Source organism: Drosophila sechellia, chromosome 2R (assembly GCF_004382195.2).
Source record: "Drosophila sechellia strain sech25 chromosome 2R, ASM438219v1, whole genome shotgun sequence".
Lineage (NCBI taxonomy): Eukaryota > Metazoa > Arthropoda > Insecta > Diptera > Drosophilidae > Drosophila > Drosophila sechellia.
Genome location: NC_045950.1, coordinates 15,963,837 through 16,034,136, shown reverse-complemented (window position 1 = coordinate 16,034,136; position 70,300 = coordinate 15,963,837). Strand labels below are relative to the sequence as shown.

Here is a 70,300-nt window from a genome sequence, read left to right as displayed (position 1 = left end):
ATTTACCATACCTTGAACTAATATAATTAAGTAACTTATTTAAATCTGAAACTAAAATTTCAAGGCCCAGCCGATATGCCGTGCAATTGCCAAACTAAATCCATTTAAATGGCCCCGTTTAATATTTACATTTGGTGGGCTGACAAGTGTTCTAAGCCGATTTCAGTGCCCCGAATGGGCCGGCAGCCGGACTGTTTGGGCCAGATATTTTCCAGGGCATATATATATGGCCCGGCAACGCTCCAATTAGCACACAAAAGGATTACAGGGGAAATGCCAAATTTCTGGCGCTGCACAGAGAAGCACTTGGCAAGGCCAACAAATGGTTTGGGCCGGCTTTGGAGCGCTTTGCGGTTTTTCTTCCATAATTGCCGGACAGGCTAGGCCAGGCCAGTACCGAGCTGAACTGAAGTGGACAGTGGTCGAGTGGACGAGGATTGCGAGAAATCCACTTGAGGGCCAGCGAGCAAATCAAGCAGCAGGCATTTAATTTCAAACTGCCCCCTCATCCAAACACACCATGGTGCAATCAAAATATTTTATAGGTTGGCCATAAAGAAATTCATAAAGCGAACGGCAGCAGCAGCAGCATCAGCAGCAACTGCAACTCTGCCAATTCATACGAAAATTGCTAACTCAGCGCTCACATATATCATTTTTATGCGCGGCCACGCCCCTTTCAGCTCGTAGTAAATTGACAAATGCAGCGCGCCAAGTCTGTGAGATGTCTTTGCCACTATTTAAGGTCTTTCACGAGGGGATCGAGGTGAAGGTGGAGTTGGAGCTGGAGCTGGATGCTGCATGGCAATGAAAAAGCGCACCGAAAACTATGAGCAACGCTTAGCGAAATAAAAGTGCTTGTAATATGTAGTTAAAATCCAAGTAAGGCGATTAATGCGATATCACGGCGACTGGAAAATGCTCTCTCATATGAACCCATTAATTATCTCAAAAATGTGAAAATATATAAATGTTAGGTAGAGAAATTTCACGCCGAAAACTTACCTGTTCTATGACTAGCTCCTTTCTGGATCAGCACTTCACACCTGCCAAGTGTTCGCTACCAACTGCGAAAAATCAATATACTCACCTTACTTTATAAATGGAAAAATTGCCAAACCACCCTTGAAGCAGAAACACACCTTAAACTGCATGTTTACTTATCGAGCATCTGCCTGTCTGTCTCACTGCAATTAGCTACCTGAGTGAAGGGAAATTCATTAAAGTGTTTGAAAGTAATAAAGTGCCTGTTTCATTCAATAGAATTATAAAAGTATAGTATGCCACACCATATGATTAATAACATGGATACTGGTACACTTTTTGGATCTTCCTCTATAACATCTACTTTAGCTTATTAGCTACGATTGCTAAAATGCCCAGCCTGAGATTGCAGGGTATGCGTTGTGAGAAGAAGCAGCTAGAAACAAAGAGCCGCGTCAACGGTTTTGGCTCTGGTTGCCTTGGCTTTTTACCCCGTCCTCTGTAATCGCCCCTTAGTTCTTCTCTAAATCCTCTTTGATTAAGTGCTCAGTCTTTTATGTGGAGATTTTTTAATCGTTACCTCGTCCTCCCAGCAACGAGGAGGACCACAGTCCGCAGTCCGGAGTCCGAAGGGCGTCCATGTGACCATGCCCCGTAGATTAATCGCTAATCTGTCCCTAGAGGGCGTACTGACATTTTTAAAAACTGCGCACTGCCCAGCAGAGCCAAGGAAGCTGCCTCATGGCTGTCCACTTCATCCCGGGCCATTTGAAGATGTCTTTGGTTTTTATTGTCGGACGGCACTTGGGCACTTCCATCATTCCCATACCCATACCCATTCCCATTCTCGTTCTCGTTTCTTTTGAGGATCCGTAGGACTCGCATTCGGACCACGATTCGCACCTCTTATTCAGTGCCTTTTCAGCCGCCCTTTTTGGCTTTATAAATAAATTAATAAATTTTAGCCAGCATTAATTATTGTGCTGCTTGGTCGGGTGCGCAGATTAATGTTTTAATTTCGCTAGCCTAGGCTTCGATTAATTTATGCGCGCCCTGTTTGCAATTTGTGCGCCTTTTTTGAGTAATTTCGCCTGGCCGGGGGCGATAAAGTGCATTAACATGGAATGCGGCTGCCGCTGCGGGCAGCTAAAATTGTTAATTTCGAAGCATAATAAAACGCGGCGATATGTTGCAGTTTCGTTGCCGAGCCCCTTTCAATTTACACTGGACGAACTAGCCGGTCGTCCTAATGTGTGTCACATAAATCAGCGGACGGCTCATCCACTGCGGCTGCCCATTTCGGGGGTTTCGGGGCTAGGGATTAATCCCAGAAGCTGGTGGGGATAATGATGAGCGGTCTGCCAACACTTCACAGATTGATGAGTGAGCTGATCATTAGTTGCAGGCCGACTAGGTCTTTGCTGCTTAATCGGTTGAATACTTCGTTAAGACCAACTTAAATTCAGTTTTTTTATCGCACTTTTATCGCACTCATTTATACACTAATCACTTTCAGGAAAAGTATTATGTTAACCATTAAACAATTTATATTTAATGAGCTTGATACCTATGAAGAACCATTTATCCAGCTTACTAGATATGGAAGTAGGACTACTATTTCAGTGTTCCTAGAAACTTTTAGTTTTTCAACGTACATATGTAGGTATCGGCTCTAATGAATTTGATGGCCAGTTGCCTCGTCGAGCCTTGTGTTACCTGATTTAAGCGAGACGGGCACGCAAATCGAGGCGTTTAATTTCCGCCGCCGACAGCCGTTCTCACCGCAGCCTGTCAGTCAGCTGGGCAGCTGTCATAATACCGCTCAGCGAACCACCACCCACGACCGCCGATGACCTCCGACCTGCGACCCAGGAGTACTGATTCTCGGGGCTGTGGCAACAGCAACCTCTTGGATGGCAGTAGACCAGAAGGTAAATAAACCCCTTGTCAGGGCCGCAGCTTTATGCATAATTAGCTTTTGCCGAGCGAAACTATGGCTCCGTGCGAATGTTGCGAAGTTTTAATTTATGCCTAAGATGGCGGGAGGAATCGGTTATAGTTTGCCGTTCAGTTTGCTCTACAAACTGCATATGCAAACATATTTTAATTTAAGGTTGTGTTTACATGCCGCTCTGTGGCACGCTTCAAGTCACACAACACGGCAGCAGGAAGCACTACTACAGCAACAGAAACAATAATAAGGACAGGACCTAGGACAACGGAAATAACAGGATCAGCAAGACCACCCAACACTCGGCTACAAAAAGAAATCCCACAGCAGTTTTGTACTAGTTCGATAGAGCTCAGATGTTAAAGCAATTATCAATATAATTTAAATTACCCAAACTGTGTAGTACTTTTCTAACTGTCAATGAAGAATCGTTTATATTTTCTAAACCTTTAGCTTGTTGATCAGTGTTCTTGGTTCGAGGCCGTAAACGCATTCAGTGCATTATCGCCAGTGCCATATCAGACACAAACATAAATGCAAACAATAATATTTGCTTAAAATTGGCTCCGCCCTGGACACGAGGGGCACCAACCGATATCGGGGGCGGGATTGCCGATGGCAAAAGAAATAAGGGGCAACATGTGCTTTACATGAGAGAGCGGACTGGAGTTGAGCCACAGGACGACATGTTTGCTGTTCAATCAGTCGTTCAGTTTATGGATCCCTCGAATCCCGATTCCCCCGATAGTCCACCCTATATGCTGCATACTGCATGCTGTATGCTGCACTCCGAGTGTGCAACTTCACAGCCTTGTTTACTCTCCAGTTTGTTTTCGCTGCTGCTGCTGCTCGGCACACTCTGCATTGCGTATACGCCGCGTTTGCTGTGGCTGCCCATTTTGCACCTGACATTTTTGCACTGCCTTTGCTTTGGAGCTGCAGCAGAACTTTATGCAAATGCAGCCAAATATTTTGAATGGCCCCAAAACGCTTGCCACTTCTTCCCATACGTGAGTGCGGGCCCCACCTCTCTTTGGTTTTGTGTAGCGAAAAGTGTACCTACATACATGTCCGCTTGCAACAAAGAAACCAGTTCAAGTGCCAAGGCCTATTGTTGGTCTCAGCAAAGGAGTTCATTTCGCCGTTTTTAAGCAGAAATTTAATTTTTATGTGAGAAATTAAAGAACACATAACTTAAAGTAATAACAGATGTATTTTGGGTAAACTTCAGTGACTAACTATATTATATTATATTTCTAACTATATTTATATTATGAATCCAGTTATTTAAGATAAGCCAGAGCTGTTAAAACGCATTAAATTATTTTTATTGAGTACATACATACGCTTTAATAGTATATAATAATGAATTCATGCATCTTATAAACTTATTTGCTGTTCCAAATGAAATCTCTCTACAGGGCGATAATTGTTTGCAGCTTTTCTGTTTTCCATAAATAGGTGCTCCTCTGACAAGAAATTGGCGGAGAGCGGTACAGAGCACGGATGGCAAAGTGCCCAACAATGATTTAATCCCTTGTTCGGGCAAAATGCATTTTAATTACGCGCACACAGCGAGCAGTGCACTTTAGCATACTTAACAGGGCCACTTGGTGAGATTTTACGGCTCCTGGATGCCGGCACTCTAACTAGTCTCCTTTTCGGTGGCTGCGGGATTTTAAAATGCACATCATAAATGCATTCATTTGTGACACTTGATGTAATTTGTTAGTGCGGTAATTACATAAAAGTGCAATGGCCAAACAATCACACACTTAAAAGCCTTTCCCCGGGGAAAGGCAGAGGAAATGGGGATGGAGCAGGGAGCAGATTGGGAGCACTTCCGGTGCATGCGTGTGTGCGAAATCGCATTAAAATTAATGTAATTTACAACAATGACCATTAACTTAAATTAGCGATGAAATGCAGTGGCTTCTCCCAAAGGGGCGTGGCTGGGCTGTAGCGCGTCGGTGGCGTAGGGATATTCCCGCACATGTCCTTGCGGCATGTGTGGCATGCAGTCACGTGCATTGCAGTCCGGCATTTTGGCCAGTGTCCCGTTGTCGTTGTCTGGTCAGTCAGCAGCCTTTGTTTTCAAACAGGCGCCAAGGAAACAAATCATTTGCACACACACACAATGGAGTCCTGTCCCTGCCCCCATTCGACCCCTCCCCCGCCGTTGCCATGGCCAACAAATTAACGACCATAAAGCGATTTTCAGCGGGCGGCAGTCGTCGTGGGAAGGGGGAAATTTACGAGCCAGTTCGCAGTGTCTACGGCCACCCCAAAAATTATAGCGTACATAAATTGTTAAATGCGAAATCCTTTGATTTTAATTACGCTGAGAATTTTTATTGCCAGACATGCGGATGCCGAACTCGGACTTTTTCAGCATTTTCCAGCTTCCGGTGCTCCCGCCTTTGGCCGAAGATACTTTCCTCTAGACGGGCAAATTAATTTTAATTGTGGTTTGGCTGACGTAATTAATTGCAAGTAAAAGAAAAAGGAAGAGAAAAGAAATTCATCTAAAATATTCGGCGTGCTTGACGGCCTATCAAAACAAATCAAATGAAACGCATATTTCTGCTTCAATTAATGGAATTAATTGAAATTTAATGAACTTAATTGTTATGCGGCGGCCGTAAGCCTACCTTACCTTTTCACTTGTGGGCCTGACTCGGTTTACACGGGAAATATGCAAAACGGTGAAGCGGAAATGGCAATGGCTTCCAAAAATGGCGGCGAATCGAAATCAAAGGCGGCGGCAAAGTACTCAAAGCATTTCCTGTGCTGAAAATTTAATAAAGTCCCCTTCGAGGCGCAAAGACAAAATGGCCACGCGCCTGTCAACGATTCCCACAGGAATCTCTTGGCAAGACTCCTCTTTTAGCCCCTCTGCTCTCAGCTCGCCCGGTTGCCGTGGCATCTTTTTGCCAGGACCCTTGCCAGGACCTCCATCGCCCCGCTAAAAATATATGTAGCTTTCCCTCGGGTCGCAGGCATTTTTCAATTTCTTGTGATTTTTAGTATGGCCCAGCAAATGACAAAGTCTCAACATTTTAACAACGTATTATGGCTAAGCAGGATAATAACACTTGGACTTCCTTTCCGTCCTGCGCGAGTGTATGTGTGACAGTATCTGTGTACCGAAAGTGTACTGCCAAGTGTGTGTGTGCAAGTGCAAACAAAGCTGAAATAAAGATACTTCCGGGCCGTGACCAGTGACAAGCACTTTAGTTGCGGCCAGCGGACAATGGAATCGGATCTGGGACCCCAAACGATTGGAGCTGGGAACTCGGAGGATTTTCAGCGTAAATTCCCAAGGAATTTGGCCAGCAATTTATTCGGAAATTTACAAGATTTTTGGGAGACCAGAATATCTAAGCAATTTGTATTATACACTAAATTTGCTGGTTAAAGTGTAATGTAATTTTTAGCTAAGCCTTAGAAGAAAAAAATTAGTCTCCAAAATGGGGCTAATTTTATTTTTTTAAAAATTAGAAAAAACATACAGTATAAACCTAAGCAGTAATAATGCATTTTTTAGAAAAAATAAATCAAAATTTTGATTAGGCGAACACAAGAAATTAAAAGAATTTCTTGTTCTTAGCGCCCCGACCATTTTCTAATTTGTTGATTTTTCGCAAAGTTCATTGCTTGGCTCCTTTGCGCTTAACTTTTGTTTGGGCTAGCGGAATTCCTAGACGCCAACTTGAGTTGGCCCGACCGTTTGTTTGAGTTGGCCGGAGTGTGTGAGTTTTTTCTTCTCGAGCGCTTTTTTTATGAGCTGCCACGAGGATGCAGGACTTTGCTGGTCAACACTACACAAATTGTTGATGTGACCGGGTCCCGTGTCCTTTGTGTGTGTTTGTTGTTGTGCGTCATCATCTTCTTCTGCTCCTAGTGGTTGTTTGTTGCTGGCTCGTTCATCGTGTTTGCACCATAAATCGCTTCCGTTTATGTTTTAGAGCCACACAATGGCATGGCCAAGTTAGTGGCTGCGGGAGCGGAAGAAGGCGGCCAAAAGAGGAGCCATCGTCCTGATCACTAGCGTAAACAATAAAGTTTAAAACAACTAAGCAAGATACAAAATGTTCTACGGAATTTCATTTTGGACGGATGCAGTGAAAAAGTCAGAACACTCTTTTGCGCACATATGTAATAAATTTGTTCTTTACAATATTTATCTTAATTTAACAAATTGTATATATCCACTGTTGTTTTATATATCAAAAATAAATTACACATTCTTAAAGACAGGAAATTTCCTGGAACTTGGCAGTTTGGGACCTAATAACTATTATTATCCACCATTTTTTGATAGTCGAAGGTTAAGTTTAATTTTGGACTCCCAAATTGCCCTCAGTTAGTTTCAGTGTGATTCATTTTGCCTTTTGTCCTGGATCTCTATGTGTGTGCTTTATAGCCATGGCTCGCTTCACGCTCTTGACCATGTGACCAGCTAGCCGTGTCAGTCATTTTGAGCGCCGTTCCGCTTTTGTGCCCCCGGAGAAGAACAAATCTCATCTTTGTGTTTGCCCCATCTCAGCTCCCCTCTCGCTCACACCTCCTGCACCGTCTCGCTTGCTCGCATTATCATTGTCCACGCCCTGGACCGGCATAAAATAAGTTAGTCCTGGGCAAACGTCCTGTCCCCGGACACGCAATGGCCCAGCTCATGTTGACTTTTCCTATTTTAAGTCCGTTTATTTCTTTTACACTTGCTCCATCTTTGCGCTCCCCCCGCCGCGTCCCCTTCGCCATTCTCTGACCTTTGCCCGTTGTTGTAGTTGGTGGAAAAGTTTTCCACTCGCCTGCCAAGTGCCAGGAAGCAGAGCAGCGGGAACAATGCCGTGAAAAACTGCGTAGTGCATTCGCTTAGCGAAAACTTTTAATGATCCAAGGCCTTGGAGATGGGTTTGATACTAAACCGGATCACAAATAGCATCTGCATTATAAAGGAAGCTAAGTGCAAGCGACCAATTAATCACATTTGACGGACCGCATATAGTTTTTTCAAATAATTTAGAAGCACAACTCTTTCTTGTTCAACGTACTCTGTTAAAAGATTCTTTTTATTTGCAATGTTATGGGAATAATGCCAACGAAGTATGACTAAATATGTCCTTAAAGCGCCATATCGAACATCTTTATATGCTCGACCCAGTTTTTACTTATATGAAGCTTATTCCTGGTTTTCCATTGCCTCGTTCTTATCGCCTCTTATGACGATGGCTTTTAATGTCTTTTTGGGGCTAGGATCGTAAGCCACTTCTATCTGCGCCGTGTTGTCGAACATAATCGAACTAATCAATTTGCGTAAATAAACTGCTCTGGGTTTATTATCGACAAGGTGCCACGTGCCGAGCTCGGTGGCGTCCCCGTGCAACATAAATCTTTATTTACAAAAGTGTAAACAAAAATTACTCACTCACGCGCATTCACGAGGGAAAGCGCAAAAAATGGGTAAGCGGAAAAGTGGGAAAATGCACGGAGAGGAAGTGTGTAAAAGGCTGAAATGCGAAAAATCAACGACTTCGACGCAGGGATAACAATGGGGGCTAACCTCTCGAACTCTAACTCCCCAACGGATACGAGTGGGTGTGCGAATTAGCATGTGAGCCCTTACAAAGGCCACCCACTCGAGCGACCGCCCACCCCCCTGGCGCCCGCTAATGGCCCTCCCGTGAGCCTGACGCTCCCGTTGAAAAGTCAACAATTGCCGCGCTGCGGAAATTAACGGAAAATCAGCAGCGGCGCACAAAGAGAACGAAATGTGGGCGGGCGAAAGACACAGGGAAGCTTCGCTAAGGAGACCGAAAAGGATATTCGCAATCTTAACGAATTCGTAATAATGTGTGACACGTTATTTCTATAAGAACTTTGTTAGGCTCTCTAGGGCTAATTAACAAGCTACAGAGAAGTATTTTTTCTTGGAAAATATTTGGAAAGTTATTTTCAATAGTTAGGCGATCATAAAACAACTGCCTTGATTTCAGCATATGCCAAAGACTCCTTCACAGATATTCCACTGTAGCTGACGTTAATAGCAACAAATGACGAAGGATGCTTGATTTAATGTACAAAAGTTTTTGATGTTTCTCCGTAGGTGGATGATGGCGGCGACGTGGAGAGCCTTCGCTCCTTTTGTCTTTTGGCCCCTATGTCTGTGGGTGTTGGTTAACAGTCTTCTTATTTCAAATTGTAATTATGGGCCGCTGTTCCGCTCGTCCTTTCGCCAAAGGTTGGGTGTCAGAATCAGTCGGCTGACACTGGGGGTCCTGCGCGCAGGACTCAGTGGAGCAGAATGCAGCAAATCACGGGGTCCCGAGCCTCTATGTTTCGCATAAAATGTATACAAATTATGCGTATTTATCGGGCAAATTCAATGAACTGTAAATGGTGTGGAAGTTGTTTGGCGCCCGAGTGTGTGTCGGCAAAGGTGTTTGGTGTGCCATTGTTGTTACGCGGTTGTCTGTCACAACATTAAGCCTCGTGGATTGGGTCTGAGAAAGCGCACAGGTGTGTGTGAAAGTTGGGTGCTGGAATGGGTTGGCTTGGGGTTGGGTTGGGGTTTTCAAAGTGCTGGGTAGGCGTACTGAATCGGGTGCACTGAACCATTCTCATTAAGACGGGCTGGGGGTACTCAGACAATTTGCTGCCGTTTAATTCCCTAACATAATGTACCCCTTTGGGCATTCGATTCCGCCCAAATCGGAAATGCTTTCCACAATTAATAATTACTAATCGCTTTGGCAAGCAAATAGCATAGAAACGTGAAATCGCGGTCTATATTTGGGCTGATTTATTTCGGTATACCATTTAGTCATTTACCGCAACCCCGTAGCAGTTAGCAGAAGCGAGTTCATTGACAACCTTGAGCCTTGACCCCTGACCCATTGACAGGTGGCCGGCGCATAAATATTTCATTGGCTTGCTCTATCAAGGGGAAAATGGGGAAAACTTTTATGGCCAACACATCGGCCCACCGCCGAGTTCCAGTTATTAGTTAATAACTATTAGCTCTTTGTTTATTTATAATGTCTTAATTGTCGGAACGTGGGCCCAATCCATCCGGGCATGGTAATTTAATGGTCGTCGCACAATTATTTTCCAATTCACAGCCCAATCGGGCAAAGGGATCCGGATCCGTTGGATACGTTCGTTCAATTTAAATCCCCAGTTTCCCAGTTTCGGTCGGGACGCCTCTCTTCCCAGCTGTCAGGTTAATTTGCTTGCCGCACAGCAGGTGTTGAGTTTGGCTAATTAATAGGCTGCCCGAGACTGCCTGGCTGGCCCACAGATTTTTAACGACAGGTTTCAGGGGGGATCGGGAGCAGGAACTGGGGCTGCGAGTACGGGAACGGGTAACGGGTCACGTCCTGGACCGTAAACGCATCCGTATCCGCATCGCAAACTATGCGGGCGACAGCTGCTGCTGCACGGGAAAAAAGTTCGGTAGAGGTAATTTCCATTTTAAATTAAAATCAAAACCTTGATTATGCATACCCTTCACATTATAACCGCAACTTTTTGAAGACGTTTTTAATATTCAGTTGGTTTTCATATACATTTTGCGAAAGAATGAATTAATTCCAATTTTCTCTCAGTGTGTTCCTCCTTTTTTATGACTTTGCGTGCTTGGCATCGTTTTGTTTGGGGTCCGCGCGTTCCCGAGTTATTACTAATTTTTAATTTATGTGCATTTAATTGAAATTCGGCAGAGGCCAGCACTCAGCGACTCTCCCTCTGAATTTGGCTCCTACTCTGACTTTGACTTTGACTTTGGCTCTGCCCCTGCTGTGGACTGTGACTCTGACCCACTTCCCAGACAAACACGCATCGCATCGCATTGCATCGGAGGCTTGGCCAAAATCGCGCATCGAACATGGCCAACAAGTTGCAAACAAGTCGTCGCCAAAATCGCAAGCAACATAAATTTTCGCACATTTTCGGGCTGCGTTCGACGGGCACATGCAACCAGAAATCAACCAGCAGGCCAGAAAAAAAAGCAGGCAGAGTTGAAACGGGGAAAGAGTTATATGTCCTCACATTTCTGCTGCCTGCTGGCCGCAAATTTATTACGTTAATTAAAATAATTCTTAATTAATCAGAAGCAAAGATGCGGGCAGTGCCGATGGCCACAGAAGATGACCGAGCCAAGTTCAGAGATGGGGAAGAACCCTTTTGATTTCACTCCTCTTCTGGCTCAGCTGCAGACAGTTTTGTCTAGTAATGCATGGCGCATCAATTATGGAAGAGATCCCCTATCCCCAATAATATCCCCCGATTTCAACGGCCCACTGGAGACGCGCCCACTTGGCGAGTTTCTCACGGGACTCGCTTAAAAATGAATTTAATATGCTCTTTAGTTGAAGTGAAGAAGCTACGGTTTCATCAGCAACAGTGGAGTAAATGATGAGAAATGTGGCTTCAATCTTATATAGAAGATCTGGGTACTCAGCTCGTGACCCGTTTATATTATCTTTTAATATATTTGAAATTGGAACATAAAACATTTATATAGTTATTTTTCTAAATTATTTCCCAATAGGTGCCCACTGTACCTCCATAGAGCGACCAAGCTGCACTTGTCCTCCATTCGCTGCAACTCATTACATTATTTTCGTGTGTTTATTGTTTCTTTGCAGTCTCTTGCCGCCAAAGCAGCAGCTTGACTGGCGCCCTATTGTTCCCTGTGGCCCCCAGTCCTCCGGTCCGCTGGTGCCCGATGCCCCGATGCAGGATTCCCGCCTCCTGGCCAGCAGTTTATTATGCAGCAACGCACCCCCAATGCGGTTTGGATCGCTTGGTCGGCTGGCAAACAGACAGCGCCTGACAATGAGTTTTTAGTTTGTGCAGCGTTCATTTCGCCGCTTATCTGCGCCCTGGCAATGTTTGCTGTCATTGCAAATTTCCGAGTTTGACAGCTTACAAGCAGCCAGAGTCGAGTCGCCCCTTTCCTTCCCGCCGTCTATGGCATCCTGCGTTCCCCGACCGCAGGCTCAATGTCCGTCGGCTTTGGGCTCTCCCGCCGGACTCTGCGGCGCTGCTTGACGCACAGCGTCTTCGTTTAAGTGGCGCTATGCGTCGGACGTCTCATCGACCTGGTACACGGAGAGAAAATTGAGTAGTTCTAAATAACAGTTTTTAAAAAAGCAAAATGTTTAGTCCGACTTGGGGGAACAATCAGAATCATTGATATTACAATTTTTATTGAGACCGTCGCTTTGTTCAAAGTCATTAAAGATTCCGATTGGAATTATTTTCAGTGCATCCACTCCTCGCTCTCATTCGCATTCTCATCGTCGGCGGTTATTAGTTGGCCACTGCGTCGAGTGGATGTGGATGTGGATCCGTCGTAGATACGTGGATATGTGGTCTTAATGATGTCAGACCGACCGAGCGAACGGTACAGTGAACAATGCCAAACAGCTACGGACCTGATTAGCCATGTTGGCCCCTTTGGGTCTTGGGGATTCGGATTGGGCACTGTGTCTTGGCACCGCATCTCGTATATTGTTTGAAGATACACGTAATTAATGTGGACTTAGCAGTTTGGCACTCGGATAACAAAAGATATTGGCCAGACGGTACGGGTGGTGTTGCGGGAGGATGCCATGTCGGCAACGGGTAATGAGTTCAATATCTTGCCATTGCGTCCTACTCTTGGCTCTTTCAAATTTAAGTTCTATAGTAGGTTTTTCGATCGTTAAACGTACTGTAAGATAAGCTACTGGATCGTCTATATAGCTATAGTTTGTATCAATAGCTTTCATAAATCCGACAAAATGAAAATGTTTACTTTACCATTGCTAGGTATGGGGCATTTTTCGTTATCCTAACAGCCTCTCGAGTTCTGTGCTAATAGTAATGACCGCGCAATTCTGCCAACCCTGCCGATACTCTTGAAATATTTCCGGTTAAGGAGTAATCATATTAGCAGCCAGCATGGCCCCGAAACCCAAATCTTCGCCCATTTCCCCCCTTTTAATATATACGTCGATGCCAATTTAGCTATTACATAAGTGAGTCAGCTGAAAAGGAAACCAGCTCCAACTCGACTACAAAATGATGATGGAACGCAAGTACAAGTTGGTTAGACGTCTCAAGCTGCGTTGTCAGAAAGTCGAGAAATTGAGAAGCGAATGGAAGGGGCACAGTCATCATTACGTTGATTTGCGGTTCAGAAATGCATGCACTTATTTGCTACTGTTCATGATTCTAGCTGATTTTCCTTGTACCGATTCTGTATTGGCTTGGTCAATTCCCTCAGGACTGGCACATTGACTGACTGACTTGCTGACTGGTCCTTGACTTGGTGACCCAGTTGGCCTTTGTTTTAGCCCCGCCAATATTGTTTGCCCGTAAGATATTTATTTGCTTTGCTTTTCCATTTGGAATTTCCAATTTTTCCGCTGCTTCGTCTGCCATTTATTGCTCTTGAGATATTTTCACTTGGGAGCTGGATGACGACGGGTTCTCCAAAGGTCATCCGCTGCAGCAACACAGCAAGACAGCAACAGTTCCGACTTCATCCATCCTTTGCCAGTCATCGAAATCCCCACCAACTTTCACATTAGTTTGTGTGGGTCGACGTGCTCTATCGTTCATCGTTTATATTATCGGCTTGGCATCAGCATCATCATCATCGTCGTCGTCATCTAGCCCGTCATCGCTTTTGGGCCATGGCGCTGTGTTGGCCTTATCCTCTTGGCCCAATCGCCTCGCCCTCTCGCCTGGCCAATTCCTTTGATTACCGCACCCTTTTCGCTCTTTGTTTGGTCTTAGGTCATCATAAATTGTTTGCTTTCAAGTCAATTATTGATATAGGATTTGCAACCGTGATTAAGCTCCCTCTTCCTTATTGGCCAAGTGGGTCAGTGGAGTGTGGCCATGCCCGTTCGGGCCATTGTTTTAGGCCTGGTCTTCGTTACGGCGAAGTTCAATGCCAACGCCAAAGGCAACTGCACGCCAAGTGCATTAGCTGCCCCCATAAACATTGATAAGCCAGCGATAAGGAGGCAGATACCCACTCCTAGACCCATTTCGATCCCATTACGATCCGCATTCCCCGGCAAATTGTAGCACTCATAATTTGTTTTTGATTGCCTGGCACTTTGGCCGCCTCCTCGGACCTAAGCAAACCGAAATATAAATCCAAACAAGTGCTCTCTGAGCCGTCTAGGGGACACTCGAAGCGCCGGGGCAAACAAAACAGGACCGGGCACAAGGGTCTCGGAATGGGGAATCAGGGGACAGGGAATCTGGGACCGAAGTCCAGACCCTTAGCCCATCTTTTCCTGTTTTGACGGCATCTTTTACTCCACACTGGCGCTTCCGTCGCTGCAACGAGAGATGCAAATGGTAATGTCTGGCAAATTACGCTTAGAGAAAATTCAAGTCCTCTGTTTATGTTTTAAAAAGTGGAAATAAGTTCGTTTATGAAATAATATTAAATATAAATTTTAATTATACCTCTTGCGTATAAAAAAAACTTAAAAAATATGCAATAACTTGTAGGAATACTGTACCTAGATTTTGTTGAGTGGAATGGTTTGAGTATGCTCGAAAGTCTTTTGACAATATTTGCGCGCCCTGACAATAAAACGCAAAGTGAAGTCTTGAGCTGCAGCTCCTCCATCTGCATCCCCTGGATTTTAGTATCTCAGAATTCCTGTATTTGTGTATCTGTGCGGCGGGTCATTTAAATTTCATGCTAAATCAAAAATGCTTGTGTTTATTATTTGTTTTGTATGCTGTGCCGCGGCCGAGGACTCCGCGGTTCGCTTTTCCTGTTTGTCTTTGGGTTCCAGTTCATTTCAGCCGAGCGGCGCTTGTGTGCGAGTCGATGTCTTTCCTTTTGTTAGCCATGAAGGCGCCCTTTCCCATCCTTCGGCCCTCAGTCGCTGCCCCTCCTACTCATCGATTGCCGGCGGCATCCTTTGTGGCCTACACAGGATGTCGATTACATTTGTTTACTGCACTCGGCGCACTATAATTTCCCCCTCGTTTAATGAACAGGTGCCGTGTTGTTGTCTCTGCTGGAACTGCATCCCTACTTAATTTGCCCAGTGCAGTGTGCACTGGAATCCAGAAACATCGGAGACAAACATGGCCATCCCATAGCCGCACAAATGGCATTTAATCTCAAAAGCGCATCACCAGATTTACGCTCTAGACAAGATCAAAGCGTCAACTTAGCATTCAGCAGCCCACCAATCAGATGAACTGCGAAATCCACTCGAGATGCAAGTGGATATCTGGACTTCAACTCTGGAATCCAGATTTCTTTGGTTGTGTCTGGGGTGGAGAAGTGGAGTGAAAACCACGTGATTTGCATTTAATTTAGAGATTGCTGAGATTTATCGGTGAACAGAGACGTTCAAGGATAATTGTATATTTATATTTAATTTAACAACAACGTGCAAGTACTAAAAATCTTTGCGGTTGCCTTAAGGAAGTTCTTAAATCTTCTTACTTTGTCTCAAACCTCATCCTTTCACGCAGATGTAAATTACCTCAACAATGTTGCAACAGATATTTAGCTGTGGTAAGACCCAAGGTATGCATCTCGGTGACCACTCTCAGTCCTAAGATAAAAAAGCGATAACATTTTAATGACGAGGACTCAGATCGCTGTGATCGTGGGTGTCGGTGGAGTGGGATTTCAGACATTACTCAATCAGCGGGCCATAAATGCAAGCTGATTAATGCAGCTGCCTGTCCGACGACAAGTGAAACATTTCCGGTGACAATAATGGGGACTTATTGTACGCTGGAAAAAATTGTATAGCTTTCTCTGCCAATCTTGGATGCATTCGTATGCAGCTAATTGTATACAGAGCGTTACTGCATGCTGCCTAAAACCATCTAAGTAAGTTGCTAGCTAACAACAATTATGAAATTATCCCTGTGGTTAAAAACTTTTTTTTTGTGTAGCTTGGGTATGGTCCTGAAGATGTCGGCGATGTTCACGACGTCATGCAGTCTGCGGATCACGGAGTGGCAATCAAACGGAGGCCACATTTGGGGTCCATGACAACGACAAGTGTCAAAACGCAGGTTGCTCTCATTTAAATTGGCATGATTTACGTTTGCCCCAACCAGCAACCGACTTGCATCGCAACGCATTGCCTGTCATCCATGTGGATGCAACTGTGGCAATATGGCAAATTCCACCAGCACTTAACAAGCCGCAGCCGAAGGAAATGACAAACAGCGGAGACAAGACGCTGACATAGCCAAAGGGACTTATCCGGGAACGGGTAAAGGGAGCTGTAAACTGGGAGCTGGGCGATCCCATACGATCCGATCCGGATTCCAGAGTGGGCATCAAGTCGCGTCGAGTCGAGTGGGGGGCAGAGGGTCGCCTCATGTTGTCCATGCTCATCGCCAAGTCACCTCCGTCCTCTCAGCCATTGGGTGTGCATGCAAAGTGTTGAATAATTTGTTGCGAAATATTTCTAGATCTACAATGCCGGCGATTCCCTTGCACCCAACAAAGGTGTCGATTTGGATTTAAAATTAAGATTATTTTCTTTTGTCAAATTAGTATATTTCAGCTTTTGCCTTTTACCCTTTTGTAAGCTTTGTTTAATACACAATTACCTAATAGTTTGCATGGTTGATATTATTTAGGCTTTCTCATTTTAAAATAATGGGCCCTTCTTATTTTATGTATGTTTTACCTTAGTATATTTTTTGTCGGGTGCCCCGCGGCTTTGGTGGATTCTGGCAAAAGACTTTTCTGCAAGACCGGCTTGTTAGTGTGCAACATGCTGTTGCAACGCCGACGACTGCAACAGCGACTGCAACTGCAACTGTTGCGTTGCTGCGTAATTAAGTGGGCGACAGTCTGGTAAATGCAAATTTCTTGGCCTTGTCGCACTGCTCGCCGCAGGACATTGCCAAATTCAGATGCTAGCGACCGATATGGTCGATAAGCCGTGGTGCGATGCCGCTGTTAGCGGGTTCCTGTTGCTGTTCTGCATCAGCTTGTAGACGGCGATAAGCGCTCGCCTATGATCTATGATCCTGACCTTGGCTGGCAGATCAGAATGCGCATACGCAATGTTGCGCATTCTTAATTAAAATGTCAAAACTGGTTTAATGGCGTTAATGAACGAACAGCACTCAGTTCGTTAGGCGGGCGAACAGGTCGCTTGAGGTTTGACAATATTGCTTGGATTCCTGGGATTCCTTCGGTTCGGTGTTCATGGCCTGCGGATCGCTTTCTGGCTTTTGATCTGCCTGGCGATCTGGACTTTAATTTATCGTTAGGTTTGCTGCGTTTACAAACAAAAGCTGCCGCCGCCAGCGCCGGAAAATGGAAAGATTTCCGTTGTCTTGACAGTTTGCGTAGTGACGGTTGATTTATAGAAATCAGAGCCTGGTTTTTCAGCCTTTGTTAAGTTCGTTATCGTGTCTGCAAAATTGTTAACTGAGCTATGCCGAACTATGGCACACGATATCTACAATATCTGATCAAGGATATTGCATAACCAAGCGCTAGCTGATTAAACATTGATATCGATCGATCTGAGATTCTTTTTTTCGATTTATCAATCTTATCATTAGGAAAAATTCGGGGACTTGTAATTATGTTAATTTTCAACCCATCTCCATTCTTTTTTATTGGTTTTAAATGTTAACTCGACCGTGAAGGACCAATGCAAAAGCCCGTCCAATTCATTGCATTCCCTTCTATTCAAAGCATGCGCCTCCGCAGCACAGACACACTTGCAAAAATTAATATATGTTTTCAAGTGCATTACATACATCAATACAAAATAATCAAATCAAAACGTTTTTCCCAGTGCACCGAGCCCAAAGCCCGACTCTTGGGGGTTCCCTTGTCTGCAAAGTTGTGTGATTTATTTGGGCGGCTCGGGTGTTTTTTGCTCTTTGTGCGCTGCGCTTTTTATTATGGCACAATTTTATTATTTTTATTGGTGCGCACTCGAGTGGATTTCGCCGGAGTGCTGGAGTGGAGCTGGAGGAGTTGCAGGCCCATGACGCACCACCCGCACCACTTTCCTGAGGCTGTAAACAGAACTGCATTGGGTATATGGATATGCATATCCAGGCGGGCACACACGAGTATGTGCATTTATTATTTTACTTGGCTTGCTCGCATTTTGCAGCAACGATCTGTAGACACAATAAATTACCAATTATATTTTCATTTCATATTTCTGTCATTGATTTCGCTTCCAGACTGAGGCTCCATGCCTCAATGAAAACCAAAGGGGGTCGTGTGGCCCGCCCTTCGAGTCAGGCGAAATTCATATCCAATGTAAAAGGCAGTTTGTTTTATCAATCAACAGACAAATTTGTATAGCTTTTAAAATGGTTTCGAAAACACACATACAGTTTTACGAATTCAATTAATATACATCGAAATATTAAAGTCAAAGGCACCTCACAAAATATACACCCGCACGGTCTTCAACTTCACTTCTTGTCCTTTTCAATTCCAATGCGTATACTACTGTGGTGACAACCTGATACGCACAGAAACCTAAAACAAATCGACATTAAATAGTTACACCTGTTAAAAGTCGAGTAGCTCACATGGACAAATTATTAAACAAATAATGGTGTATATCTTAGCCCGATCTGTGATGATCTCCCATTCTCTGCACAACTTGATTACATATACGGTAGTAATTGTAACAACTACCGGAATAATAATAGCCACCCAAATCCACACAATAAAACAGTTTTCCTAAAAATTAAAAAGGATCAAAACAAAATGTCTTAGATACGTAACACTCAAATACCAAGATGGCCCCAATCAGAAGGAATATTGCAGCTAAAATTGCAAAGCTGCCTCCCCCAACTACGATTTTGTGGTATATGTTAAAGGTTTCACCTGCAAAAAGTAAGAGCTTAGAGTTAATCTTTTTAAATATATTTATATTATAAAGTATATTTACGGGTAGTCACATATGAAATAATAACGGCACATATTATTATTATGGCGATGGCCCAAATACCGCATTCTTTACGACTGGTAAGGTCCCCAGAATTTGCACATTTTGCTTTTTTATCAGATTAGAATGTAATAATTTTTGTCAAATGTAACAGAAAACTCAAGAACTTGATGATTCGTAAAAAAATATATCAACCTATCAAGTTCTTTTTTCAGCCAAATGGTTTAATCTCGAACTTTAATGAAACCTAGCAGTCGGAAAAGTGCAGTCTTAACCGAAAAGCAAAACCACCCCCAGAGTTAAGTTATCAGAAAGAAAAGCGCGAAAATCCCTTTGTTGGACTGTTTTTATTTTCGTCTGCAGCCGGGACCGTCTATATTTATTTCCTCTGCCGTTCTATAAGGCCGACCAGATGGCTTTGTGCGAAGCCTGCCGCCACATTAAGCCCTCAGCCCAGCGATTTGGGAATGGAAATCAAAAGTCGCCGTTAAAGTGTCTAGGAAATTGTGCATGCATTAAATAAATGAAACTCCCTTTATCCCGAAGGACGGACAGAGTGACCAAGGGTCGGACCAGGAATAACCTCGGGTCCATGTGCAAATTAAAATGGGAATAAGAGGCGAAGGCGGGTACTTTGTAGGGGGAGACTTGCAGTTGAGGGTTGAGCATAAAAAATTAAAACAGACGGGCTTGGATAACTTTTAGGAAAGGGCAGGCGATGTTGAAGCAACAAATGCAATCAAACGTTAACATTTAAAACTAGTTGAATGAATATATTTTAAATGTTTTCTTTAAAGATTTTCTATAAGCAAAGCCAAGCTGATATATTATCAGTACTTGGTGCATTTATTACACATTATATAATTGGTCGCTCATGCTCGATATTCAATTCAGAAAATGATTTTTGGATATTAAAATGTGAGCAATTTATTGACCCCATCCTATAGTACCATGATTTGCCAAGGCCAATTATAAAGTTTGGCTGGAAATCCAAACTAGCGCAAAAACTATGGAAAAGCCAAAAGGAACGTCGATGAGCACCGCACGTAATTCAATCTGGGCAGCTCAGTTTTGCTGGCCTCTTTGAGTAGGCTTACCTGGAAGAGGCGGGCAGGTAGTATAATTATATTCTCCAATTTTCATGGGTCGAAAGGATTCATGTGCCTCTTTTTCTTTGCATATTTTACCATAATTTGCTGTTCTTGTTTGTTCTGCCAGTTGTCCTGGCGAACAAATTGCGAATTGAAAACTTCGAAAACTAGCGGCAATTACAGAATTTTACGAAAACCGAAACCAAACGAAACCGGGTACGAACCAGAACCCAAAACTTGGACTATTTGGCTGACTGTGCGTGTAATTATAATTTTCTTTAAGTCGGTTTGCGCAAACTTTCCTTTATGTCAAACTTTCGTCCTGCTGCTCTTTCCATCTTTGCGACCTCAAATAATTTTGTGGAAAAGTTGCTGCTCTCCGCACTCCCCTTTTCACTGAATTACTGAATTTTCCCGATTTTTCCATTTTGTTGGTAATTATGCTCTTTGTGCGACGCAACCAAACTTTTGGGTACATCGTCTGAGTGTATTAGTTGTAATGTGTTTCGGTTAGCCCAAGGAGGAGCGCAAGTTGCCAAACTTACGACAACAATAACAAGGAAAACAAGCGTCGAAGGAGGAAGAGGACCAGTCCCCTTGCCGTTTTTTTTTTTGGAACTTACCTTTCGTTTTGGCCATATCCTTCGGCTAGACAATGTGTCTTATTAGAAGGGCTTGCCAGCGGTAAACTTTCCGGTGATTTTCATTCATCAGAAGTTTGGCATTAAATTTTCAGCTAATCACGTTGTCGATGAATGGAATTGTAACTTTATAAACTGTTTTCCGGCATAATTGTTGGCCCAAGCGTTCTCCTAATATTTCCATTAGCACTAGCCCGAACCATTCGTTTCATTTAAATAGGTCAAAATAAACAGAAGCCAAAAGCATGAAAACACTAATAACATTAGATATATGATTACCACAACATAATTGCTTACCTAATAAAAACGTCAAATGCAAAATTTGTCCGATTTTGAAATATATTTCGAAAGACCTCCAATCCTTCAGTAGATTGTTTATCTTCAATAAAAATATGAATGCACAGTTTCTTGGTATGACAAAAATAGAGAGCAGAGCAAAATGTATATACTCCTAAAAAATATATTTTAGCGCTAATGAGTCACAAAAAATTCTAAGTATTTACCACAAACGACATCAGTTTTATTTTAGAGGCAAAGCCAATGACAATAACAACTGGAGTAAGGTAAATAATATCGTATGTGCTGCCTTAAACACTGTGAAATACCAAAAATTATATACTTATAATAAGTATGAATATTAATATACCGGGTCGCAAAAGTACAATCATCATGGTCACACAAGCAATACCTCCAAGAATCCATAAAATGGGCATCTTTCATCTACACATTTTTGAAAATTAAATTTAATTAAATTTTTTGTTGACATTAAATTCCATGGTATTTCTTTCATTCTAAGACATATTTAACATATCTTTCGCATATTTTCACCTAATGAAATCCATCCATAATTCAGGCAAACAAATGAAAACTAATTTTTGTTGCCTGGCACTTAACACCAACTCACGACTTGTCCATTCCGGCTAATGACCAGATATATTGCCATACTGAAACCGCTGCCGGGGGCTGTGATTTGGCTAACTGCCTCTGCATGATTCTCCCTTTGTGGCGTATGAAATGCCATTTATTGGGTTACTCAATCAAATATGTGATGCAGCAACTCAGGTTACCAAATAGGTAAATCGGGCGGGATTTAGACACCATGTAGGGTAATATGTTGTTGCAGTGAATCAATATTCTCATCCTTCTTGAACAAATCAGATTTTGTAATTATCACTTTGTTGACTCTTGAATTGATGATCAATGTACTTAACGACATTATATTGAAAAATAATTTCATACAGACTGTGTGGAAAATTATTTCTAATTTTTCCTCTTTATATATATGATATTCAGACCCCGTCACCCCAGCATTCCACTGTGCGATGCTAATTCGAATGCAAGCCCTCGAACATCCTTGAGAGTTATGCAAAGCAGGAGCTGCCGAATGCAAATTGTGTTTTCACTTTTGTTCGTTTATCAAACGGGTGTCGGACTGACTGGTTGGTTAGTTGGTTGGTTGCTTTGTTTGTCGTTTTGTCGGGCTTATGGGGTTTGTTGGCAAGGCGAAATGGTCGGGCTCCAACTCTGGCTGCAATATGACCAACGGCAACAAATAGCTGACAGTAACAACAGCAAAGGCGCTGGATACAGCTGAAACCTGAAAAGGACCCGGGGCAAATTCACGACTCGCATATTGAAAACAAAACTGCAGTCTGAGAGGAGTGAAGACAGGCACACGTGATGGGGCATATTGTGTGATTGTGTTTACGGTGTGGCTACATGGCTGTATGGATGCATGGAAGTGGAGCGGGTGCAGCTGCCTCAACTCAGAGTCCCTCCCCCCATCAAGTGAAGCCAAGTGAAAATGAAAACAAAGTTTAACAAACCGTGGCTAACGAGCTACATTATTAAAACTTCAAAAATGCATAAATTTGCCGGAGACGAATGGAGCGAACTGCAGACTGCGGCATTATAATAATATAATGCATATCCTGGGCAGGCATTTGAAAGTTATTGACACCTCCTCCGCTCTCCGCTCTACCTACTCCCATCACCCAAAAGCCGGTAAAACTCGTGACGTGATCGGTTTTGAGGCACCTCCGAAGGAGGGTGTTGCAACACAGGCCAGGTTCCACAAAAGCTTCACGATCTGGGCACTGGGCACCCACTCCCCAATCCCCAACCCCACTCGCCATTCCAATCCTAGCTTCAATTCCAGCCCAACTGGAACTGCGGATCGAGTTCGCGACTCGGCTGCCAAGTGATTCTGCGCATATTAGTTGGCCATTAGGCGCACACCATTGTCAGCTGTGAACGGCAGTCGAAAGCGCATTAAAATTCAGACGATGTTAAATATTACAAGCGCCCCCTTGTTGCAGAAAAGGGGAAAAGGTTTCGCGCTGATTTGCAGCTGCCACTCAAGAGGTTTTTTGGAGTGGGTGGTGCTGCAGATCGCGTGGAGCTTGTGAAATGTATTGGCGACGTGATATGTTAATCTGTCAGGCGAAAACGTGGAACGTTTTGGATGCGGATGTTTGGCAGACAGAAAAGCACTTGTCGGTTAGACATGGCTTGAAGTGAAGATTCCTCCTTTTATATTCACTTAAATGAATTCAATATAATATTTTTGGGTTTTACATTGCCGACTGGACTCACTAAATATGGTATGTATCTTACTTTATAGGACAACATTTTCCGCAATAGTTTATGCTCTTCAAAGACTTTCAGTTGGTAATAGCAATCGTCCAACTGAAAACTTTATTTAATACTTGTGTGGTAATTATAAACATCATAATATCAATGCTATCCCTTTATGTTAAGAAAAGTATCCTTGGCATTCTGAACCACCAAAACGGTGATTTTGGCATCTGGTGTAATGAGCACCTCGTGATATTTGGTACGAACTCTCAATAGAGTCAAATTTTGGGCTGGCTCCATTTTGGAGAGGAACGCCTGGCACTTCTCCCGCAAATTGTCATATAGACAGGCGTACTGCAAACCGTCCTGACGATCCATCGAGGTTTTCACCGGCACACCCGAGTGATTCATGATCAATATGTCCTCCACGCCGGGTTTGGCCTGCACTTTGCGAAATACTTCTTCCACGTAACTTTTAGTTCGCTTTGGCTGCGTAGGATTAAACTATTACTTAGGAAGTATACATTTAGCATACTTACATCATTCTCTACTTCTTGCATTTTGCCCACAGATTTTTTTTAACTTCCAGCAAATGTACTTTTAGTTATATATTTTCTAAATCAATAACTGCTTGGGTTGCTTAAATTTGAGTTTATGGGTATGACATTCAATTATTGGAGTACCTTGATTGTATTTTTTTTGCAAAAGGATTGTAAAATCGCAGTAATTGCGCACCGTTATTAGTATCCAGGCAGAAGCAAAGATTAATAAATTCCTTGGGTATCATCCTGTGACGTCATAATCACGGGCATTAGATGATTTAGTCGGATGCCAAGCAGGGCCAAATTAGGCGGGAGTTATTTGCCAAAGCGGGCTGTAAGTCTATGGCCAACTCTAATCGGCTCCTAACTCAGCTGCCAAGCATCATGGACGGCCCACTTTCGAGGCGCGCTCCCAGAGCATAAAGTGCAATTATAGCGGTGCAGCGAGGAGCAGGGCCATGAAATACCAACACCCGACAGCTGTAAACAACAATTTGCCGGGCGGCCATAAGCGCATCTCGCATCTGAGACCAAATGCCAATAACTCGCCGTGCGAGAGCGCTTATAAAAAAGTTATTTAAAAGCCCAGCCAACTCGGCTGGAGTCCAAGAGCCAAACTCAAGCCAATCTCAAGCCAGGCCAAACCAAACCAATCCAAGCCAACAATGGCAAATGATGATGAGACGTCCAGTCGTTTCACGTTAAACGCTAAGCGTTTCGGCAAAATCGCAAAAAGTTAGACGCTGCCAAGGAGTCGACTTCACTCAAGACTAGTTGAGGATGGAAACTTGAATGAAAATACCTCGAACAGGAGAAGCGAACGTAATTAGCAAATTTATGGTCAATTGATAATTTAGAGGCATTCGGTATCATCAATAATGGACCGAACCGCTGCGGCTCGGGATCGAAGATGAGGCATTGTTATTGGGACCAATGTGGCGCAAATTGTGCTAAATGTTTCGGCAGACCCTACGCACTCGCACATGAAATATATTTATGCGAGCATCTTAAGGGGGCCCTTGGCCATATTTTATACAATTCGACTGTCAACCGGAGAACTGGGTCAGAGGTTCGTTTCGAGTTGGAAATCTCGCAGCGCTTTTGTTGTCTAGGCCTTCTTGCCGCGCAATTTAAGTCGCTAATTGAACGCTTTGTCTGACACATCGAATAAATCACACGATTGCCAGCTTGCACCTTGCAAGCCAGTCGACGGAGGTCTGAACCTGAACCCGAACCCGAACCGCGTTCACCAACTGCACGTCGCCATGTTTATGCCAATAATATGCCATAAAGTATAGAAAGGAGCCGGCACAATGGAGCACAGTGCACATGGGGTCCCAAAACGACTGGCTGCCGAAGAGCGGCTTCCTCTGATAAACTTTATGACATCGAGAGGGAAGTGGAAGTGCAGCCACTTTGTCAGCGGGCATGCGCCAGTCCCTGGTCCCAGGTCCGTGGTCCTCCGAGTCCGATACCATGCCAATCCCTCTCCCCGTCCTTGAGCACGGCGCTAAAGTTTAAGCATTGCCCGAACTTTACGCACAACTTGCACACATAATTTACGTCCCATCCCATCCTCTGCTCCTCTGCGTAATTATTGGCCAGGAGCCGGGGTCTGAATGTCGAAGAAGTTCGGGCCGATCTGGGCATGGGTTATATGTGAGTGCATTAGAGGCGTCCACAAATTGTTTGGTTTGCTTTGGTTTAGCGAAAATTGTAGTCATAACTTCTTCTCTGGCTGCCGACAGTCGAACAATCGGGCTTATGATCGCTCAAATGCACATCGTTTGGAGGACGGAATGCTTTGGAAAGGTTAACTGGTCTCGAACTCCTCTCTATTACGACGTCATTCGATCGGCTTCGAGTGATGGGGGTCTCACAAAAAACATAAGCATCAGCAAGTAGCTAGCTGTCCGTTTAAGTGGTATTATCAATCCCCAGAAATATTACTTTCGTATACCTAAGCATAGTTTTAGGTTTTGAAGTGAAAATCTCACAAATCTAAAGTAATTACGAACTATTTACATTTGGTTACCACCTAAGCCAAGTGCTCGGCGTATCCATAAGCAGATTGGCCCATTAGGAAGACCGTCTTGGCGGACGAGTCTGTTTGAGAACGCAACTGCCACAAATCCCACATCAATCAAATTGTCCGTTGCCCTAACAACAGCAACATATTAACAACTAATGTATCAACAAAAGCTTTGTGTGTGTATTGCGGGTGCAGCAAAGGCAATTTAAACCCGGCTTAAGTAACCGCTAAGCACAATGGCGCACAGCACTTGGAAATTATATTGGCCATTAATCGCCCAAGTCGATCTGTCATACAGATATGGGTTTATTAAAAACTAATTTAAGTTTTTATTTTCCTCTAACGGAAGAGCATTTTGTTACGTGTTAGTTCTATGGTATTTTCAACCAGTGTTTCCCGTTTATGGGGCCTGCAAATGCCTTGCATGCAGCATATAATAATGTGACACGCCCTTCCAGCACTCATACATGCTCAAAAGGACACCTGAGTCCTTGCTCAGGAATATAAGTTGCTATAGAACAGGGAGCGGGACTTGGCTTGGACCTGGACAAACTTCCGAGCCACCAGGATGTGTCCTTTGCTTTCTGCATTGATTTTGAATTTCCAAGGAAGTAGCGCGGAAACTTGTTAGTCGGCCATCCGCCCATCCAGCCCCCATTTTACCCCTATCCACCACCTCCAACCCACATAATTCGCTTTGCATGCAGTTTGCAGAAAAGCAAGGGAGACACGAGCCTGGCCCGGGCTATTACGCTGGCAAATTGCAATGTAATTAGTTTTTACATTTCTATATAGTCGGCGAACGTATAATTGTGGAAAATGGCATTTCTAGTTAATTAATGGCCTCCTGCCCTCGCCCACTGCAAATGCCAATTGCCCCGCAGCCCCGTAGTCACGAAGTCCCGGAGCTGTGCGAAAACTTTCTGCACATTTGTTGCCGCTTCTCGGCGTGTGCAGTCAACAAAAAAAGTGCACCTGCCACGCCCCCACCCGCCCAGTGTCAACCATTGGCAACTTTGCTTGAATTGCTTAAAAAATTTAATTAAAATTCTGGCATTTTGGAACCCTCCAGTTGTACTCACTAAAATCATAGGAATATCCTGGCAGGGTAGAGAGAATTCAGGAAGTGCCACGAAGTGCAGTAACAGCCACAGGTTGTTGATTAAATTAACAATATGTTTGATTAATATTGGAAATTTAGTGAGTGAAAATGTGTTTATCCTTTGTGCTACCCTTTACTTGTTCGAAAGTCCATTTGAATGCAAAATCAGAACAAATTCATCAGTTACAAAAAATAGATTTTAATTTAATAAGAAAAATGGATATATTCGTTATATTTCTCTTTTAGTCAAGATCTATCCTACCATCTATATTTTCGTGTACTTTCCCAATGCATAATGGAGAGACCTTGAATAGGAGCTATACTAAAATATGTTATTTTCTTTGTATACCGTGGCTTTAACAGATTTACAGAAACACCTTCAATATTTATATAATTCAGAAATACATTTGTAAAATTCCTTGATAGCATCCAAACAAGTATCCTAATCCAGAGGAGTTGGTTCGGAAAATACGAAATCGCGCTTTGAATGATGTTGCATTAGCGGTATAGGCTCCGAGAAGTAGAATGTTCGCACAACTGGTTTCTTCCTATTTGTGGTTTCTGCCATTTGTGGTTCCTCCATCTCATGAATGATGCCCATCCGGGACTCATTCTGTATATTCCGGTATTTCCTGTACGTAATTTCATTCCTATTTAGAAAAGCGTACAGACGACGGCGTTTCATGATCCTCGACTCGGTGGACTCCGAATTAGTTGGCTGTTCCATCTTTTCGTTGATTTCAGAAGCAAGTATTCTGATACGCTTAAAATTGTCGTCAACGCGAGAAATAGTTGCACTACCGCCAAATGACGTGGGTCCCGGGTAAAACGGTGAACTTGACGTGAAGAGGTCCTTAGCCCCGGAGAATGTTGGCTGTGCTGACTCGTTGTTACGTGAGTCCCTCATACCCTTCTGAGAGAAATCAAAATCTTTCGACAAGTCTGCTTACTTTCAGAAGTAAATAATACAAAAATTATTGGTCTATATGCAAAAGATTCAAAGTTTTCCAAAAAAAAAACTTACCTTCCGGAGTTTGATATGTTTTAGCTTGCAATAATACAATCACTAAGACTTGTCATTAGATTTCAAAGCCTACTATGGAAATCACCAAAAAACAATAGAGAATGCTGAAGTCGATTTTTTTGCAAATCGATTGAAATTTACACGACTAATAGAATTTTGAAAAAATATCCAACAATTTTTAAAAATGTGGGCGAGGTAGATTTGGTCGGTTTTACGGCGTTAGAGATTTTTAAATCTATAGAAATTTACAAGACTAACCCTTTTACTCTATGAGTAACGGGTATAAATATCAGTGTTACCAATATTTATCGTGTGCTAAGAACTAAATTAAAATTATTCATAGAAACAAAGCGTCTTGGCTTTAAATGTCACTTTAACTAATAAAGAAACGCAAAATTATGAATATTTTGATTATGCACTATTTATATTTCGGTAAAAGGCGTATGGTAAATTGCATAATGTGTTCCACATAGAAACATTTTTTTTTGTGATTAAAATCCTCTCATCTTATCACTGATTCAAAAATTGAGATGTGCTGCAATGTGAGTCACCAATACTGTTGCGTCGTTATAGGAGTGCTGGCCATTATTGTAGGGTCCTCCGATATAGGATACCGAGCTCATCTGCTAGGTAAAATTGTGCCATACTATGCATCTCTATATCAGTTAATTTTGTAGCCACATATGGTTTGAATCGTTGGATACTGGCATCTGTGATAGCGTGGGTACTCATAATCATGGCCGCAGTTGTTCTGATTGTAGGCGCAATTAAGGTAAGTAATTGTTAAAGAAACGGAAACAAATGTACATTTTTTTAATTGTAGAAAATAACTACTCTTCTGCTGATTTGGATAATATTCGTACTGCTTGTCGGAATTGCTCAAATTTTTATAAAAATTGTGTTATTCACTCCAGCCAAAAACATTCATCCAAACGACGCATACTATATTCTTGCAGGCGGCTTTATAATACTTCTTATACGTAAGTTAACTTACAATTTTCTCTTCTGCATTATGTTTAGCCAATTTTTTTTTTCAGTGTTGGTATTTTGTTCCGCATACTACCCTTATGCATACAAGCGTGAAATTGAAGAAGAGGAATACGAATAAATTAAATTTTCAAAATCAATGTTTCTTTTATTAAATCACAGTTGAAATCTATTTTTTTCATTTTATGTAAACACTTAGAGCCACTTTTAATTACTACTATTTTAATTTTAGGCTTAAGGCTTATTTTCAGTAATAAAGGACATAACTTTCTGAATATTTAATAACTCTTTTTTTTGGCTAATTTACATGTTAGTTAACTTGTATAAACCAAAGTAATTTGGAGTTAAATGTCAAATAATTCTGTAGATATTCTGCATTAATGGTTTTTACATAAAATTTATATTTTTATTTCCCTTGCAAAATTCATAATGGTGAAAAATAATAATATTCCATCACTTCCTGTAATTTTAGGATTTTTAAATTTTGGATTTATTATCTACGGAACCCAATGAGATGTGCTGCAATGCCAACCGCCAGATATTATGCGTCTTTATCGGAGTATTGGCGATACTGATAGCAACATTATGTTTAGGATTCACGTTTTACCGGCTATGTAAATTACGTATGGTTTATTAAAAATATACTATTATATTTATGCTTTTAGGCACGACTGGTATAAGCCATTGGGAGGAGGCGTCTCTGGTAGCCTGGGTTTCCATTATTTTGGCAGCGATACCTCTTATTATAGGAGCAATAAAAGCAAGTAAGCGCGAAGGAATAAATATCCATTATTACCCATGTCCTGTTATAGGAAATTCCCTATCTTTTGGTGATTTGGATAGTAGTCGCAATAATTAGCGGTGTCTCTCTGCTAGTTATTCAAATAGAAATATTTAAAAGCTTTTTTAATACGGACCCTGATACAGCCTTTCATATTCTCGGTGGTATGGTCATTATAGTTTTCGTATGTATGTTTACTTAGTTTTATTATAATTTTCATTTTAATAATAAAAACTTTAATATTTCAGTATTGATCAGCTGTTTTATATACTTCCCATATACATATGCGCGTGAGCTGGAAGGAGATTAATACGCATAAATTAAATGAATCTAAACAAGGTTTTTGTTTTACTTATTTATTTTGAACACATATTTTTACTGCTTTAGGGATATTTATTGTATGATGCTAGTTGCTTCTATCAGTAGAGGCATAAACTGTAATACACAGTGACTAGGACTTAAATTTCAAACAAAATTATCAGATTGAAACAATTTTTTGTATATTTTAATTGTTTAAATCAAATGTGGTTTCTTGTAGATATATGTGTTATACTTTAAAATTGGAAAAATAAAATTACAATGTGTTTGAATGCGAACCAAAAGCCTTGTTGCGTGATAATTGCCCTGGTTGCGATTTTTGTAGGAGTTATAGAGACATCTTATGAGTGCTTTCATTTAGGTAAGAATTATACTACCATAAAACTAACAAAATAATATCTGCATTATATTTAGCCTTGCATGGAATGAATAATTGGTTAGTGGCAGCATTGATCGCATGGATTCCCATTTTTATTGCTGCTATATTTCTGATTATTGGGGCACTCAGGGTAAGTATTTGCTAGTAAAGACAATCAATGGTTAATTTAAAAAAAGAATGTTTTCTCAAGGAAATACCTATTCTTCTGCTTATCTGGGTAATAGTGTCACTAATATGCGGAGCTGCTTTGATAATTATAAAGATCGGATTGATGATATACCTGAATAGGCTTCGTATGTATCTAGATATTGTGGTCGCCATTTTGAATGTACTATTTTTAAGTTAGTCAGTTGGAACTATAATTTTCAGTAGTATTTGAATAATACGAGCAATTTCTATTTTCCAGTGCTGGTCTTCGTTTGGGCGGCCTATCCTTATGCATACATGCGTGATCTGAAGGAACAGCAAAAGATTTGATATTATCACATGCGCGTAGACGGTGAAAATATGAAATATATTGGCAGTGCTCAAAATTATTAATTAACATTTAAAAAAGAATAGCCACATCTCAAGCAATAAACGTAAAGCCACCACGTGTGTCTGTCCGCTTTTACTAAAAATCAAAATACAGACTGTGCGATATTCCGACTTTGTTGCATGACTTCAATTTTTTATTAAACAAATAGCAGCCAGTGACCAGGGGATGCGAATTTGCATAAAATAACAGAGGCAATAACAATGGGTGACAACAAACCAAATGCAAATGGTAAACCGACCGCAAATAGAAAGTGGAAATCAAATACAAAGCGCTACCGTTTATTTCTGTGCTTTCGTATCTCGGCACTTTCTGGCCGATTTTTGGGTCTATTGTGTTTATTTTCGGGCGTCTAATTTAAATAAACATTTGTTTGCACAAAGGCTTTAATATGTTTGGCAAATGACTTCCTGAATTGTGTGCTGCATATACCAGGGTACCAGCCCAACTGTTGGCTACTCGGATTGCATAATCAGTGAGACAAATGCCGTGGATTATGAAATCCTTCGCTCACAGCCTGCAAGCCCAGCAGAAAACACGAGCACCGCGGAGACGCCACCGAGCTGTGCAACAACCTGTCGCATATTTGAAGCGATTAACGGCACGATTTCAGCCGCTGACTGCCGGCAGCACCGCAGCAACAACAGCACCGCAGCAACAACAGCACAGCAGCAACATTGCAGCAGCAACATCGTTGCAGCAACGGCAAGAAAAGCGCAGCAGCAACACGGTGGCAAGGTTCGACCGAAAAATTGAAATTGAAATGCTTTTGGCAGTGCCAACACTCTGGCCTGATGTTGGGCCAACGATACTCACTCGAGGTGGGGTATTCCCAATCCGATAATCCTTATCAGTATCTGTAATGGTCGAAAAAGTACTAAGTCTCTTAGGCTTTAAATTAAAATAAAAATTGAAAAACAGAAGCCGTTACTTTTAGAAAGTTGTTATAGTATTAAAACAATATAGTATTACAGAAACAATTTACGTAAAAAATATATTTTAAATGTAAACAACAATTTTTTAGACGTTTTAATAGTTTAATCTTTACTTCACATATATCTTCCAAGCCTAATTAAAGTGTATATCGTAATCAATGCACTCCAGTTGAAAGCTTTCCTTTGGGCATTTCCTGCTTTTTTGAGGTGTAATTCGTGTCTATAGTGGATAAAAAAAAAAAAACTTTTGTAAATACCTACAAAGTATTTCCAGCAATGAAACAAATACAAAATAGGCACTGCGTTCGCTGCAATTGGAAAATTGTGAAAAATAAAATAATATATTGTGCACAATACTTGCATACTTGGCCACAAGCCATTGTTGTTGTGAATTCCCCCTCCTTTCCATATAGTTCCACAATGAATGACCTATAAATAAAGTTGGCACCCGAACAACTGAGCCCAGAAATGGCAAACAGCGAGAATTGTGAAAAAAATAAATAATGTGAATATAACAACCGCAAGAGCCAGATTTTCAATTGGTTTTCTATCCCTTTTGATTTTCCATCGTCGGTGCTCCGCCTTTCCCACTCTTGACTCTTGACCTTACCACTTTCATTTACAAGTTGCTCTTAAATGGAAGGCAAAGTTTGCAGCAAAAATATATAGTACATAAAGTGGCCAGAGCCTTTATGAAAATTATTGAATTTTTCTGGACTCCTAACTTTAATTAGTATTTTTTTGTTTTTGTTCCCCAACAAATCTTCACAATTCAGCCTTGAAATGAGATTTTTTTAGCTACAATCTCTTGAGTTCCTGCGCTTCGGTATAGAATTCCTTCCCTATTAGCTCCCAGTGACCTCAGGCATTCGGAACGTCCAAATAGCAAAAGCTTTTATCAGCTCCGATTACACACTTTAAGCACAAAAACAAAATTGTCACTTTAAATGCAGTGGAGAAGAACAGGAAGCGGCCTCAAGTGGATGGACACCTGAGCGGATGAGTGCTGTGGTTGCCCCACCGCAACATTGTTGGTAGAAAACCACCGTAACCCAAGCCAGGAGGCAGAAGGTAACCCGCCCAGGACATCCAGGACATCCAGCGAGCGTAAGCTAACTCAACTTAAATAAATTTAATTTAATTACCAGTAAAAACCGCATGAGTAACTTCAGCCCGGGATGAGAACATAGCAGAGCGGAGTGGAGCAGACTGTCGTTATCCGGCGAACTGAGATGCCAAGTGGAAGTGGAGGAGGAACACCTGGTGGGTGGGTTTATTTAGGAAATAACATTTTTGTGGCAACACATTTTTGGATTTTATTACGGGGCCCGTGTCAGGATGCTGAGTGCTCCCCACTCTCGGCTGCTCCGTTGAGGTCAACATGCATTTTATCATTTTAAATAGCAAAATGTAGAAAGGCAGCAAAGTTGGAGAGCAGCAGCTGGAGGGCACTCGACACTCGGCGATAAATAACCTTAATGTAGTGCCGGGTTACATGTTTAATTACAAGCTGCAAAATCTCAAAGCATACTTTCGGGCGGAGCTGAAAAAAGTGCTCGTGAAAGTGTAGTAGAAAAACGGGCTGCAACGGGCTGTTCGTGCGTGTGTGTATCTGTGTGCTTGTGCTACCGTTACAGTGTGTGTGTGTGTGACAAGGTCAAGTCGTCACCACTCCCGATTATAATGCAAATTGGCCTCGCAGTGTTTGCACATGTCGGCAAATACTTGAGCAGTGCCACAGAGGTCCTTGAGACGCATTACCCATTTACACACACACACTGTCACAATCCACCCACACAGACACTTATGCACTAGGTGAAAGTTCCCGGGCGGCCAAATCAGAGGACTAAGCGGTATGTGCCCATATTTATGACTAGAAAGAATTTACCCAAGGACTTGAGTTAAGTTACCTTAAAACGTTGCAAAAACATTGGATTTTTTGCTTTTGAATTTTAAACTTTCATTTAGCGGTTAGCATCCATATTAAATTTTCATTTCTGTTCTTTTGTGTAATCTGGCTAAGTCGCTACTTAAATGCATTGCATTGCATCGTTTACCAGTCCAGCCTTGGGAAAATCCATTCATCCCTGCCCCGCCTTCGTGATCCGTTGCCTGGTAACCTAGTTTAATAAATAAATCGCAGTTTTTTCGTGCCTTCGATCCGAGTCCCTCCCCCAGGACTCCTGTGTCTTTTTGTCTTCGGCAAGTCATTCATGTGCGCAATCTGTGGGTGTGACTAATTCAATTACAACGCCCAATTGTGCATGCCTCGGTGCCCGTCCCGCCCCACCCCGCGTCCTTCAGCCACCTACCCCCGCTTGGCCCATCATCTCGAGCGTGATTTTTCATTTCGTTTTCACGCTTTCACCGTGCATGCAGGTATTATTTGGTATGGGAACTGTGAACGAGCATTACTTGGGCATTGGATTGTCGCCTGCTACTCTGACTCCAAATCTAATTCCGAGTCACAGCCCACTCCCTGATTTCTATGCAGCGGGACATTCACGTTTCGTGTCACCCCCGGACTTAATTGTTTTTTGTCACACGAGTTATCCTTTTTGGGGCGTATCATGTTCAAAATTGAAATTAACTGACACAGCAGCGGTGGTTGGGTAATGAACATGATTTGTGCAGTGCGAAAATTCTGGGTGGGAGTCGCAGAATCGTTATGCTTTTTAGTCAGTCACAGGGCTAATAGCTCGGGGAAGGTCTGGGAACCTAAGTAAACAAAAGTGGTTGGGCCTTTGACAGTCACGAAATGGGATTTGTTACACAAACACTGTCCAAAAAATTAAAAAAAGAACACCCATATGACACTAGGAATATTGGCTACGTCAATCAACTGAAAAACCATTAACTAATAGTGCATTACCGACTACCGAACTGAGTTCGCACTGTACCTACGAATGTTTGCGGAAAAGCCTCCGGCTGAGCAAGAAGAAGACCGGTGGCAACACCTTCGAAAAACCCATTTTCCTGGGAGCCGTCGCTGCTGGCACTTCCCCATCATCATCGTCATTATGGGAATGCCTCCTGGTGGGACTATCGGCGGCCCAGCATCTTGATGATCGGAGCAGGAACCAGAGCCATTGCGAAACGTGATTTGTAGGGTCATCATTCAAAAGGCATCGACTACAAGCGCGGCAAGATCTCATACCAAAACGAAGCAGTCGCAGCGAAGGAGTCGCTATCCCTGGCCAGCCTGGTCCTAAAATCCAGATGCCCGACGATTCCGAGCAGCAGCCGAAAAGAAAATTAAAATGGTTATACATTCATGTAATTTAACGAAATTCAATTGAATGCCAAGTCACAACAACTGCCCGACCAGGGGCCAAACTAAACTAAAGCGAACTAAGCCGAACTCCAAGCTCAGGTCGCATCTGACTTTACAGAGAGAGAAATTAAGCAGCAGGTCAGAAGTGTAAACTATAATATTAAATATTTAAAACACATATGCTGAAAAGATTTCTGTAAGCTAGGTAAGTTCTGAAAGGTAATACAAGTTCACATACTATTTATTTGTCAGCAACCAAAGAACTCTATACAAATTTCTCCCAGTGCGGATGCGCTGTCTGCGCCGATATTGCCGATGCCAAGCGTGAGATTATCGGCGATTGTATGCAGCGATGATGATGCTGATGAGGATGAGACCGCGGCTGGGACTGCAGTTTTGGCCGGGCCGAAACCGCCTTGGCCCATGGCTCCCGTAAGTGGGCAGTGCACTCGAGTGCCGGCTGCAGTCAAGTTCACTTTTCATGCCGGATAAGGAGGAGATGGTGGGCTGGGGTGGGGATCGGATCTCAGACCGCAGTGGCAGTCATTGACTTGGGTTATCGCACGCCAAAAACGACAAAACAGTTGCATGCCCAAGCCCAGGCCCGAGTCCATAGCCCAAGTTTAAGCCCAGAAGCTTGGTTAACTTGGAGTCCCAGGGCCCAGCGCTATCTGCATGCGATCAAATTTCCTGGGCTTCTGTTGCGGCGAGGCGGCGGTGATCATATTGAGCCCGCTTTTGACATTTTGGACACAATTTGAACCTTTTACTTTTTGGGTTCCAGTATGCGAGCGCACGATTTCCAGCTCCGGCTTGGGCTTCCAGGAATCGCGCGAATCCAATCGAAATCCAGCCTGAAAAGCAAAGCGGCTCTCCTCCGACGTGTGTTTTGTATTCGCCCTGACATTGATTGAGAAATTGATTTAAAAATCGTTTTTGCTGCGCTGATTCTGATTCCGATTTCGATTCCGACCGGGCCTGAAATGCAGATCCCGGCTGAGATTACATCTCTGGCAGGCGCTTCGTTGACTAATCCGTCCAGTTAACTGGTCGTGAGTGCCCCTCAAATTGCTGAAGTTTTCGACATTTAGCAGTTTTGATTTAAAAACTTTTTCAGCTTAATTGAATTCGCTGCGAATTGAATGTGTTTCAGCCAGCGACTTCCGCAAAGGGTTTTTGAGGAGTGCATTCACCTGCCAACTGCCTTTATGAAGTGAAGTAAAATTCAAAAATGTATTTGGAATTTAAATCATTAAGAGTATAGTTTAGACAGTAATACATCAATTCATGTATATAATTTAATATATATTAAAAGAAATAACTTACTTTTAACTATATTTTCGCTTATGATATTCGTTTCTAAGTTATGAACCAAATGTCTCAAATTCTCTTTGAATGACCGCCCCGAAATGGATCATTAGAATCTAAGTTGTGCTATGAAAAGCAGTCCCCACAAAAAAATTCCCAAAAACGGAAGGTTAACAGGCCGCATCACATAACTCAAACTATCAACGAGTATGATGAAAAGAGCGCAGATACATATCAAATGAAATATTTTGTTATGCTCATTAAGAACGAAAATGCCGCAGACAAAGCCGGACACTCAACACCCCCGGCCCAAATAATTTATAATGTCTTAATTATTTCTGCAGCAGGCCCAACAAATTGTTTATGAAGTCGGTGAGCGGCAAACTAACATGGCAACACTTCCTCTTGTAGTATAAAGGGGCGGGGCAACTACGCCTCCGAAAATGATATGCAGCAGATTAGTGGATGTGATAATTCGTTCGACGCGCTGCTCCCTGGAAACTTTGGTTCCTGTTTCGCTCGAGTGCCTCCAATAAGGCCAAGAACAGGCCCGAAAATAAACGAAAAATTAAAGAGAAACTGAGTGGGAGGTGTGGGTGTATATAAAACACAATTTTTCCAGAGCGACCAACTACTAAATTGAAAATTAACATATTTCGGCAGTAGATGCTATCGCACTTCGGACTCTGGACTTGCATTTGTTTTCGGCCAGCAAACAAAACATGGAAAGCTGGCAAGAACAGAGGGAAAGGAAAAGACAGCAGCAAAGGTTAATTTAATTTTCCATTTTCCGGCCACTGCCAAGGCAGAAGGAAATTTTTCATTTTTTAAATTGATGGCCGGAGTCGTTGGCTTCCTGTCTTTCTTGGCAATTGTCTTGGCACAAATCTCAAGCCCACCGCAAATTGAAACTACAACGAGCCGTAGCCATTGTCCTTAGCGATTGAATAAGAATTATGCCAAGGATACCACACACACATTCAGTCGGGGACCAGGGACAATTCCTCGTAGATGCCTGTCAAGCCGTTTTGGAGCACTGTGATTAATGTGCTGCTGCTGTTGCTGTTGCTGCCTTTGTTGGCCATCCTGCTGCTCCTTTTGGCCATTGTCTAGGGCTGTAGCCGTTTTGGCATGTTTGTCATTTGGGAAATTGTGCGGTGGCTCTAATGGCAAAGACAAACAGGCAGCAGGTAGCCAGAGGGAGTTGGCCACAATGGCTGGTAAATTCAGGTTCACCAGGAACTGAGTCGTTCATCTAGGCTCTAGACCGAAAGTCAATACATTTGTGAAGATCTTGCAGGACACTTGGGGGAAATTCTTGATGGATATTTTAGGTAAGAATAAAAAACGACATTTTTCATTCTTATTATACTATTAAAAAAATTGTATTTAAAATTAGAATGAAACCACCTTGGGTTATACAATCAAAGGAATGTACGTATAAGAGTACACTCCTAAAAATAAAGTTATTAAAGAAGTTAAACTTTTTTCTGGGCCCAATGGCCAAGTACAAGTGTAAGACCGACAATCGCAGGGGGCCCTTGGTGAAGAAGTACCCACTCTAGTGTGTTTCTTCCACTCACTGGCCCGTCATTAAGTCGAGCAGTCAGTCAGTCGCAAAGTCGGTCGGTTGACTGATGGCCATTGCCATTCTGATCTCCATGGTCGTTGCGCATGCGCATCGAGGGCAGTCATCGCCGACATTGTAGTCGAAGTTCGGAGCTGAAAGCCATGTTGATGGGGATGAGGATGAGGCAGCTCCTTGAAAGCAGCGACGTCGTTTTGGTGCAAAATGTTGGCAGCGAAACCTGCAATTACCATCGCCAGCTTTGATAGCTTCTTGCCGGCCATTTCGTGTTGCAGCGCTCTTTGCTAGGTTTTGCAGGCATTTAGTCTTTGTTTCGACAGCATTGGCTGCCACAGCCAACAGCAAAAGCAGCAGGATGCAGCCCAGCTCCTAGTCGGAGCAGCTGGATCTCCAACTGGAGCTGGAGCCTGGTAGCCGGCCAGTTGATGTGTTGTTGAGTACTTTTAATTTGCATGCTGTTAATGGTGTTGCTTCATATTAGGCCATGGCCAGTCGAAAGCAATTCTGCCAGGATGGCTCCGAGAAAAATTATATAAATAATTTAATATGTTTTTGATATTATTAATTTAATATATATTTTTACATTTTCTTGGTCTATGTATGTTTCATTTGCAGCCAAATATCGAAAATTGATATATAAATATAATTTGAGGTAGATTTTTTCTCTGTGTGAAATACCTGGCGGATACCAATACAATATGGCAGGATTGCAATCGAAATACCTCAGTTCGAAGTAAATTAAGCAGAAGTAAGAAGTAAAGAACTCAGAAAGGAGCTGGAATCCCTATACTACAATGTATTAGGTAGTTGTTCGTAAATCCGAAGAGTGGTTCCCCTGCTCTTCTTGTCCGTTAAATTAATCGCAAGGCTCTTTCATTGGCCATTAACAGTTATCCCGCCTGGGGGGCATTATTTCACAGCAAAACGGCAATCGAATTGCGAACCGATCTCCCCTCGCTCTGACAGCCAGATTGCCGCTCTAATGGCCACATTCATGCCTATATGCACATGTCAGTTGGCCCAAAAAGATGCGGCAACGATACCCAATGGGAATGACACAAGTTTTGGGTTGCAGGAGGAGCCAGAGCGGCTTGAGCACGGCGAGAACAGAACAGAAATTGCAATTGAAGTTAATTTCAACAAATTGCATGCCAAAATGTGTTAAAGGGAAGAAATTCCCAATCCGAGCGAGCGGCTTGGAAAGGGAGCGAAGAAATGGCGATCGCAGCGCTAACTAACTGACTACTTTGGGCCACAAAATGCAGCAGCAAGAGCAGCAGAAGCAGCCGAACGGGCAAAAAATTAAATTACAGGCTTAGTCTTCGATTCGAAAAGTCTGCGAAGTCGGGGAGCTCGGAGCTGCTTCCTCAAGTACACAGAACAAATGCGGGAATCTTAGGAAATAATATATATTTCGTGTGTCAGGTATTACAATAGGCATCTGAAAATATTTTGCGCAGATTTTTTATTTTGTTCTCTTGCACAATTATAAATATGTTTGTATATTATAATATAAGGGAAATGATTTATATTTTGTAATATTTTTTCTTGTGTGCGGAAGACGGCATGAATGAGTGGCACGGCCAACTGACTGACTTCCTGACTGACTAACTGACTGACTAACTGACTAACTGAGTGAGTGAGTGACTGGCAGGCCCCTGCGGATGGCCATGGACGTGCAGCGGACTGAGGACGGCGGACGTCGGACAGCGGACTCCGGCGGACGAGGCATCACTTAAGTATCTGCGCTCGCGGTGCCCAGCAGGCTCCGCCCACCAAGCTGCAGCCGTCCTAGCCTAACCGTCTTACTGTCTTAACCCGTTCGCAGGCATCGGGGCGCGAGATTACTCACGCGAATGTAATTTGGCAATTGCTTATTAGCGCTAACGCGCCGCCGCCAAGATCGTTGGCACAGTGGTTTTAAGAAAAGATTTAAGTAACAAGTCAACCTTAGCAACTTGTGAACCTATCTAGATTATTTTATTAAATGGTTCCATAAATGAGATAAGCCTAAAACTAATATGGTTAAATGGTTTCCATGTATTCTTCACACTTAAACGATAATTCCTAGTTGACTTGTATTAATTCCAAAGAAATCGTTAAGTAAAGTTGCGAGTGATGGATAAAGTTCTTCATTCGAAAGCAGTGTGCAATGGCCGGCGCACTCGAACCACTTATATCACCTTCTTGTTAGAACGAGTGGCGGACCAGTCGACTGTCGATCCTCGATCCTCAATTCTGGGTTCTCGATCGGCGGGTCTGGTCTTCTTGGCCTCTTCCACGATGGAGGCACCCATTGCGCAATGTGAAGTGCAGGAGAGGACGGGATGGCCGCCGGCAAAAGATGGCACTGTCCGATGACTGTGAATGTGAAGTGCAATAATTTCGTTTTTTATTATTATTACATTTTTCTTGCTTTTGCATTGCGGCGGTTTTCACAACGGAACGGAGGAGCTGCTGATGCCGAGAGTGTTGAAACATTTGCGCGTCATTTGCAGATTCTTTTAATATTATTAAGTTTTGGTGGCTTTTTGGCGGGGCACTTGAAACGAGATTTCACCGACGACATGGCAGCAGAAATTTGAAGTAACAACGATCGTTGAACCCCCTGGCAATGGGATAATTCAGTTTTTAGTGCGGTCTGAGTGGTAATTTTACGACCGCTTCCCATACACTTTGATATTTTAGGCAATGGGCGAGGTGAACAAAGATGGCCTCAGTTAAGTTTTACGAATACATATATTCGTCTCTGTCGAGCTAAGCTTCCCACAGAGTTCTAGGCCTAAACAACCCCAATCGAGTTTGAAAGAGACCCCGCCCCGCTATGAAGAATGATATTTCTAGCCGGAGGCGTGGATCCCCCAACCGCTGAAGTTCCGCCCCGGAGAGCATTAATCCAGAACAACTGCAAATTATCCTAACTGGTCCACTTTGAACTGACAATTAAAGAGACGATGGCGGCCTGCGGTGTAATTCAATCTGCATATGGAACTGCGAATCTGGATGGGACACTGGCAAATGGAATCGCAGGGAGACCCAACAATGAGCTAGACAAAAGGAACTTTGCCCGAAAATAGAGCGAAATGCAAAAAGCGTGTACCACAGCCGAAGAGCCAAAGAACCAAAAATCCAACGAACCAAAGAGCAGGGCCCGAATGGCTGGAAATTCTGTCAAACGAAAATACGGGCGTAGATTTCTATTAAAGCGTTTCGGACGGACAATCGACCTTTTGTCTTTTGTAATTTTATGCGACAATTTTTTCCAGTCGCCCGGCTCCTTTTCGGAGGTAAATTAGAATAGGGCCAAGGAGGGAGCCTACTACAAAGCATTTAAGGAATGCTGGGCAAAAAGTATTGAATAACATTTTGATATGCTTAGAATTCGGTTTGAAATTCGAATGGATATGCCAAATGTCAATGGCAGCTGCGTGTTTCCCTCTCAACCTGCCCCTTTTATGACAAAAAAAAAAAAAATAGAATGGAATGAAAAGAAAAACAAATTAAATGGAGAAGGCGGAAAAGAAATGGACGCTCAAGTGCAATTGAATGGAAATGAAGGCCACGCCTTCCTTTTTGGGGCGGGAAGCACTAGAAAAATTATAAAAAAAACTCTAACCGCTGACCACGCAAAACACATTAAAATTCAAATGCTTTGATATACCAATTAATTTTTTACCCTCGAGATACAACTTAAAGAACTTTGGGATCGAAGTTTGGAGCTTGGAGCCTGGAGTTTGGAGTTGGCTTGCCTCAATTAAATGCAACGAGACGCGATAACAAGATTATCCGCCGCAGACATCTTGAGACAATATCTATAAGCCATAAAAAGCCAGGACAGCACCGCAACAGCATTCCGCTTTCCCAGTTGCCAAATTGGCGTTTTGGCAATGAAACGCAAATGTTGCCGGCAAAGTTGTCCTCGTCGTCGTCGTTCTCGACGTCTTGTCATTGATTTGAATTTTATGCGCACGCAAGAGGCGACCAGGAAAAAGCGAATTTCCTGGCCAACTCACAGCCTTATTTGTCAGGCCAAGTTGCCCGTTGCCTGTTGCCTTTTGCCAATCCCGGCGATCTGTTTTGACTGCTACAATTTTGGCAAGTGCCCTCTGTGTGGAACTCTGAAGTGGACGAAAGGGGAATGACTCATGACTCAACCGCAGTTGTGCGGATAATTCCAGTCATCACAAACTTTAATCAAATCGCAAATTAAGCATTACATATTTGATAAATGTCAATTATTTCAGAATCATTTGAATTGACGATTTCGTTCGAGAATAAAATAGTTAAGTTGTGCAATTTATTTTATTTATTTCATAAATTGTCATGGCTATCGATATTTGGTTTTTTATTTGATCTTTGATTACGAGATTTCCCAAGCATTACAAATTATAATCAATAGCTAAATCGAACATGAACTAAATGTAAACTAAAGCTTAAATGATTTTCCATTCTCTCTGCTCGTAAACCAATCCATTTGCCCAAGGTATATTTACCCAAGCACAAATTTAGGCATTATTCTTGGCTCTAAATCGGATTAGTGCCCCGGCAAGTGTCATGTGCAATTGTCTCCTTGTCTGCTGACCTTATCGCGGACTTCCTCCGACTTCGGCAGTCTTGCGAGCTCTGTAGAATGAAGAGGAGCAGTGCTAACAACCTAAGCCAATCCCAGGCTTGCCAAAACCCAAAAAAGAAGCCGACAGACAACCGCGAAAAACTAGTTTTCTGCGACTTACCCAACTCGAGCTGCCAGACATTTCTTCCCTCGAATCCCCTCAACTTGAACTCAGGGCGCATCAAGTGTTCGCCGAGGCTTGTTAAAGTTCATTTTCGATGCAACGAGCTGCAATAATGCATAATTGTGCTCATTAGTCTTTTTGGGGCCAACGATCGTGTATGAATTTAAATTTTAGCGCGGCCAGCCGAGCTGACAAGCCAGAATGCCTGGCAAAAGGCAGTTGAGCGGGCCCTAAATAAATACAATTGGACAGCAATGGTCTGGACTGGATCGGCTGGAAATGAGCCGAGCTCAACTGAACCAAGCTGCACTTTAAAAAAATATATTGAAACTGTTAAGCCTATTCTATAAAAAACATTAAAAATGACATTAAAAACGTCGAATTAATGGCAACACAATAGATTAGTTTGCATGAAATAAATTCTTAGTCTGGCAATTTTTTAAAATATAAAACCACACTCTTGACCAACTAAAGATTATTTTCCGTGTGATCTGAATTGGCGATTGCGTCGTCGGCGCGAACTTGAAACATTTGCGCACAGGATTTACGCGTCCAGTTAAATTTACGACTGCGCACCTTTGCATGAAATTGACGTGGCATTTTATTTAACTCCCCACTCCCTCGATTTTCTGGAGGTCTGGCGGTCCGGAGGTCAGGACGAACGTGGGCCGGATCGAGTGCGAGTGTGTGTGGGTAATATCCGCGGAGTACAAGGCTTGTTAAGTGATTAATCAGCGCCAGATATAATTTGTGTCTGCGTTAATTTTTTCCTGCGAATAAAGCCTCCTTGTCGGATGTCTGGATTGGAAGATCCGCGGGAGGAGTCTCGTGTAAATTAGGACGTGGCCACCAGTTGGCTTACGAAGTTGAATTTGGCCATGGAGGATTCACAGGTAGAGTGGACGTGTGAAATTACTGACAGAATTATGCCTGCATTTTGGCAACTTCTTAAGCCAGAGCGGCTCTTTTGCAGCTGGGCCTAATTCGAGGTGGCACATTCACTCATGTCGGTCAGCGTACTTGATTTGGCAATGATAAGGGAGAACTTCACTAAAGATTATTTACGTAATTTCCTGCCACTAACAGGAGATAAGTATATCTTGGTTCTAAAGGTTAAAAAGAGTTAAAAAATATATAAGGCCGTATATTAACAAAGTGAAAATCGTTGATCCTAGAATGTAAATGATTTCGTTTTTAATTTCTAATATATTCTTTTCCTGTGAGAAAATTAGTTATCATTTAATCATAATCAAACAATCAAACTGATGACAGATGTACAGGGCGCTTGAACAATTTTGATTTCCCAATAAAGTGTGCTAATCAACCACGACTGCCATTAACCAACACAACCGGAGCAGTATATGAAACGAAATGCAATTATGGACTTCTCTGAATTAATCATCGCATAAGCAATGAGGTTCTCCCGGCCATTCCGTGTACATATGTATGCATTGAGAGGCACTGAACTGCGCGGAGTTATGTAAAAGGAGGTCCTAGCTGGAGGATAACTGCTCATTCCCTGGCCATCAGCGAGTTGCTTTCGGATCAATCGAGCTTGGGAATTTGCGGTTCCGAATAAAAGGCAACTGAGGCATGAATTTCGGATGCCTGCGAGGGAAGTGCAGTCAGGCGTTAGATGACATGAAATCTTTCAGAGGGTTGCAGTCGCCTGAGAACCGCTGGCAAAATCGTCACAAACAAGCAAACAAAGCCGGGCAATCTTGTTATCGAAGACGGGGCTGTATAAACTACTTCAGGTAATCTAGGGCTTAGAAATGCTAATCGCCTTTATTTCGGTATATATACGCCGAACAACAAACAAAGGCGACCTTTTCGCTTTGTCACCGTCGTCGCCCGGCTTTTGATAATTGAAACCGTAGAGTTGGTCGGGATGGCAAAAAGGATTCTTTGGGTTTTTCCTCTGTTCGATGGGGTTCCTCTAACCGCCTAACCCCCTAACCCCCTCCATTTGTGTGTCGCTCATCGAGAGTTATTCGTGCGATTATTCCTGTATCTCTGTGCCATATTGCGGTAGAGGTGGGACATTACCAGGACCACTCCATCCCACTTCCAGGCACTTCCTTTGCATAGGAGTCAGCCCCTAAAACGCTGTTCGCTGCTTTTTGATATCGCCTCGGATTTCATGGAGCACCCTTTCCCTCTTCCCTTTTACTCGAAATCGGAAAAGGCAGGCAGTTGTTCTGGCTGCTGTCGCGTAATTGCAGGTTGCAGCCAAGGACTTTGATTTTCGGTTGCTTTGCCGCGGTTTTTCTCTTTTTCCCTGTGTTTCGGATTTCAGTTTGTCTAGTAATCCTTGTTCCTGGCATCAGATGCGTTTTTATTTGTTTGCTATCTTTGTCTCTGCGCCAACATCATCAACGACGTCACCATCACCATCGTTTCGCTCAACAATTTTCCGCTTGACATTCAAGATTTTAATCGTTCGCGTTTGCCATAACTGGATTCTTGGGGTTTAGCATTTGAACAGTCTCGAGTTTCGTCTAGGGCGGAAGAATCCACCACTTTGACTATTGACAGGAAAACATTGCCGCGGTTCTTATATGCACCTAAATATATATAGGATATACTTTTATTGCCTTCTTATATGTAAACTTACATATCTTGTTAACAAATAGGCTTCTGTTATTAATTCGTTTCTTTTTACTAAAATAATAAGCTTTCGCTTAGATGAGATGCATTTGGAATCCCTCACTCAAAGGACCTAATTTGACATTCCGGTTATCCAAAAGTCTTCTCAAGCGTTGACAAAGGATCTGGCGGCTGTCTCATTTAACCCAAGCGCCCATTTCCGCGTTACGTTTTGGCCAAGAGCTCATTACGCGCCCCATTATATAAGGGGAGGTCACAACGAAAGACAAACACAATGCCAAAAAATTAAAAGCGAAATTAAACACATTCAATTATATTTTGAGAGCAATTTTTCGCAACTCAAAGTTTGGCCGACAACCCCGTGGGCGAAAGGTAGAAAGTTATCCCTGTTGCCTGTTGGGTTGCCATTAACGTTACGTACAGTTTGCCACCCCCGATTCTGACCCAGAATAAAGCTTTGTTTTCGGCTGCTTGTGAGGCAGGTGGGCACCCCAAAAATATGGAAGAGTAATGCCGAACATCAGCGCTTATAACTGTGCCGATTATGAAGTTAATTTATCAGCAACGGGGCGGATGAGCAGCCAGCTAGTCAGTCAGTCAGTCGCTCATTCATTCATTCATTCAGTCACTGTCAGCCGGGCGGGGATTATGGCCAGGTTTTCAAAGGCAAAGCATGGGGAAGCCAACCAGGCTTTTTGGTTGCCATTCTGGATTGAGCCATTTGCTGGGGCGGACATTCATTAAGCCATCAAATTGCTGAAGACAAATTTACCCAGTCAAATGAATAAGTGAGCAGGTAACGAGGGCAGCTAGTTCAGTTTGTAAGTCCACATCATTGTTTTTATATAAAAGTTGCTAGTACGTCCCGTTCTAAACCTTAAAGCTGCCCCAAATAGTTGTGTGGGAAGTTCCTTTAACTTGTAAGCAGTTGGCAAAGTTCTGCTACTTGGCAACTTTTTGCGACTGCTCCACCCCGCTCTTTGTTCACTTGCAGAAATTCCTGCTTCAATTTACTTTCAACATGCTTTTTCAAGGAGTTTTCCTTTCCTTTTTTGTAGCTTTCCGGGTATCCTGGCGCACACACACATACATGCGGGGACTAGAGCCTTAACGATAAGACGCACGCACACTAAGATGGCAGGCTGGGTGGATTTATTGGGTGGCTGTGTCGTAGACATTACCGCAGCCACGAGCGTGTTTTACGTTCATCTGTCTACTTAACGTTGCAGGACTCATCCCCAGATCCTGTTGGTAGGACCTCCCCTTTCCTCTTACTCATTCCCCCTCGTCCTTGCCGTCGTCGTCTGCGTTTTAACGTACTAATCCTTGCTTTTATCTCTTGTTTGACTTTTGCTACGCGCACTCCATACACTGGCTCATTTAATGTCATTGTCGCTGCCGCCTCGCCGCCATTTTCCCCCTTCTTCACCGCTCTTGCCACCTTTACACGCTTCTCCCACTTTTCCGCTCCGCTCGCAATCCTTTCCAAATATTTGTCAATTTGTATGCGCAAGTTTTTTTTCAATTCGCGCCACACGGCGTATGCGTGTCATAAGCGTTTCTTAAAGTGTTTGTCCTGGAGCCTTGATTTCGCTGCTGCTGGGAAAGTGTTTGCTTGGGTTTTCGCTCATAGCATTTGGATTTTCATTTATTTACCTTTCATCTTTTGCAGCATTTTTACCGTTTCTGGTCGTATATTTCATTAATCAACGGCACGTGACCGAGTATTAATTTTTAAACCCATCGGGAATTCCGGAGTGGCTAGCTGTTTACTTTTCTTTCGTTTCTTGATGATGTTAAAGCACAGGTTCTTGAATTCCTTTAAACAAAAAAACCCCTATATATAGGTTATTCTTCAAGTTCTTTACACATAACATTTAATTTCTAGCGTATTAATGTTGATTTTACTTGGCTTACCCGGCGTATGCGCGCTAAATAAACAATTGAACTCAGTATATTAAATTAAATTGGGTTTTTTGTTTACCCCCACAGAATGAAAGGGATAAGTTTAAAGAGTTGCGAATTCATATTTTTTCTTGGTTTCGGGTTCCTTTTCAGTAAAATACCTAATGAGCAACTCTTCTCGTTTGGCACACATGCAACACAATAACCCCAAATTGGCGAGATGACAATGGCAACGAGCCTTTTGGCAATCCAAATCGCCTTGGGGCTGGATTTCGTATATATAATTCAGGATAATTAAAATGGCTTAAATGTGAAATTGTGCCGAAAAAGTCAGTCGTTGAAAAGCAGGAAAAACGGTTGTAGATATAGAGCCTCAGATTACCGCTGGCTTGTGTGTCTTGTCATTATAAAATAGACATTATCAACGCTAATTCAGTTACTTCTTAATTATAAACTACTTACGCTGCGAGCGTAACCAATTTTCTAACTCAGCGGGGGTGTGTAACTGGGATATTCGGTTCCGCTGGAAAAGCGGATGTTCCGGAAAACTCGGGACACGTGTGCTGTTGTCTCCAGCTACAGTTTTTGTTGCATAATTAGCAAACTTGTGTGTAGTTATGATAGATCGGATTACGCCGCCGCTGTGCAACTTTGGACGGTTTCTGCGATGGCCAACGATATAAGGGAAAACAAGACGAAACTGGCCGGAGGCGACGGGTCGGGACTTTGTTTGCCCAATCTGCTACCCTTTGAGCCCGCGAAACAACTACAATTGGCAACTTACCCGCCCGTCTGGCAAAACACTTCAACCAGCGAACTTTGATTGAAATATAAAATTTTAATGAGGCGGCGGCTGTTGATCCGTGTCCCGCTGCCAGCAGAATAGTCGTTTTATTTCGCTCTTTTAGTATTGTAAAAATCGAGGGGAGTACGCAAACAAACGGGCAAACACAAACAAATGGAACTTGAAGAAACAATGGTACTATACCCAGAATCGAGTTAGGAAATGTTAGGGGGGGTTGATAAGTTCCGGGGTTACCCTGATGGCAACTTATAAGACATTTTCGATCAGACAAAAGACAAACAAAACAGGCAAGCTGCGTTGTTTTCTATTGCTACTTTAAAATTTATGATGTTTGTGAACCCAAATAAGCGATGGAAAATTCGTTAATGTATTAATTGTTTACGTACTAATTAAAGGCAATAATACAAGTGCATACCATCTTTTATTTGTTTCTGTTTTGTAATATTTAACCATCAAATAACTAAAGAAGTAAACACTGTATTACATCAATTACATTCCACCAATGAAATTCGTTTCTGTATTTCATTATTCAAGCTTTCCCTCGGTAAAGTACCTTCCTCAGCAGCTGTAATAAAAATCAAATCATCAAACCAAAGAATTCGGGATCTGGTTCAAAGAGCACAAGCGAATGTTAATGGTAAATGAAGTATTAATTAGCATCGAACTACTGTGGGGCACCAACGAGAAAGAAAAACACAGCCATAGAAAGAAAACCCCAAATGCGAAAGGGCGTGGCAAGAATACAGTGAATTACTGGAAAGACGAACACACAATACACACAACTGCGAGAAATGATTAATTACGCTCAAGAGTTGCCAGAGTTGCCTTTGAGTATGATTTATTGTAATTTAATTGTGGCACATTATGCGGTCGATTTGGGGTTTGCATTTGAATGGCATTTTTGAGCATGGAAATTGCCAAACAAGATGGAGCAAGATTGAACCGACATCAAAGGCGCTGGCGAAAACTTTTACTTCTCCTGTGGGCGGAGGCGAAACAAAAGCAAATTATCATATCAACGGAACTTGAAGGACCCACAGGAGTTGCTAGGCAGCAGTCCCAATGATGAGAAATGATGCCAAACTATAGGTGAACAAAATGTGAGCAAACCGAGCTAAGCTAGCTCTTAAACAGGAAATTAATGTTTCCATACCAATGTGTAGCTTTTAATATTAGAAAATGTATCTAAAATAATAACACAGTGCTCGTTATACCTTCAACATAAAAAGGGAACAAAATCATTGCTTATCAAAACATAAGCGATGCATTTGAAAAAGCGAAGATCCAAAATTTGGCTAGACAATAGCCAAGTTGGCGCCTCTTCTAGCGCCCTTGTTTTTGTTTGGCCGTCCGTCTGCCAAGCCAGCCAGGTGAAAGGAATTATATATTCCCCTGATTATAATTTCATCAGCGGCAACACTAAAGAATCATCGAAGGCACGCCGAAGACAGCCATCCACTTCACTCCGCGCGATGTGGTTGCAATGATTGAGTGGTGGGGCTGCAGGATGCGCCTCCCCCAACGTTTTGGCTGGGAGCAGGGGCAGGAGCAGTGGCAGGACCTGTCGTGGCAAGAGCTTCGCATGCCCCAACAAGCTGGCTGGCTGGCAGAAATCAATTGTTCCCATTATTATAATGAGATTACTTACCTACTGAACGACAAAACGTAGTGCCCAGAAAGCAAGCGTCCTTCTCCTTTCTTTCTCGACTTTCCCGATAGATATAGATATACAGATGGAAATAGATGTATAGATGGCAGCTCGCTCTGTGCGCCGACGTTCGCCTGCCAATATAATGACTTTAGTAGTCAGCGGAAAATGCTGGAAAATTGCTTGGCGAATGCTCGAGTTGAACGTTCGTTTGAGTTTCAGGTGCCCTAGTGGCAGCAACCTGAGCAGCAACAGCAGCAGCAGGAAGCACATTTTTACCTGTTTTCCTTTTTGTTTTTCCCAATGCTGGGGTATTTTCCCCCCACCTGCCCACCTGCATTTTCCCCACAAGCGTTTATCAGTTTTGCATTGCATTTGAGCTGAGATTAGCGGCAGAGATCGCTCTGGAGGGGGGCCACAACGAAATCGAATCGGTAAGTTGTTTAATGTGAATCTGATTTGTCTGAAATTCTTGAATAGAGAGTGGATGAGGGTTTGCTGCACTCTGATTGAAAATTAATAAGCCACTTCCCAATAAACTGGTAGATACCGAAATTTTGATTGGGTACGGGTACGGCACGAATTGAAATGTATTCAATGAACTTAAGATTTCCCAGTAAGCTTTTGTTCTACTTAAAGTTGGCAATGAAATCCAAAATAACTGATAATTAATGGGTTTCCTTCTTTAACGGACTACTATTTAGTTTTCCATTTCTTTTTCATTTAGTTCTAGATTTTTCCTTCTGTTAAATTTAATTATAAGCTGAATGCGCTCTTAAACTCTTGTTCCCAAGACATTTTTCATTTGCAATGAACTTATTCAACTCCATTGTTGCGATGCCCAGACTTCTTCAGAATGGCACTCATACTTCATTGTAGTTCACATAGTCTGACTTCCAGCAGAATGAAAGCGGAAAGATGTGTGTCAAATGCTCTTTGCCTCAGACAATAGAAAGTGAAGCGCCGTCCATTAGAGAACAAACTGTTTGGAGTAGTCGATGGAGGTGCCACAAGGCAATAGATACTTTGGAGCAATGTCTGGAGTGTTTGGTTTTTGATCTTAACCCACATAGCAGATACGCAGCATCGAAAAATCGGGCCCCTGCATTTCTCAACCGAAGGTGTGAAGCAACTTTCGATTTTCACAGCTAAGTAAACAGCAATTGAAATGAGTAAGGCCCAAGTAAATGGAAAAAGGCAGCGTTGGAGAAGGAATGGTGCGTGGTCAATGGTCTGGACACGGCTCAATTTCAGGCCAACGAAAAGAGTTGGCAGCCAGCAACAAACACTTATGGCAATATCGATTAACGAGTCGAAGATGGAACTCCATTTGGAGCCATCATCTCATCACTGAGAGAAAAGTGAATTGAATTTGGAGTTTAATTACTGATTAAGACGTAAGTTGCTATTAAGGATAACAAATTTATATTTGAATTTCAATTTTCTCTGTCGAAAATTCTTTAACGATTCAAATTTTTTGCTGTGTACAGCTTGAGTGCCCTGCAACAAATTCGATGGAACGCACAGGGGAGAGGAGTGTGAATATCGCATGTCAGTGGAGGTATAATTAATGCGGGTCAGACGCCGATTACAATGCGCCGACTGACAGCTTGAAGTGTCCATATGTGCCTGTCTAGGAAATGGCCAACGGGCAATGACAAGCCGAAAGAAGAAAGCCTGGCCAGAAAGAAAGAAAAGCAATGATAAGCGAATTTGCCCGGCTCAGCTTAAATGTATCACTCGCTTTCTACGACATGAACTCTCAATGAATTTAATATTTATGGTTCAACAGCCGCAAGAATTTGTCTAACAATCCGGCTCCCTCGTGGAAAATTAATGAATTTCCTATGCAAATGCCGGAGCGCGAAATAAAATTTAATGTCGAGCAAAAAATGCTCCGAAGACGTGCTGCGCGCCAAAGGAGCAGAGGAGCTAGCAAATTGTTGCAGGAGAAAAATTAAACGCATTAGGAAAGGCGAATCCTCGGCGTGTCCTTAAAGCGCAGCAAGTAAACTAGCGAGAGGCTCTATCGATTTATGCTAAACCTAGACTTGCCACCGCCCCAAAATGCCTGTCATTATTGTGTTCGTTTAGGCATTGTTGCCTCAGCCATTGTTGTTGGTCTCTGGGCTTGGTTATGTTGTCGCCCCTGACAGCCATTCACAGTGTTTGACTTTGGAGACAGCCAGGAATTGGGTCACCGGCGGATGGATGAGCCACCAGCGACGTCCTTGCCCCAGTCCCAACAACCATACCCAATTCCAGCCCATTTTCAGCTCCACTGACGCGCAACTGTCGGAGGTAGGCGAAAGCAAATCAATTGCCGTCGATAAACAAATTGCGAAATATTCAATGCATCCTGAAGAAAAGCCACTCAATAAATAAGTCGCGGCCTGTTTACTAAGCCCAAGGACCTCGGCAGGGAGTTCTTAATGGAATTGGGCTTGGCCCAATACTGGCAATATGTTCTTGAAAAGGACAAAAAAAAATACGTTTGTTTCTATATTCTATAATTTGAAAAAATAGCTTTTAAATAAATAACTTTAAATAGCATTTAAATCTATCAGAAATATTCCTAAAACTTAAAGTTGGCTTTATTTTACTCGTCAAAATTTTCCATGTCGTGCAACCGCATTATCTTTTCATCGACTATTGAAGTCATATTGACATGTTCTGCATGCAATTTTAAGGCCATTTGGGAAATCATGTAATATCACTGAATGGAAATTGCAACCTGTGTGCGTTGCACCACCGATTTTTACAAGCACCCCCACCACCCATCACATAAAGACACTATATAATTGCACCACAGGCACCGTCTTGTGGTAGCATTTAGCATAAGAACGGGAGAAGACAGTTAATATGCTTAGAGCCTGGTCTGCTGTTCCTGGCACACAACAGCATAAATTGGCTAATTAGGCGCAATTAAATATCCCTTTTGATTGCGGTTACCACACTCACATTTACACACATACGCTCAAACCCAGACACATACTGCTGAGCACATTCACACACTCTGTCATAAGTTTTTGTTGCAATTTTTCGCCCTTTCCTGGAAATGTTGGACCAGGGGAAAACTCGAGAGTGTTCGTTGGGCAACGCCCGGTGTTAGATGGCTGCATGTCCTCCGCCCACTTAGATAGACAGCGGTGTACAGAAATAGTGATGACCTGGCGGAAAAATTGATAAATGATATTCTATATTAGTCTTATATATTTGATTAAAGTTCTAAAATCTTAAACTACATATGTTTAAATTTTGATCTTATTTTAGAAATTATTTTATCAAGAATATATAATTCTATAAATTGGACCACAGCTGTATCTCAGCTCATGCACACTCACAAAAGTTTAGCCACAACGTTGAAAAAGTTTTGCCGTCGAGCACAAATGTTATTTTCGTCGCTGTTTTTGCCCCTTAAGGATAGTGCTAGTGCGGGAGAGAGATAGTGCTAGCGAGCGAGAGGGAGAGGGCAGGCGGAAACGGAAGTCGGGACTTGCCAACCGCAAACTTTTCATGTAGCAAAAAGAGCTGGAGCTTTTTGCACACCCGCGAATGTGTGTGCCCAAATAATTGAGTTGGCATTGGTCTCTAAAAACAACATAATTACACTAATTAATTGTAATTAAAGTCAAATAAATTATGCGCAATGAAAAATTTGCCTATTTTGTTTAGCTTTGTTGTTTTTCGGCTACGACTGCGAACAACTGTAGCAACCTCTGGCCCAAAAAGCCGTCTAGACCCATTGTCACTTACAAGCGCCAACGCTGTTGGCCTTCTAACGGTTTCTGGCAGCACGCACACAGCGACATAAGGCCGAGTAACCAGCAAAACGAACTGAAAAACAGCGAGAAAAAAAACAGAATCAAGAACGTCTAAAATTTGTACCTACAACTATTTCAGCTAATTCTGCAGCACATTCCCTAACAACACTTGGTGTTCTGGTTTCCCTTGCCAACTTCTTCGCCATGAGAGGTGCTGAAACTCTTCTGAGATCTTGAGAAAAGCAAAACAAATTTTGTATTTGGCGCAGAAGGTGCACGGTGGTTAAAGATTGAGAAAAGCTAAGGTATATATATTAATCTTCAATTTCTTGAACTCAATGTAATTGCTCAATGTTTAACTACTTCAATTTGAATGTTTAAATAAGAATTTAATTTAAGAAGTTAACATTGTTCCGTGAACTATTGAACTTTGTGGTCAACTAAATAAGTTTAAATCCCTACATGATCCCCACCAAAACCACTGTATGTTGGCCTTGTCTCGTTGGCTCGAAGATCGCGTTAGCCGCGACGCATGCGCAAAATGCCAAACAATTTTCGGCGCAGCTGTGCCCGACTGAACTTATCTTGGGGATCTGGATCTGGGCTTCCCCAATCGTCTACCCCCGGGGACCCACAACGCTAACTATGCTGACAACGAGAAGTGCCGAAAAGAGCCAGGCCAAAAGCAACAAAGGCGGCCAGAACGATCCGGCCTGGTTAAGCTGCACTCGTTTGCCTGTCGCTCATTTGGCGGCCTGTCCATTTGGTTTCGCTTTGGTTCCTTCTTGTTAACTGTGAAACCGACGAGGGGAGCGCGGTTTTGGCCATAAGTGGTATAATTTGGGCTGATATATTATGTCTCACACACACTGATACACTGCCACGTACACTGAGCGAAAAGTTCGGGGTCTCCGCAATTAAACGTGTGGGCAATTGACGAAGGAGCTCCGTGATTCTAGTGTCTGGCGGTCAAATGAGTGGGTTAGTTAGTGGGCCGTGCCTCTGATTGGGCATTTCGTGGCATAACTAACCCGCAATGTGTCCAAGTAACACAGTTCCAACTGCATTTGGCTGCAGTTGCAATTGCAATTGCAGTTGCAACAGCATCGTGTTGCCGCTGATGATGGGGAATGCGTGATATTGCAGAGATTTTGGGTAGATAACTGCTCGACAAACGGCTTAGGTAGACATACGGCGCAGATCTGAGGCATTTGGAATGCGATTTCTGGGAATTTGACTAATTCCCTTCCGCACGGCCATTAAAGCTTCCCACGCGCATAAATGTTTTCCCATACTTAATCGTAAAGTGATATGATCAGGGAAACCTCATAACGAGGGTAACTTTGTGACTTCCTCAAATCGAAAATCGACGAACAGAATAAAACAAAAGATTAAACAAAACGTGTGTCTACAAATTATGACCAGTTGGGAGTTTTGTAACCGTAGACTATCTAACATCGGAGCTCTGTCCAAAAAGGCTAATAAATTACCACCAAAATGCTTGTGCAGCTGCGGAGCGGATGCATAATGGGTGGTTGGTTCAGCATCCACCACACGTGCCTGTCCTTCTTATCTAGCCACTGCAGTTGCCCGAAAAAGGGGGCGTGCCTGGAGAGTGACCTTCGCCAAGTTTTTGCCATGTTTGTCATGTTTACACCTCCCACAAATCCCCTGCAGCAGCTGCCGCCTGCACTTAAGACTGATATGATAATGAGGGCTTGCTCAGGCAAAGTATCCCGCCGAAATAAATCATGGTTAAGCCCCACTATGTTAATTGGCCCAAAAGGGCTGGCCGGCGAGTCGGAGAGAGCACCAATTTGGACGCAGAAATTCCAGCCAATTTAAACAATTTTCGCCAAAAAACAAAGCAGTCAACAGCAGCCGGCATTCGGCATTCAGGAGTCGGCACTTGAAGAGCCTCCACCAAACACTCGAATACGCAAATTTAAATAAAATCATCAAGAATCGGAAATTTGAATTTCCGAAAAGAGGCACTCAGCTGGTAGAAGGTAGCCAGGTAGCCTTACCCGACCATCGACTGGCCACTTCAACCTGGCTTGGAGCTTGAAGCAAACTTTTCGGTCTGCCAATGTCGGTGTCGCTGGGCTTTTTAGCCTGGCCGAAATGCCGGTCCGTCAGTCAGCACCTCATTCAAATGGCCCCGAACGTCTGTCCGGAAAGTCCGCGGTGGTTCTACGGGCTGTGTCCTAAGTGCACCACTCGACTCTGCCCCAGCGACCCTGCCCCACCACAACGTCTTCTCGAAATGTTCGTTTCGATTCGCTCTGGTCTTTCTTCCTCTGTTTTTGCCAACTTTTTGTTCTCTTTCTGTGAAGTGCATACAATTGAAAAAATTTCCGTGTGCCCCCTCCTTGGTCGAGTGCAGCGTACTTTTTGCATAATTAAATTTATTTTTTAGTTGCATGCCATCGTTTGTAGGTGGTACTCGGCATAAAGTAGTCGTAATATTTTAATTAAACTTACTTTTGTTTTCAGCCATTGAATTAGCCGAAAGCTCGAGCTACGACAGGACGTTAACCATGGAAATCTTTCGGTAAATGAAATTACATTTGTAATCGAACAAGGTTAGTTTTGAAAACGCCTATAACTGAATTTAAGAACCTTTATTTATACTAAGCCCAAAAAAGTTTATTTTTTAGAGCGGAAAAGGTGAAATGTAAGAATTTTATGCATTTAATCCGCTTCTTGGCAGCTAACCCTCTTTTGACTTCCATGAAAAACAGTAATAATAGTGCCTGCGCATTGCCTGTAAGCAATTTCGCTAGGAAGTAGGCTAACAAAATTTATGTCAACTGACTGCGCACAACTTTTGTTAGCCGCAGACCACCCGCCTCCGCACTACTCTCTACATATATCTATATAAAGGAGAATGTCCAAGAACAGGACTAGGATTCCACCGAAAGAACGAGAAAAACTAAAATGTATCCAAGAGAAAACCAGGAGAAGAGCTTGCAGCGCCCGAATAAAAATAAAACTGTCCAGAAATTTTAATATAAGCCACTGCGTTGTTCTCCGGCCGGGAAACTGTGTCACTAGGCACCAGACACTTCCTTAACCCTCCATTCCCAGATCCTGCCACCTTGGCTGGCATCCTGGCTGAGGATGGCTGCATTATGGCCGGGCTTAGGGCCAAAAGCCCGTCTCCTGTTGCAGCACCTTTTTGCTTTGACGCCCAACGAACCGTTACCGAACAGAAAGCCAATTCCTTCTGCCGTGTGGAGGCATTTTGTCTTTTACAAAAATTTAATACACGCCAGTTTGTCTTCGGCTTTGTTCCCCGAAAAAGTTCACGGAAGCAGGAGCAGGAGCACCTGGATCGGCAAAGGAGTTACAAATCCTGTCGCCACTTGCGTGTGCAACAGCAGCAACTGCAACACCAAATTCAAGCGTGTTTTACATGACAAGCGAATAAGTCGCATGGGGTTAAAAGTCTTGCAGTTGTTACAGCGGATAGGTAATGCAGTTGGTTATCCATCTTTCAATTCGGCCACTATGTGGAATACAGCAGAACATAGTTTTAGATACTACAACTAACTGCTGCTTCTAAAGTTAAAAGATGAATTTAGTGCTAAGCCTTATTTTGAGGACTTTCAATGTGACTTTTTCAAAAGTACAGATTTCAGAAGTCATATTTTGCTCGTACAAATGATCCAGTTCAAACGACCGAAAGCTGTAGCCCTATTTGGATCGTTTTTCAATCTATTGACCATCTGCAGGTGCAAATTAGGTCGCCGAAGCGGCTGCTGCAGTTGTGGATGATGTTGCTGCCGTCATTGTTGTCACATTTGGTCGGAATTCGCTGGCAATTTTCGCAAACTGCTGCAACACGGCGGCAACAATGCTGGCACATATGTGGCAGGACATCCCATTCCCATGCCCGTTCGCAATGCCATTCGGAAACGAAACCCTTTCTGAGACCGAGTACATGTTCCTGCCGTTGCCACTGTCGGCTGGCCAATGGCTTTTAATTGAAAGCGGCATATTCGAAGCGGCAGCAGGCCCAGTTAAAAATTGTAATTTCCATTTCCCTGCCATCGACTTGTTTTGGCCTGTTTTTCCCATACCAAGCGGCTTTAAAATTGCCGCTGGGGCAAAAGCAAGTTCCTCGGGCCGTTCTTTATGTTCCTGCTGTGGTTGCTGCTGCCGCCAAATTAAATTGGCTTTAAATTGACACCTCCGGTGGCAGGATATAGCCAACACTACAGCACACAGGCCTCCACACATTCGCGTTGCTTAACTTTATTAAGGATTTCGTGCTGCAGCTGCTGCCTCCGCCTTCGGCACGCCCCCTTTGCAACAGCGGCAGTTAATAAAGAACCAAATTATTGTGTTGTTCACACTTTGACACATGGAAACGGAAATTTAATTAAAGATTATTTCAATAAACCTTCGAACTTTAAGGTTCGGCCGATTGCTTCGTGCAGCTGTGCCTGTGCAAGTTCACATATAAATAAAGCACAAATTAGTTTTGCATGCAATGCCTGCCATTGCCATTTCCATTTGGAGGCGATACGGGGCACTATCCTTGGGGCGGATGGAGGATGCTATACATAGAGTACTGGGATACTGCTCCCGAGTAGATGCCGCTGGCAGGGCAGCACTTCAGAGTGCAACAACAAAAGAACTAATTAAAAAATTAATCTAGCTTAAAGTTCCATTAGAGCGACAGCGAAGTTTGCGGCAAGCTTTTCCCAACAGCTTGTTATGAAGACGGGGAAAGCGAGAGAACGAGAGTGAGTGAGTGAGGGAGCAAGGAAATGGAAAAACTTTTCTAGTGCAGTGTCGAGCTCTGTGTGCCAAAGACAAGGACAACAATGGCTGACCGGAAGTGCAGCGGCGGAAACCGGAAGCGGAAGTGCAAGCTGTGTGTAAAAAGTCTGCGAAAATAAGGCTGAATAATTAAATTGTCCTTGAACAGAGCCAGTCACAACTGAAATGGCCAACTGCAGCATGCATAAAATGTGTGCAATATGCAGCAGGCTGAAACAAAGAGCAAAGGCAAACCAATTTAAACGGCGCATTCAGCTTCTCCGGGCTTAAAAAACTATAACTTATGTTCATGGCGAATTTATGACTAAGAAAGTGGACCAGGACCACAGGGTCCATTTCCATTCTTTTCAAAAGACTGCCTCGAAGTGAAAGTAAAAGCAAGTGCAATTACGACTGGGTCAGATCGTTAACTTTGACTTTGGACGAGGGATTAAAGGTAAATCGGCTTACGTTATGCCGGTCATGAACAAAGGCACTGGAAGTTATGAGAAAGTAAGGAGGATGAAGAGGAGGAATTCCTTTGGTCAAAGAACTTTCCCCCAATTGAAGTGCTCTGTGTCACTGGTGGAAATCGGCCATTTGTTTATTTCGTCGGCCAGCAGATCGTAAAAATGTAACTGACTAAGCAAATGTGTCCAAAAAAGTGTCTTGCTCTCGGCCACGCCCCCTTGACGGCATCGTAAACACCCGAAGAGCATTAACAATTTCCATAAAATATATATGCTCATACCATACTCACATATGAGAGATATAGGCGAGATTCTTAGGGCAGCCTAACGAGTGGTCGTTCGACGCATGACGTTTATGAGAAATTCAAAATGCTGACGATTTTTATGCCCGATTCAGGGACTCTCGACCCTCGACTTTTGCCGGAGATCAGAGAGAACAGCAGAAGACATAAAAATGTGCCTCGTAGGTAGGGAGGTAGGTGCCACGCCCTGTGCCATATAAATTCTTCCGAATCCGGCGGCATTAAATTAGTGAATCTCAAAAAGGACGCTGTTCTGTTGTTGCCACATACTCGTCAGAATTTAACATGTTTCACAAGCAATAAAATTGCATTTCTCACATCATACTGAGACGTGTCATAAATGGCAGGCACAAAAAAAGGGTGGACTTTACAATACGATGCTAAAATTCTTCCCCACAATTGTTTACCTTTCGGCTTTTCGGGCACTAAATGGGGTCATTGTCTAGCCAAGTGTTCGAGTGGAGTTGGTTCGAGTTTTGTTTGCCGTTTCATTCCGCGTAATTTGACAAACAGACAATCGCGATTGATGGCACTCGGGGTATTGAGCTCCATCCGGATCTGATCTAACTGAAAGTTGAAGGGAGGAGGCTATGGCGTGTGGTCCTTCAAGCCAAATTACATGCATTTAATCAAACGCAGTTCCATTTGTTGGCTTCTCGGGAAACTTTTCAACGCTCCTGCTGATAACGAGTTTTGTGCATTAAGCTCCATTATAACGCCCAAAATTACAGAGACACAATACGGCGGAGTCCTCGAGTGGAATCCTCGTCGAATCCTTCGTCGTTTATCTTGGCAAACAGCCGGCGATTGCCTGCTGGGTTTGCGCTGGGATTGGAAACTGGATGGAGAATGCGGGATCCTGCCTGCTGGGATCTGCGAAACACTCGTTTAGTGTAATTGGGCCAATGGCGCTTTCAGTTACACCCTCGCAACTAACTGAAATCGGAGCAAGTCTGGTAACAAAAACTGCAAACTTTTTGGGCCGGCCCTCGATGTCGACAACCGGGCCCCAAAACCCCAAGCCCCAGACCCCACACTTTGCTACGGATTACCCCAGACGTACGTACATATATTTCTGCGTGGACGGGAGATATTTTTGGGGCAAAGTTTTATATTTTATGACAGCCAGACAACCCAACGTGCCGAGCGGAATAGTCAGACAGATGGAGGAGTGGCAGTCGGGCTTTGAGCGACACTTGCAGCTCGACGTTAGATAAACTTGGACGACAGACTGTATATAATTACAGTTAGATAGCATTACAGTTACACTTTCACTTGGCAACAAAAAGAGCAGGGCTCCGGAGTCGCACATGTCAACAAAAAAGTAAACTTTGAAGTGCCCTGACCCGGGAGTGACCCCTTTTAAAGTGTCATTGCAGGCGGAGATTGTTTATAGCCAGATAAAAGCCCAACCACAAGAACACTCGTGAGTCATTAAAGTAACATAAATTCGAAACAATCAACGGCCCATGCAACAATTGAAATTTGTAATTATTTTTTAATTTAAAGGGGGCCAAGACAATGGACTTGATAATGCAGCTGCTGCTTAAACGAAAACGCGATTGAAATCATTTCACATAACCATTACTCGTATTAATTGCAATGCAGTACAGTTTTGTTTTTCACAAATCTAGAATATAATATCTAAAATATAACATCTAAAATTTCTAAACCAATTGAGCTTAGCGGGCATAAGCTTTTACGAATTGTATCGGCTTTGTTGTCATCTGTTGATCAATCGCAGCACTCTGACGAAATGGCCAAGTGATTCATAAATACGTTCACTCAGCTTTGATTATGTATCACCCACTCGTAACTGCAGTTCTGGATTCGAATTGGTTCTATATCAGATCTCGTTTGCTCTTTGACGCGCATCATCGCTGACAAATGTAACACTTAATTTTAATATCGCACATCATGACTGGCACTGCGCATTGTTATTGAGTGTAAGACGATGCTGGAGGATGGGGAACTGGAAACTGGGATGTGAATGTGGATGAGATGCGGATGGGGATGAGGATGATGGTGCTGCCACCATATGGCCACAAACGTATCTGCAGGATGGGGGGCGTTCGGATGAGTTGAGATGAAAGCGCATTGCCGCCCTGCCATTGAATCGCAAAAAAGGGAAACAAAACAAGTGGCACTCGAGGGACGGAGAACAAGCCTAAACAAGTGGATGCCTGGCAATGGCTGGAGTTTGGGGCCGGCATTAAAATATGACTCTTTTATTTTTGCACAAATTATGCAGATATATACCGTGTGCGTACGAGTATTTGCAATTTGCGTTGCTAATTTGACAGCCGTCAATGGATTTGTCTTGCCCAAACGGGGGACTCCTGCGACGGTGTTTCTTGCAAGCAATGGTTTGGGTCGCGTGCCCCGGGCTTTGATGTCTGAGCCGAAAGACTCGAGAATCGAGTCTCGAGCAGAGCTAATTAGCCAGTGGACCATGTGCCACCGGCAACGGCGGCCATCCCTCAGCACTCAACACTTGCCAGCCAAAAATCCTTGGGCAACAGCTGCCGCCGCCCGAAAATAAAATTTAATTACGCAGATTTTTACGCCTTTGCCCATAGCTCAAATAACACATTCGGAATTGGGAGCGGAGCCCAGTGGAGCAGCGACTATTTCCTTTTGACATAAAAGTGCCCCTTAACAAGCGTTTCAACATATCTGTCCGCACTTTTCACAATTAAAATGCTAAAAGGCTTCACAAAATTTAAATTTATATGCACGACCAAGTGCGAAGAATGTCGAATTTGTGCTGCTCTTTTGCACCCAAAGGGAAATGCAATTATCTAGAGATTTTTAAGCAATATATGAAGCTAAAAAAAAAAAGGTAAAACCTCCACATTGTTGTGGGGAGTACTTTGGGAATTTTTAGGAGATTTTTCTCTATATGCAAACGATCTACTTTACACTCCCATATATATCTTTGTGATTATATTATATTTTTAAACTAAAAGTATTCTAAATAAAGATAATCCCATTTATGAGCACATTATCGAAATAAATTGATTCTTATTTTTAACATGCATCAATTGCACTGAACTTGCACCGGCTGGGGTAGAAAATCAACTCCATGAAGCAATCATCGTGCTCTTGACGAGGCCGTTAACTTGATTTACGAGGGGTTGCACAAGTGGGGGGATGCGCAGCCCCAAGCACCCCTTTCACCCCCTTTTCGGTGACAGTGGAGCGGCGTGTCCGTGGCAGATCAAAAACATCTGCACTGCTAGAGGAATAGCAGCACTTGCACTTGCAAATGCCTTCTGTTCGGCGCTGTTCTTTTGACATTTCAACTGTCATAAATGGCAAATGCAATGCCCCCAGCTTCTCAGTCCTCCCGGTCGTTCCATTCGAGCGCCTTTCATGCCCATGTGAAAAAGATTCACATGTTGGCCCCCGTTGATTGACATACAGCGAATGCTGAATGCAACTCAACTTATCCTCCTTGGCCTCCAGTTGGTTCTGCAACTGCTGCAGTGCATCCGATTTATATCGCCCAACGTCTTGGCGTTCGCTGACTGACTGCCAACAATTGGCGTGAAGTAGTCGTAGCTGGATTCTGCATTCCTCGGGTTCCATGTGGATAAACCGCCTAATTAATTTCAATTAAAATGCCTAGACTGTTAGTCAAGTGGGACGGGGTAAATTCGCACGGACCTTTTAATTGATTTACTGCTGTCAAGTTATTTACCCTGGAGACATGCGTATATCGGTAGATGAAAACATTATCATTATCATACGCAATTATAATTGCGAAACGAGTAGTTAATAAATTGTAGACTTAAGTGTTTCCAAGGAAATTGAAAATAAATATGTTGTTAGGCATAACAAAGTAAATTTCTGCCTATTTGGGCTTAATACCATAACCACATATATAGTACAGTCTTCTTACAGAAGGAAGTGCTTTTTCCCATTCACATATCGAGCAGAGAAAGCCTCGGGAAATTCTCGGCTCGCTTTAACAAACTGCCAACTTTGCATATAGGCAGCATTTATAAAAATCAATACTCCGCCTAGCCAGATGGGATGCAGCCAATGCTGCGATGAAGAACCAGGCCGTAGCCTCCATCCTGGCCAGACTGCGTTGTCATATAACTAAACGGCATAAAAAATGTCAACTGTCGGCGACACACAAAACTTATTTGTCATGAAATTTTGCCGAACGCCTTGAGAGGCGGACGGGAATGGCATTGGAGCATGGAGTACTTGGGGCAGGCAGGCACACATGCCCCAGGAGCTCTGGCTATAGGCAATAGGCGATAGGCAATCCATACATGTCCAACATGATAGGGGAACCAGTTTGGCAGTTGCTAGTCCTCCAACCTTCCAGTCTTCCAGCCAGCCATCTCGCCAGGCCGAGACATAATAACTTATGGCGATTGGGTGGCGGAAAATTGCCTGCTGTGGAATCAATAATGTCTATTGATGCAGGAGCAGGTGACAGCCCGACGTTGAGAGCCACTGACGCAGAGAAAACCAACTTGGACTGCCAAAAAATATTTAAGTAATTGAACTAACATTTTAGTTTGACTAAAATCATTGTTAAAATAAATAAAATAAAAATAAATTAAAACTTGTTTACCTCATAAAATGAATTTGGTGATCTGCGTAGTTTTTAAGCTATATTTTTCCCAGTGTTTGCATACAGTTATAGTTGGCTAAGCTGCTGGCTGAGGAACCAGTTGCTGTTGGCCAGATCGTTGACAACGGCCGGCTAATTGGTCAGCCCACTAAAATGGCTAAGATATGGGCTCACTTGACCGGTAGGACTTGGTCATATTTTGTGTCCTTAAATGGCTTAATCGAGGCCAGATTTAGCCCGGCTTAGCCAAAGTTCACCGCAGCTGCTGCTGCTCCTGGTTGCTCTTCTTGGCCAAGTCTTAACGTGGCCCATTAACACTTTAACGTGCCATAATTACCTGCGCGGACAGCGCGGCGAATAAAATCATGTACACGCGTAAAAATGTCAGCCAATGCCTTTTTAAAAGTCAGCGAGCAAGTTAATTGTGTGGCCCAAGGTAGCCCACTGAGGACCGGAGCTGGATACCCGACATAGCCAGCGGGGATTGCGGCCAGTACGGGGACAGTTGAGTGCAGATAGCTGGGAGCCCGGAGCCAGAGGCATCATCATGATGGTCGAGGCCTCTGACAAAGTTGTAAGTTGATGTTGTTTCGCCTGTTATTGTGGTTGCTTTGCTGCTTCGTCGACGTGCCACGGCAAATGCGAAAAGTGTTGACGTCCTTCGAGCACAGTGGGCTAGTCAAGTATGACCAGAGAGTATAACCAACCCTCATTTAGAAAAACACATGAATAAAGTACCTAACAATGTTAATAAAACTTTAAACTTTTTATTTCGAATAAATTTTTAGGTTGTTTACAGTCCTCGGCGGTTTCTAAGCTTGTATGTAAATTTGTAAAAATCTAGTGATATATCACTAGACATGATACTAATTAGAGACAGCTCTTTAAGGTCCCTGAAAAATGTACCAAAATCCACCGTGGTGAGAGACAACTTGGGATAAATACAATTCCACACCTTAATGTGCAGCAGAGGGCGAAAGGCGGCAAGACCACATCAACATCCACATCAGACTCAACGACAACGACGCGACAGGATCGTCGCGAATCGTTCCAATGCCAAGTCGTTAAGTGAATTCATATAAAAATTCCTTAAATGTCGCATTATGACAAAACGATCGATTAGAGCAGGTACAAAGGCAGCCAGCGGAGCAACATGATTTTTATGAGGAACTCTCAAAAAAGTCGCAGAAATGTTAACTGGAGCTGGAACTGCTGGTCCGTTCGATTGGCGGCTGGAACAGAAGGCTGCGTGATAAAAATGCTTAGGCTGGTAAACATGGCCAACATGACGGCGACCAAAGGAGCAAAATAACTTGCCCCGTCTGTTTATTTAGATGCGCCCAAACATTTTTTGTGTTTTCAAAAATATTCCGCATTATTTTTCTGGTTCTTATTTACCTTTTTCGAATTCGGTCGAATCACGAACATTTTGTGTTGTCGCCTCTGCAACTTTTTCTGCCTTCCATTTGATTTTTTATTCGAGTTATTCTTCTTTTTTCAAAGTTTTGCTTTTATTTTTGGCATTTCTGTGGCTTTTGGTCATGAATCATGATTTATTTGTGCTTTTTTTTTGCTCCTTGCCGCGCAGGATATTTTCGCTTTTCGCGTAGTGGCTTTTTGTCTTCTTTTTCTTCGGCCGACTGCTGGCTGCCATAAGCCAAGTTTGGTATTTAGACGGGCGGCGACAAAAATGGCTTAGTTTGTTGCACACGTTTTGTTCCACCAGCTCCACTCGTCTGGTGGGAACGCGAGCCTTAATGCCACCACCGGATCCACTAGAACCACCAGCACCACCGTGTTCCTGGTGCTTTTTTCAGATTGTCTGGCGGTGCGACGTCCGCCGACATAAATATGTATAAACACTGTAGTTTGTTTGTCGAGTCGTGATTCGCAGTTGAGTTTTAAAGTCTAAGGCAACGCACGAGGCAAAAATTTAAATATTTCCACTACTCGCTCATGCTAGACAGAAAGGGCATGATGGCAAAAAGGGGGGAATAAAATCAGGCAAATTAACAGAAGCACTGTTGCTGCACGTTTCTGGCTATTGCAATGCGAATCTGCTTTCTACAGACTCCAAATGAAAGTTATAATGCTGGGAATTTCCCTTCAAAGTAACATATAACATATAGATTTTTGAGTAACGGAAATGCAAAACTTTTACTAAGTATTTTACAGATGTTAGTTAAAGAAACTAAAAGAACGGTTGAAGAAGTACTAACGATCCATTTACTGCGAATATAAGTCTTTTTGACATTTTAATACGTTGTATGTACCTTCTGTAATGATCAATGTTTAAGGAGCTTAATAACTTTTAAAAAATATATATAAATTGGTTTAAATATTCAGGCAAATTTTACACAAGCCAAACTTTTTTCACTGTACAAGCTGGTTGAAAAAATAGTGTCGTCTCTGAATAACAAGCACCAATATGTATAGGAAAAGCAGTAAGAAGTAGAATTCCTATGCCATTACCTAAAAAACATCTGTAAAAATGTTAGTTCGTTCAATATTTTCATTGCATTTCAGTTGCATAAGCATGGCGTCTGTCCCAGCGAAGCGAACTTGTTATGATTTCAACTTGTTGCACGTGAAATGCATAACGTTGGCCCGAAGTGGGAGAATCCAGACTGCAGACTGCAGGCCAAAAACTGTAGACCATAGACCGTAACCAAGGCACGTAGTCTGGCCGAGATGCGGAAGTTTGGCGCTGCGAAACACTGCGAACCGAAATCAAACCGACGATGAAAATCGAAGCGGAATACTTTTTAATGCAATTCTTAAAGTGTAAGTGGCTCAATTGCCCGGGTTTAATTGGTAGAAACACTCTTCTCAGGCTGCTCACGTAGCAGCTTCAAAATTGCCAAACATATGCGATGAAGTGCCTCCCTCGCCGCTCCATCGTAAAAGGATGGAAAATTCAATTGAAAAGCGCCTGGCGGGCACATATTTTCCTCAAGCACGTAAGCTGCGTCATCTCGGGAAAAATGAATGAATCAGTGATTTAAATGAATACCGCTGGCAACATGTCGCACACTTAATATTCGAAGGAGATTGATTAAGGCTCTGGCTGATACCTAATAATTTCAATTTCCGTAGCACACTTAATTCAGTTAGCTTGTTCTTCTCTTTTTTTTAGACATCACCCAATTAAAATGCTCTTCACTGATGGACCAATGAGGCTTGGCAAATTAACTGCCTCTCGGCAATGTGGCAATATCCGAGATGAGCGGAAAAAAGGAAATCGAAAAAATATAACTCAGTCAGCAAAATGGTGAGAGTTAAATCTGCTAGCAGATATTAAATAAAGCAGAAGTGATGACGTTTGTGAAAAATGTACATAGTACCAGCGGCGAACTGAGCTTAAATCAATTAATAGATGCGAAAATTGAATAATTGCCATCGCTTTCGCGGCAAAACCGAGTTTAAGTGGCCAGTTCAGGTATTCATTTCACTGAGGTCGAAAATTATGTGAACATCAAACGAATGCCTGGTATTTAGTACTCATGCAAAAGATTTTGTTACAGTGGCTACAAAGAACTCGGATCTGATTTGTCGGATTGGTCGAGGTATTGTCCCATTAGTATTATTAATGCAGATAATAGTATCCCTAGGAGGACTTTTGCATTAGCTTTTGCATAGCTATACAACCAGAGCTTCTTGTGACAGGTTTCCGCATTGTAGCACCAAATACATAGTTTAGACGTCATTTGATGAAAAAGGAGATTACAACAGAAGTCACCCGTGTTGACAAATGCATATTACAACAATGTGCCACTGGCTGTAATAACGCCACGTCTATTGCGCCATCTGGACCACGAGAAGTGCGGCAGCCAAAAGAGGCCAACGGCAGCATCGAAACAAAGCAATCGGGCGAAAGGTAGGAATTTATAACACAAATGTTGTAAACATGTTCATCACTTTTTGCCGCTTTGGCTTTTGCTGTGGGGCTTACGAGACAAAGGCCAAAAGCAGCAACAACGTGCAACATTCAACGTGCAGTGCGGCGAGCTCACGTGTTGGTGGAACACAGCCAAACAATACAGGCGCATTGTGCCCAGCAACAATTGGTAGTAAAATCTAACAGGAATCGAATCGTAAATACCCCGGAAATACCTAAAATAACTATTAAGCAACTGTCAGGCCACCAAAATTTAATGCAGATACAACATTTTTGTGTTGGAATATCGACGATTTCAAATTTTTATTGAACTGGTGATATCAGTACTAATGGAGCTCTAATTATAAGCTGGTTTAGATAATATCGCATATCTTTCAAAAATTATGTTATACCTACTACCTGTTACTGTTGTTTGGCACTTATGTGCGACTGAGAGCGTTGTGGCGCCGGTAGCTCCAAATAATAAAAGGATGATAGTCAAAGTTTAATGACAGTTCAAATGATGTTGACGCCGCAGTCGCAGTTGCATCTGCTGCATTCGCTGCAGTCGACGTTGCTGCAATGCTGCATTTTTTGAATGCAGGTATATGTTTTTGTTGGTGTCCCACTTGCTGTGGGGGTACAATGATACAGTCATTAAGGATGATATATCGTAGTATAGGGTTCCTTAAAATCATTTTTAGAACTGAAATCGGTATAGTATACTATGACTTTATACCATATTACATCACTGAAATCATGTCAGTAATTAAAAGACAAACGGAAAAAATAAACAATGTAGAGTATGGCATCTTCAGATGTATAAAAACGAGATTTTCACCGAGCTTTTTATACATTTTTTATGCATCTCTTTGTTGCTGCTCTGTGAGCTCTGCTGCCGTTGATATTATTATGATGGTTGCAGGCAACATGATGTTGCAACATGCGCTTGAACATAATAAATTTTTATGCATGATTTCTCACATTGCATGTGATGGCTGGCACTTGATGTGCCACAAGGGGCGTATGCGCGACGTTCGGCGACTGAAATATGCATTTAAACTTTTAAAGCAGCACACAAGCCCTTAAATAGCATATAGCTTGCCCCCAAATGAAATCCAACTTCTTTAATCCTTCTTTGCGAATTGAAATCATTATCATATCATCTCCGGTGACTGACGAGGTGGGTCGTAAATGTCAAAAGCAAGATTATAGCTGGGAAAACTATTTACAGAGATCAAAGGCCAGACATAAAATCTAAAAGCCAGATGGAGTGCTAAAATTATGGCACTTAATTACAGTGGGGATTTCGATGTTATTAGCTGTAAGTATTAGTAAGCTTATCTTTTCAATAAGGTAAATGTGGGAAAATTTAGTTCATTTTCCTAGAAGGAAGCTAAAAAAACGTTTTATCACCTATAAAGTACCACTCATAAATTCTGGCAGATAATTTCCTGAAAGCTGATATTTCCACTGTGCAATTTCCGTATAAAACTCAGTCTGAAAAAGTGGGAATCTAATGTCTATGCAGACCAGAAGAGATCCACTTAATCCGCCGCCCGACAACTTCATCATCATTTGTCGGCGTACAAACCAAAACATATGGAAAGATAATTTAGCATCGCATGCTCAACCGCCGATCATAGAAGGGATGCTGATCATGTGGGACTGGGCATTATAAATCGCCCGCCACTTGTGCATTATGCCGCTCAATCACTTTGCTCTGGGCTCTTTAATTGCAAAATCACATTAGCATAAATTTGTTAAAAACATTTCAAGTGAAATTATTGCACAGGCCCCTTATTCCGCAGAGATCCCGCACTCAATCCTCCGCCGGGCACAATGACATTAATAAGCAATTACAAGACAGAAATAGCAACTGCAAATTACTTCAAAAGGCTAAAAGCGAACGAGGCATCTGTATCTGCATTAGTATCTGAAGGCCTTTGGAGCCTGGCCGCCAGTCGGCGTTGGAGTAATGGCGTTATAGTGTGCCCCTTGCAGCCAGTTCATCATCATATCGGGGGGCATACCCATACATCTTCATAGTGGAGGGACTGCGGAATGACCTCCAGTTAGCTGGTTGGCTCCGTTAGTCGTCGTCATCGTCATCATCGCCGTTGTTTCACCCATCACGGCACTGCACTGTTATGGCTTCAAGTGGCTTCATTCATTCATTCCATGTCCGTCTGACTGCCTGCCCAGCATTTTCCCAGTTTTCTCGTCGCCCTGCGGATGATGAAAAACTAAAACTGACGTCGCTCCACGACGGGCACGACAATGAGCCGACTGTTTAATGTTCAACTTCAACTCCAAATCCAGGCGGCAGGAGGCCTTTCCTTTTTTGCCCGCCTGACAATTTCGCAAAACAAGAGCAACCTTTATTAGCACGCCAGCAAAAAGAAATAAATGTTAGTTGGTCTTGGCCAAGAAAAAGCGCCGCTGGCTGAAATTGGAATGTCCAATAGACGAAAGGGTTTCCTAACTTATTAGACTGAATAGTGACGGCTCTGCCTGCGGGCAGGCTAACCAAGGGTTATGACTAGATTAGGCTACGACTCGGCTGTTGAAAATGGCATGGAAAACAGAGAGTTAATTATTGCAGACACATACACTAGCAAAAAATAATCGGAAAAACCAACAACGTTAAGGAAATACTGAGAATCAGATTATTTTCTTCCATTACTTGTTTTGGTGTTTTAATAAAAAAATTAAAAATTACAGCCCATTGAGAAGTATTTATAATTATTTCTTAAATTATCCCATTTCTTTTGTGAGCCAGCGTTGATGGTCTCGAAATGGCAGACTGTCTGGGGACTCATACAGATCTAA

The 70,300-nt window shown here is 42.8% G+C and overlaps 8 protein-coding genes across 9 annotated transcripts in view; 3 read left to right on the top strand and 5 right to left on the bottom strand.

Annotated features, from left to right (window-relative positions):
• The window catches only part of LOC6610016 (organic cation transporter protein), a 5,559-nt gene extending 4,463 nt beyond the window's left edge, over positions 1-1,096 (bottom strand). Inside the window, exon 1 of the mRNA XM_002034600.2 lies at positions 1,006-1,096. The gene's annotated coding sequence lies outside the window, so the exon portion shown is untranslated. The remainder of the gene's footprint in view (positions 1-1,005) is intronic.
• Positions 1,097-18,273: 17,177 nt separating this feature from the next.
• On the bottom strand, positions 18,274-18,977 carry LOC116800546. Its single transcript, XM_032716081.1, is given in 5 exon segments — positions 18,274-18,458; positions 18,512-18,665; positions 18,721-18,812; positions 18,877-18,965; positions 18,967-18,977. Coding segments are annotated over 5 exon segments (456 nt in total). The 3' UTR covers positions 18,274-18,348.
• Positions 18,978-20,594: 1,617 nt separating this feature from the next.
• On the bottom strand, positions 20,595-21,333 carry LOC116800648. Its single transcript, XM_032716760.1, is given in 2 exon segments — positions 20,595-21,056; positions 21,109-21,333. Coding segments are annotated over 2 exon segments (468 nt in total). The 3' UTR covers positions 20,595-20,813.
• A 1,925-nt stretch (positions 21,334-23,258) lies between these two features.
• On the bottom strand, positions 23,259-23,839 carry LOC6610014 (dynein light chain roadblock-type 1). The gene is made up of 2 exons (XM_002034598.2): positions 23,722-23,839; positions 23,259-23,671 (listed from the first exon to the last, which is right to left on the bottom strand). Exons 1-2 carry the CDS (start codon positions 23,740-23,742, stop codon positions 23,348-23,350), a joined length of 345 nt encoding a protein of 114 aa, XP_002034634.1. The 5' UTR covers positions 23,743-23,839; the 3' UTR covers positions 23,259-23,347.
• A 3,127-nt stretch (positions 23,840-26,966) lies between these two features.
• Positions 26,967-27,790, bottom strand: LOC6610013. The gene has a single exon (XM_002034597.2). It carries the CDS (start codon positions 27,763-27,765, stop codon positions 27,301-27,303), a length of 465 nt encoding a protein of 154 aa, XP_002034633.2. The 5' UTR covers positions 27,766-27,790; the 3' UTR covers positions 26,967-27,300.
• Positions 27,791-28,180: 390 nt separating this feature from the next.
• LOC116800559 lies at positions 28,181-29,009 on the top strand. Its single transcript, XM_032716167.1, has 4 exons — positions 28,181-28,512; positions 28,560-28,654; positions 28,706-28,862; positions 28,920-29,009. Exons 1-4 carry the CDS (start codon positions 28,413-28,415, stop codon positions 28,988-28,990), a joined length of 423 nt encoding a protein of 140 aa, XP_032572058.1. The 5' UTR covers positions 28,181-28,412; the 3' UTR covers positions 28,991-29,009.
• Positions 28,774-30,264, top strand: LOC116800561. Of its 2 annotated transcripts, XM_032716171.1 has the most exons (6): positions 28,774-28,862; positions 29,342-29,483; positions 29,535-29,629; positions 29,682-29,838; positions 29,899-29,989; positions 30,189-30,264. In XM_032716171.1, the coding sequence occupies exons 2-5, from the start codon at positions 29,384-29,386 to the stop codon at positions 29,958-29,960; spliced, it is 414 nt and encodes a 137-aa protein (XP_032572062.1). In that variant the 5' UTR covers positions 28,774-28,862; positions 29,342-29,383; the 3' UTR covers positions 29,961-29,989; positions 30,189-30,264. The 2 variants fall into 2 exon arrangements, with proteins under 2 accessions (XP_032572062.1, XP_032572061.1); XM_032716170.1 differs by having other exon boundaries at positions 29,899-30,207.
• On the top strand, positions 30,204-31,457 carry LOC116800560. The gene is made up of 4 exons (XM_032716169.1): positions 30,204-30,329; positions 30,383-30,477; positions 30,538-30,688; positions 30,754-31,457. The coding sequence occupies exons 1-4, from the start codon at positions 30,230-30,232 to the stop codon at positions 30,822-30,824; spliced, it is 417 nt and encodes a 138-aa protein (XP_032572060.1). The 5' UTR covers positions 30,204-30,229; the 3' UTR covers positions 30,825-31,457.
• The last annotated feature ends 38,843 nt before the right edge of the window (positions 31,458-70,300 follow it).

What these genes read in the sequence shown, in the direction of transcription:
- LOC6610014 (XM_002034598.2), bottom strand. Translation starts at nt 23,742, where the DNA reads ATGCAAGAAGTAGAGAATGAT. An exon ending in TGCAAGAAGTAGAGAATGAT is followed by an intron (nt 23,672 to 23,721) that starts GTAAGTATGCTA and finishes AATCCTACGCAG; the next exon opens with CCAAAGCGAACTAAAAGTTA.
- LOC6610013 (XM_002034597.2), bottom strand. Translation starts at nt 27,765, where the DNA reads ATGAGGGACTCACGTAACAACGAGTCAGCACAGCCAACATTCTCCGGG.
- LOC116800559 (XM_032716167.1), top strand. Translation starts at nt 28,413, where the DNA reads ATGTGCTGCAATGTGAGTCACCAATACTGTTGCGTCGTTATAGGAGTG. An exon ending in ATACCGAGCTCATCTGCTAG is followed by an intron (nt 28,513 to 28,559) that starts GTAAAATTGTGC and finishes TTAATTTTGTAG; the next exon opens with CCACATATGGTTTGAATCGT. An exon ending in TGATTGTAGGCGCAATTAAG is followed by an intron (nt 28,655 to 28,705) that starts GTAAGTAATTGT and finishes TTTTAATTGTAG; the next exon opens with AAAATAACTACTCTTCTGCT.
- LOC116800561 (XM_032716171.1), top strand. Translation starts at nt 29,384, where the DNA reads ATGTGCTGCAATGCCAACCGCCAGATATTATGCGTCTTTATCGGAGTA. An exon ending in TTATTATAGGAGCAATAAAA is followed by an intron (nt 29,630 to 29,681) that starts GCAAGTAAGCGC and finishes GTCCTGTTATAG; the next exon opens with GAAATTCCCTATCTTTTGGT. An exon ending in GGTCATTATAGTTTTCGTAT is followed by an intron (nt 29,839 to 29,898) that starts GTATGTTTACTT and finishes TTAATATTTCAG; the next exon opens with TATTGATCAGCTGTTTTATA.
- LOC116800560 (XM_032716169.1), top strand. Translation starts at nt 30,230, where the DNA reads ATGTGTTTGAATGCGAACCAAAAGCCTTGTTGCGTGATAATTGCCCTG. An exon ending in TTATGAGTGCTTTCATTTAG is followed by an intron (nt 30,330 to 30,382) that starts GTAAGAATTATA and finishes CATTATATTTAG; the next exon opens with CCTTGCATGGAATGAATAAT. An exon ending in TTTGAATGTACTATTTTTAA is followed by an intron (nt 30,689 to 30,753) that starts GTTAGTCAGTTG and finishes TCTATTTTCCAG; the next exon opens with TGCTGGTCTTCGTTTGGGCG.